We start from the raw sequence: 60948 nt of genomic DNA, 5'->3' as shown, positions 1-60948 counted from the left end.
TGGTCTGGCAGCTAGTGCACTGGGCTTGGACTCTGGAGACTGAGTTCTGTTCTCAGTTCTGCCATCAGATGTGGATTGGGGCAAGTCACTTCACCTCGTGGGCCTCATCTGTAAAACAGGGACAATGATTCTTCTATCCTTGGTAAAGCACTTTGAAGTCTGTTGATGACAAATGATGAGCCTGGGGCACTAGCATTACATCCGAGGACTGCTCCAGTGGAAATATCCCATGGGAAGTGCCCGGAGTCGTCCTGAGCCTGGTCGGTGCAATATCGATTCTGTCCCAGAATCCAGGCTCTTGGGCTTTCTTAGCAAGTTAGCCCTGGCTCTGTTTCCCCCATGTGTACCTCTGGCAGGTGATGTAGAAGGTTGCAGATGCCTCTAGCCACAGTGGAAAGCTGAGCCTGGACTAGTGGTGTGCAGCTTTCCTACCAGGAGGCATTGCAAGGGGGTGGGAGTGCTACCAGTACCCATTACATCCCACAGTAGGTGCTGCAGGCAGTGGTGCAGAAGCAGCATAGCTTCTCCCAGCAGGAGGTGCTGTAGGGTCAGCTAGTGCTGCAGTAGTGCTGGCCCCACTTGCGATCTCAGGGAGAGGGTACAACAGTGAGGATTCAGGGAACAGAAGGAACGGACGGAGCTTGTGCTATTTTTATCAAAGGACACGGGGACCGTAGACAGGTGTAGAGTTGCAGGCAGCCGCCGGGGCTGACGTATCCAGAGCAGGGAGATGGATGGGGCTCGGTTGCTCTTCTCACCTTGCTTTTTGGAAAGTCATTAATTGTGGTGCGGCACCAGCACAGCCCCCTCCTTGCTCTCCTCCCCCAGCAGGAGATTCAGAAGGGGTATTTGGATAGGGCCAGGTGGCTGGGTCCTGAGACGACCCAAGTTAACACAAACTGTTTTTCAATGAAAAACTCAGATTGGTGACACTGAAACAGTTTGTGGCTTTGTGTTGCTTTCAGCAAGCCTGTTTGTTCAACCCCTCCCCCCCAAAAAACATTCTGACGAAATAGAACCTTTCAGTTTGACTTTTTGTTTTGAGATTTCCTTTTAATTTTATTTTTTAAAAAAATTGCTCAAGAATAAAAAAAAATGTTTTTGACCCAAGACAATTCCCCCTCACCCCTGAATTTTTGATTTGCCAAAATTAAAAAAGAAAAGAAATTGTTTTCAGTTTGACCTCAAATGAATTTTTCTTCCATTTTCCAGAATTGCCAACAAATGACAAAGTCCATTATTTGCCCAGCTCTGCTCAGGACTCCTGTGTTCTGCGCCTAGCTCCGCCACTCACAGCGTGACCTTGTGTAAATAATTTCACTTCTGCGACTCAGGAGGTCTCCCGTCTCTAAAACAGGGATAGCGCTCCATACCCCATCGGTGGTTTGGGAGGAATTGTTAACGGTTGGCCCGAGGAAGCATGGGTTTAAGGCAATGCACAGTATTCTAGCAGCCAGGAGTACCCATAGAGTCTGGTTTTCTCTGTGGATTGTCGCTTTATCCTCTGCAGGGCATTTGACACAGTGTTGCTAGTGTCTAAGAACTTGTCAGGAATTTCACAACAGTAAATTGTTGGTCACTTACTCTATTACTTTAATTATTTTTCCCTCTAAACCACTATTCCTCAGATCATTCAAGTGTGAGACTTCAGCTAGGGTTGAGTAAAACCAGGGAAAGCACATTCCTTTTGCACATTAATAACTCAAAACCGGCAGAGCTTCCAAACTGCCCTCCAAAACCCACCCGCGGGCCCCCCGCCTGCAGTCAGGTCCATGCGGACGGATTCCTGCCTCACCTGCAAGTGTGTTCAGGCACCCGGGTTAAGCAGTGCAGCTCTGATTGCAGGATTGGGGCCTCAAGCTGCAGCCAAGCTCCGTGCAGTGCTGCAGCACCCGAGGCAGCCTGTGGAGAATGTGACCAATAAGGACCCACAATCAGTGGCAGAGCTAATAGCGGGGGAGTGGGAGGGGCAGCAGCACCGCACTCCCCAGTGGCCTTTAGGTGCATGTGCGGCGCCTTTTCAGTCCAACAGGTATAATTGAAAATGGCACCACCAGTGACCCATTGCCCTCCTGCCTGCACCCCTGCTCAAAACCTGGCTCTGCTGCTGCCCACAACGTTGGCCGTCCTCTGACTTGAGGGATGGTTGTGCAGAGCCCGGTTCGCCAGAGTGTTTCAGGGACCAGTCCCGGGAGCAAAGGCCTACAGGCCCTGGTTGAACCACTGCAGAGCAGCGTCAGTGTTTACACTGGACCCAGAGGCAAAGATCTAATAGAAGTGTATTTCTCTCCCTTTGGGGGGAGGAAGGGAGGATCAGTTCTGGGCTGCACCTGCACAAGTCAGTCCAGCAGGCATGGGGCAAAGTCATCTTTGCAGTCAAATTTTGGGCTGCTCTGGGAGTGGGGCCCCCAGTGTACCCTAGCCCTTGTCTACACGCAAACTTGACTGAAAAGCACACCTTTAGTAAACCAGTGCAAGACTGTGTGTAGGTAAGACCTTGATCATCTCTGGGGATTCTCTAAGTTATGGCAGCCTCCCCAGGGCAGCCCATGTGTTCTGGCCTCCACTTTTCCCACTCCTCGCCCCACCCCAACATGACCCCTATACTGAGGCTTGTGGGGGACCAGCCTAGACACCCTAGATCCAGTGAGTTCTCCCCTAGCCCCTTGTAGGTTCTTCACATTTCCTAGTATTTCGGGAATAGCACATAAGAGGTGGAATCTCTTGCCAAACCTGCCAAATGTCATGCATCTAATGTGACACTCGTATGGTGAAGGCTGTGCCGCATTCCTGCAAAACCAATGAACTGTTCACACAATTGCTGTAAGCAGGAGAGAGATGGCATTCTGATTTCATGGGTGGGGGAGCGGGGTAAATATCTCCCCGCAGCTCCTCTGGTCTGTGTCACTGCAGGCACTGCTGCACTCCTGTTCTCTGCCACCAGGGAGCCCATGGTGTGTCCCTTGTCACTTCACTGAGAGCAGCATTGTATCCATCTGCTTGGCCGTCCATCACTGTGGGGAGCGTGGGATTCAAACACCTGGAGAGATAAGCTTTGCAGAACTCTTAGTGAACTTTGTACAGCTCTTGTCTCGTCACCTCTCTGCAGACGAAATACCATCGGGGATGCAGAGACAATCCAGAAGCCACCCCCTGTGTCGCTTGTCCATACTATTTCCTCTTTGCCTTTTCACTGACCTGACAGAGCAAAGCAATGGCGTGCAGGAGACCGGTGTTTTACAACAGAAAATCACTATTATTCACCTGATGGTAGTGCACTAATTGAGATCAGAGCCCCATTGTGCCAGGTGTGGTATAGATACCTAGCGAGAGACAGGCCTTGCCCCAAGGAGCTTACAATCTAAACAGACAAGACCGACAAAAGAAGGACTGTTACCTCTGTTTTACAGATGGGGAAACCGAGGCACAGAGCGAGATTAGGGGGCTTTGCCAGGGTCACACAGAAAGTCAGTGGCAGAGCCAGGAGCTGAATACAGATATGGATCAACCCAATCTTCTCAGAAGAAAAGAAAATTGTGAAGAGAGGAGGCTGGTGGGAGAGAAAAAGAAACAAAAGGAACGCCTGTGAATTCTTTGCTCTCCCCTCAGTTTTCTGTTCCAGCATGACTCTGAGTCTTTGCTGAGAGATAAGACAGTTCAAACACAGCTAAAGCAGCCAGCCAGTTTATGTTCATTAGTGCTGGGCAGTCCAAAGAGCAAGTATCAACAGTATTTCTGCATTAAGGTTCCTGCTTGTCAGATCTGAACTTCAGTGTGTTTAGATCATTGGTGTTTATCACCTTGGAGCGGTATATACCCTCTTCCCCTGGCCTCAAGGCCCTGGCATGGCAGCTGCTATCTTTCCACCCCAGTGGAGACTGGGCACGGCTGTATAGTGAACATGCAACGTAATGGCTGCCCCTTGGCCAGCATGCTGGGGGTTGAACCAGGGATTGCCGAAGTAAAAAGGGCGAGTTGCTAAAGGTCTCCAGCTGGAGACTCAGATCCTCTGTGAGTCAGACACTGAGGTGGACTGTAACACACTCTGACCAGCGTGTGACACCAGCACCACTGCTTCATCTGGCATGCCCACGCTCAATAAAACACGACACTTCACCTGCGTCTCAGGATCATAGACTCATAGAATATCAGGGTTGGAAGGGACCTCAGGAGCAGGACCAATCCCCAACTAAATCATCCCAGGCAGGGCTTTGTCAAGCCTGACCTTAAAAACCTCAAAGGAAGGAGATTCCACCATTTCCCTAGGTAACACATTCTAGTGCTTCACCACCCTCCTAGTGAAAAAGTTTTTCCTAATATCCAGCCTAGACCTCCCCCACTGCAACTTGAGACCATTACTCCTTGTTCTGTCATCTGCTATCACTGAGAACAGTCTAGATCCATCCTCTTTGGAACCGCCTTTCAGGTAGGATCTCAAAGCACTCCTCATGCCTCCACCTGGAGCTGGCAGCCAGTTCCTAGCTCCCCTTCATCCCACCCGACTGGCTGTTCTGGAGCCATGGCCCTGGAGGCTGGACTCCCAGGCCCCACAGCAGCCAATTAGGCAGGTTTCTTTCAGAACCTGGCTTGGTTTGCTAGGTGAGGGAAACATGGCAGAGCCGGGATTAGAACTCTGAGTGCTCAATGCCCCGCCAGGGTTTAACCACTAGAAGGGACCCTGTGTCTCTGCAGGCAAAGTGGTTATGGGCACTGTCACCTGGGCCATTCCTAGAGCCCAGCCTGAGTGGGACCCGCCTGGGGCCATGCAGAGTTTGGCTAGTTGGAGTCCATGCATGTCAGCAGCCTCGCTCAGACTGTAGCATCCCTATAGCCAGCTAAGGAGGGACCCCAGCCTGAGCTGGCAGTGGTGTGAGACTGTACCGGCTTGGAGAGAGGGGGTTGCACTGGTCCTGGGTCGGGGATGGGGAGATGGACTAAATGCCATGTTGTTATTGCAATAGATTGCCCAGTGTATGTGTGCACTGCTGCCCTCTCCTGGGTGGAATTAGTTGAGCAATGTGGCTTTGCCACATGTGCGCTAACAATTAAGGGAGATTCGCCTTCCGCTTTTGCAGCAGGAGGCCCTGAGTTCTCACTTATGTCGCTGACACCGGGTGTGCAGAATAGGATGGGGTCAGCTATGAGGGGGTGAGAGACTGGTTCAGGGCCCTAGCCTAGGCCTCAGGAGACCTGGGTTCAATGCTCTGCTCTGACACAGACTTCCTATGTGACCGTGGGCAAGTCACTTAGCCTCTTTCTGCCTCAGTTTCCCAGCTGTACAATGGGGATGACTTACCTGCCTCCTAGGGATGTGTGACGGTAAATCCATTGAAGATTGAGAAGAGTCCAGTTACTATGATGTGCAAGTATCTAGACTTGATCCAGGTGAGAAATGAAGAGGCAGGACAACGCAGCCCTTGCCTAAAGAGATGAGGAGGGATGTGAGGTCCCCAAGGCCTGGGAAAGGTTTCAGTGCTGGGGCTGGTGGAAACGAGTGACCGGACTTGCTGAGAGCCCCCTCTCCCCAGCCCTGTGTGTTTCAGGTGCAGGTGGGCTGCCATGCCAGGCAGAGCATTGTGAACGAGACCCACAGGCTGCATAACTAAATATGCTCCAGATGAGCAGGCTGGGGCTGATTCGAAAAGGCCCAGTTCCTAAGGGAAGCACTTTCCCTCTTGCACGAGGACCAGGCTTTAATATGTAGTGACAAGGAACTGGCAGCTGCTGAGACAAGTGGAGCTATTAACCCTGCCAGCTCCGGCAGCCACCAGCCCTCAGAGGGGAGCGTGGCCCAGCAGACGCCCTGGCATACAAGCAGTCAGTGAGGCATGGCCAGGCTGCTTGGGGCCCCAGCAACACACAATGGGTTTGTTGTGCGAGGTAGGAGACTGAAGCCCTTTGTTCCCCCCACGAGCCAGGTCAGCTGTCTTGCTCTCCATTGTCCTGTGGGGCAGATCTCCCTTCCCACTGAATCGCCAAAGGGCGCGACTCTGCAGGGCTTCTGCCATCACTGCAGCCCCTGGCCCCACTCGGCACCCTGCCCACTGGGTGAGCTGAGGTGGGGAGACGTAGGGAGCCCCATGCTGCCTTGCTGAAAGCCAGTGACCTGGGGAACTGCTTGCCAGCGGCTAGCAGGTTAACCCTTTCCTGCTGGCCCTTCCCCCCTGGCAGGCTTCGTTGCCCTTAGCGATGGCAGGCCTGGTGGGGGGGGTCTGCCACAGATGTGCTGGGGAGCGGGGCTCAGTCCCTCGTTTACTCTCTGGCTCCGTGTCCTGTTGGTAGAACAGGGATGCTCCCTTTGTCTAGTCTGTTTCGATGGCCAGCTCTGGGCACAGGCTGGCTCACTCTGCACCTGTACAGCACCTTGCGCGAGGGGGCCCCGACCTCAGTCACAGCCCAAGCGATAAATAACGGTGATAACGTTAGTGTAGATAACTGGACTCGCTGCTATAGCACCTCCTTGTGGCTGGGCACAGCATAGCAGCTTCATCTTCCTTAGGGCCCCCTGTGACGGGTGCTCAGGGCCTGCTGTGCTCCTCCTCTTCTTGCGGCTTGGCCCTCCAGCCAGGTGGTGTTTAAGCCCCGCCCCTTCTGGCTGGGGTAACAGAGTCCAACCCAACAAGAAGCCTGATGTCCTTACATCAGGTTTTCTGGCCCTGACTCTGGGCCTCACACCCTTCTCCCAGGGTTTTGTCACTGTCATCCCTGTCTCTTGGGGGGGATCTCCCAGCTCATTCCTCAGTGACTGATGGGGGAGCCCAGGACCTTTCTCTCCTCTGGATTCCAGCCCAGAGATCCTGAAGCAAGCAGGAAAGGTCTGCCCGTATTCAGACCCATCCCTTGCTTTCTCCCTAGGCTTCTGCCCTCCTGAGCCTGGCAGGAGGTCTCTCCAGGGCCTCCATCAGCTCACCCGTCTTGCAGGGCTAGGACTCCCAGAGCTCTCCTGGAATCCCCCCCAACTAAATCCCAGTGGGACCTTATGAATTCAGCCCCCTTCTCCCTCCTCAGCCTTGACCTTTCATCCCTCCCGTGGCCCACAGCTGACTGCTTCCAGGCCCCTTTCCATCTTCCCATCCCAGACAATTCCTCCGTCTTCTGTAGCTCTCCATAACTTCCTCTCTTTATGCTCACCCCCAGCTGGGATTCATCAGCCATCGGGGCTGACCCAGCCTCTGGGGCTGGCCAGGTAGCTTCACTGAGCTCCTATTCGTGCTGGTGTGGGCTGGACACCCGCAGTGTCCACGATTCACAGCAATATAATGGGACCTTCTCACCAGACGTGCCTATGACCACAGCCTGGAGGCACCTGAGGTGCTAGGGTGGCAGTAGACAGTCTAGGGCCTGGCTCAGCCCTCTCTGGGGTGGTCAGTGGTCAGCTGGGTGGGAGCATCCTTAGCAGTGCAGGGATTAATCAGGAGCGAGCTGAGGGCTCAGACAGTGGAGTGTCCTTTCAATGTTACACGTGCCCTGCACTCCAGGCCACTGTCACCAACAGGAGGAGATGCAGTGAGCTGCTTCTCCTCATGGGGGCCTTTGCAATGTGGCACTGAATGAGCTGGTGCCACTCCCTCCCCTCAGCTTGTAACCTTTCTCTAGGAGCTCCCTTCCAAGAGCCTCAGAGCACTTTGCAAACAGTGAATCCTGCTCCCCTCTGGAGGTAGGTCAGTGTCAATTATCCCCATCACACAGATGGGTAAACTGACATCCAGAGAATTAAGTGACTTGCCCAAGGTCACCCAGCCAGCCAGCAGCAGAGATGGGAGCAGAACCCAGGTCTTCTGGCTCCCAGTCTCCTGCTGTAACTACTAGGTGGCGCTTCCTCTCTTCTTTGCCATGCGACCACTGCTGTTTCCACCATGTGTCCAGGGCAGTAAGAGCCAGCTGTCCTGTGGATGAAGGGAAGCTTTATTGCACCCAGTCCTGGTGTTTCTCGCTGCAGTGTCTCAAAGAGGGCCTGGGTTAGCTGTTAGCAGGATGGTTAGTTTGGGATTTTAAAAAGTGACTAAAGTCCTTCCGGATCACCATCCAGCGACCCTCAATTCTAAAGCTCTGGCTCTGTTAAGCCGATTATTAGCATTAGACCTAACTTTTGGAACTCCCTGCTGCAGGATAGCTCTTAGAACCACTGCTGGGCTGACACTAAGGGCTCATATGTTGCAGGATGTGTTTGGCTGGGTTTTTGTATTTTTCTTGAAAAACAAAGATTTAGAGAATGTAAAATAGGGCTCTGTAGTGGTGTGAAAACAGCTCTGTGTGAGTGTGACATCCCTGGGATGGGATGGAGCATGAGACATTTCAGGAAGATCAGTTTCATTCCGAGGAAGCTATCTGCAGCCCTATCTCTAGTAGTAAAGGAGAGCATCTTGGATTCATAGATTCCAAGGCCAGAAGGGACCACTATGATCTTCTAATCTGACCTGGGAAAAACAGGCCAGAGAACTACTCCCAAATAATTCCTAGAGCAGATCTTTCAGACAAAGAGCCAGGCTGTGTGGTTACCCTAGCTAGAATGCCCCTGACAAGGGCTCCCAGCCATGTCTGTGGGCACGAGCTGATCACCGGATGGGACCCGGCAGAAGTATTCCCCTGGGGTAGAGCATTGCACACTTACGTGCATTATGAGTGTTTAGTGTCTTCCTCTGAACTGTCTGGCACTGGCTTCTGTTGAAGAGAGGCTGGGCACAGATGGACCATTGGTCTGTACCAGGGTGGTGATTCCTGCAGAGATGGAAACATCCTATTAGATCAGAGCCTCTCCTGCCAATGCAGGATTTTTCCCTACGTGGTATAATTGCTAATGCTTCACCCAGTCTAGTCTGACCTGGACCAAGCCATGGGGTCTCCACCTGTTCCCTTGAAAAGCTTCATAGATCTCAGTTGGGATAGATTCCTGATCTTTAGCCTAAATGTCCCACTGCTTCTCCCTATACGCCTTTGCTCTACTCTCCCCTTCTTGATGTTTGCACCCTCTATTTGTCCCCCTGCTTAGCTATGCGATCCGTGCTTAACTCTCATCAGGCCCTCTAGAACCCGGATGGTTTGTATTGTTGTTCATCAGTTTATCGAGTTTTTCTGATAACCCAGAACCAAACCCAGGATTTCAGGTGAGGTTGTGCCAGGTCCCATTGAGATGGACGGCTATCTACTTGTCCTGGGTGTGCAACCCTAAAATTGCATTGATTGGACACTCCTTTTGCCATAACACACATGCCTAAATTGCTGTCTGGTATTACCCCTAGTTCTCTTTCACTGGTCCCGGCTTCCTCCCTCCCATCCAGGATCTTCGACTTTGCACAATTTTAGGATATTCGCTGCATTTTTACAAGTGGGATCACCTGCCCATGGCCTTGATCCCAGGATGGGATCCATGTGGACAGACCCTTGTGTCAGAATGGATTGACTGCGGGATCGGGCCCATGTCAGTAATCTCCCTGGGTCGCTGTGTATTATCGGCCCTCACTTATGGTCACAGCAACTCCCAGTTCAGTATCAGCTGCAGCTCATCCCTAGAGAGGAAGGATAGGCCAGTGGTAAGGGTAGAAGCCTAAAATGACTCGAAGACCTAGGTTCAATTCCCTGCACTGCTCAAAGCTTTCTCTGTGACCTTGGGCAAGTCACTTAACTGCTCCATGCCTCAGTTTCCCCCTCTGTACAATGGGGACAAGAGGCTTGCCTCACAGGAGTGTTGTGAGGGTAAATACATTAAGGGCTGGGAAGAGCTCAGATGTAGTGAGGGCCATGGAAGTGCCTTAGGTATGTAGATTACTGTATGGTGTCAGAGTGTGGCTTGCTGCCAGAGTGCCCCCTTGAGGCTGTGCATTGCAAGGCAGTCCGACAGCCTGGTGAATCATTTCTTCTTGTGGCTCGGCCCTCTAGGCAGGTCACATATAGCCCCATGCCTTCTGGGGTAAACCAAGAGTCCAACAAATAATAGACCATCGACCTCTCCTTGGGACATCATCCCGACTCCAGACTCACTCGTCTTTACCCCTGGTATCAGGGGGATGCAAGGGTTGTTACCCTGGTGCCTCACACCCCCCTCAATGGCCTTTCCTGTCCTCTGGCGTCCAGTCTAGGGATCCTTTAATAAGCAGTCAAGGCCTATCTGCGCAGACCCGCACTGCCTCCCAGGACCACTTCCTGCCTCCACCTTTTGCACAGGCTTCGGGCGTATTGGCAGCTCTCTCTCTCCTCAGGCTCACTGCAGAGCTTCGGAGCACTTTCCGCCACCCAGTGGTTCTGCTTCAGGAGAGTTTTCTCTGCTCCCCTGGCAGGCCGGTCCCTGACCCAGCTGGAGTCTTCCTGCTCTCTGCAGGTCCCTCCACTGGCACAGAGAACCCAGGGCCAGCTGCCTTCCCTCCAGCCTGTCTGTCGTCACTGCAATTTTATAGCCCCACGAACCCAAGTCAGCTCTCCTGAGCCAGCCATGGGTGGTCTGTTGCAGTGTAGATGCGCACCCTTAGCTTCCTGCTTTAGCTCGGCTTCTCTCGCTGAGCTACAGCCAGTATCTGCTCTTCTCCCTCCCCCCCCGCCCTCCCGGACTGACTGTCCACAGGCTCTTGTTAATTCCTTCTTGCCCAGTGTGGGCTTTGTCCACCCCATAACATATGGTTTATCCCGGGGGCACGGCAGCAGACACCTCCCCGCCATCTGTGGTTTTGCTATTTGTTACCCTTGGCTCTTTGCTGCTGTGATAACATAAATCTTGGTCTAGGGCCCTGCAGACCATTTCCCATCTACAAGACACTGTTCATATGCAAGCTAACTGTAATTTATGTTGAGAGATGTTGTGAGCCACTGTATTCACATTTAACTGTATAACAGCAACAGCTCTCCTCTTGCCCAGTGATGTTGGAAATCTGTTGCGAAAGAAAAGCCTTTAGCTTTATCTGGGTAGATCTGTTCTTTGCAAACACCCAGTGCTAGTTGATGCTCATGTTTCCATCCTGCCTTTGGGGTCTGATTGGCCATTGCACTAGTGAGACCATTTACAGCCATGCAGAATCCAAAGTGGATGTGAAGCAGTACTGTTCAGAGTTGGATAGCATTGTCCACCTTCTTGGGGACTACACGTGGTGCAGGTCAATAGGGAGGGAGGCCTTGGATGCTTTACTATTTTTTGTTTCATTATTTACTTGAAAGTCAGGTGAGATGTAGGGGCAGTTATTGTCAGGATCACTCTTTTTTTTCGATCTGAAGATTGCTACAGCATCTGCTTTTCTGCAGTACTCTGGCACTGCCCTCATTTCTTCCCCCTGCTCTGCATACAGGTTTTGCGCCAGTCTAATTGTGTGTTAGGGGTGTGATTTTTGTTACTGCTATAATTATACTGGTTAAAACTCCCTAGTATGGCTGCAGTTGTACCGGTATAAAGCTGCCATTTCTCAATATAATTTATTCCCCTTCCCATGTGGGAATCAGCTATAAGCTCCTTGATACCGATGTAAGTGCATCCACGCATGGGATTGGTACTACTCGAGCTATATCTGTTTCTAAACTGATATGGTGAAAGCCGTGCAAAAACTGCATATAGACCAAACCCGTCCATTTATTTGTTAATAGCTCTCCATCAGGGCTGCGTGGGGTCTCTGCTGCCCTGATATGGACCCAGAGCAGGACTTTGAAGAACCAATGAAGAGACGGTCCCCAGCAATCCATCTCAGGTTTGCTTTAAGAGCAAGTCAGCATTGGTAGGAGACTTTGGACTGGCCATGCAGGATGGATCCATCCAGTGGGGTTTCATGCAGATGTTGGCTTGTTCTCAAGGCTATTTTACAACTGCATGACCTTTGAAGTGGTGCTTAGAAAGTCTTCCCTGCCCCAGCTGTCCATGAGATCCTCTTGCTGCATGGATGCCTCATGGGCTTTCGTATCTTTATATCCCAAGGCTGGCCTCCTATTGCTTGGTTGTGTGGCTGGGACCATGCCAGTTAGATCCAAGTGGCCAGAAGGAAGGGTGGGACTTAATTCCCTTTTGTGTTGGCATCGTTTCTTGAGGTTACCCTGCAGTATGCATGGGGGACTGCTGGGTGCCCAGGTCACCCCAAGGAGTGGCCAGGACGGTTGTGAAATCCTGCTGTCCCATCCCAGTGGGTGATACAATCTAGTGACTGTAATTATGCTGTAGTTGCACTACAGCCACAACACAGTGGGGTGGTATTTATGCTGCAATGACAAGGTAGTTGCCTGTAGTTCTGCTGCACTCGCTGTGCAGTCACGCTGTAGCTACACTGTCAAAACAGTGAAGTTATGCAACAGTTCTACAGCAATCACTGAGGTTCTGTGGTGGTTGTGCTTTGTGTACCTTTCATTATCACCAGTCCCTGTAACTGGAAGGCGGCTGCAACATGACAGAGTAATTCCAGTGTAAACACTATGTAATCAGTGTACCTGGATTCTAAAAATTCATGTATTATGTATGAACAAGTGTAAGGTGGTCACCCATAGCACTCCGTGTGGCCAGGTGTCTCCCCGTGTGGCGCCCCTTGCTGTCTCTCCTCCACCAGCTTGGCCCTCCAGCCAGGTCACAAGATTTATGTCTGCTCCTTTTGGGGCAACAAGGTTCAACAAATAAAAAGTCCCACAAAGAATTTCTAGACCTTAAGTCGGGGCTCTGTCCCCAGACTCTGGGCTCATGCCACTTTTCCAATGGGTGGTAGGGGAACCCAGGCCCTCCCTTTACACTGGTGTCCAGCCCAAGGATCCTGCAACTGGCAGCCAAGGTCTGCACAGTCCCACTCCTAGATGCTGTTTCCCTGGGCTTCTTTGTACTCAGCCTCTCTCAGGCCTTATTCCCCACAGCTTCTCTGGGTTGGCCCTTCTTTCAAGGCTAGGGTCCCAGGGATTATTCTCCCCACAGGTTTCCTCCTCACCAGCTGTCTGTTCCCAGACAGTGACTGCAGATTCTCTCCTTGCAGCCCCCTTCTGCTCTCAGCTTCTGGCTTTTTACTAACCCGCCTGCTTCTTCCCAGCTGGGCATCAAGGTCAGTTAAACTTGGCTCCCCCCTCCACGTGCAGCCACATAACATCATTGGCCTCCCAGGCCTCATTAACCCCTTCCGGGTCTGTGCAGGGTACACACCCCGTCATGACCAGTAATTAAGTCCTGGGATTCACTTGACTGTTGTGTGAATGAGTAGCAATGGTAACTAGTCATCAGACAGCACAACCACAGCAGGATAACAGTCGCTGTGGGATAACATGGAAGCTCACCATGGAGTGGGGAAAAGCAGGGAAGTGAGAGGTGTAAGATCCTCTCCCCACACCCTTCCCTTCTGTCCCAGTAAAAGTGCTGTCTAGTTCAGCTAGGCTGCTGAAGCTGGAGGTTTGGCTGGAGACAGATGTGCTGAGGTGGATTATAATTGTGGTCAGCTGTGTTCTGGTAGTGCCTAGAGGCCTTGGCTTTAGATTGACACCCATTGTGCTTGGCACTGTACACACACATCATTAGGCTTGGGAGTATTAGGTTTTTATCGGTAAATGTCCATTTCACCGTACACACTCAAACCGATTAAGAATATTGCCATGGATAGTAATTGAAATGTACAGAGAGACACAGTAAGAAAAACACAGCTTGAGAACTTATTAGAGTTTGATTGAAGGATATTTATTTTGATATGTGTTGTAGACAATGTGTTTTAATGGTCATAAAGCTTTAACTTTTTGAATCTCAACATCTCCTATCATGAATTAATTATTGTCTGACCCCCCCTCCATTTTCCACGACTGTGAAAATGTAAATTGATTTAAAAAAAATTAAATGGTTAAAAATTCGCATCCATTTCATCTGTGGAAAGGATAAAAAAATAAAATTGAATTCTGCCCAGTCTGTATTATGAAAAGACAGCCCTTTCCCCAAAGAGCACTCAGGGGAGAGGTGCCTGGCCACACTGAGACCTGATGCGCTCCAGCATCCAGTGCTGATGGCTGGGAGTGTCCAGCAGTGGTGAGGGCAGAGCTGAAAGTCATCACAGAGCTACACAGGGCATGTTGGTGCCTGGCGATGGAATCTCACTCAGTTGTTACGGAATGAGACAGCTTGGACACTTCATTCCACCTCAGTTAACGTCCCCTGCCCCTTTGAGGCGTCTGGGCAGTGGTTTTGGTACTAGGCAGCAGTGGCTGAGTGGCTGCTGAGATGGAACGGTCTGTGTTTGCCCATTGGGGTCCAGGGTGTCTGCCTCACCTTCACCAAGGCCCCTGGGGGACAGTCCCAGAATGCTGATGTCCCAGAGGGGTGCTCGTGCCAACCTGAGGGCTCCAACATCAGTAGACAACCCCAAGTGATCCCACCATGTTTATTATTTAGTATGTGAATTGTAGTTGCACCTAGGAGCCCTAGTCGTGGACCAGGCTCTCCTGGCGCTGGGTGCTGTACATTATTTATTAGATGTATTACGGTGGCACGTAGGAGCCTCCAACGTGGCCCAGGACCCTGTTGTGGCAGGTGCTGCACAAACACAGAACAACCAGCTGGTCCCTGCCCCAAAGAGCTGACAGTCTAATCTCAGCATCCAGCCTGAATTTCTTCCCCGCCCACGGCCCTCTGTGCCCTGGGTGATCCTCAGCGCCACCTCAAAGCAGCATCAGATCCGGGGAAGAGCAAGAAACAGCCTGGCAAACACCCCAGCATGGTGGTGGTTCCCAAGTCTTGATGCTCTTCCTGTGGAATACCAGTACTTTCCACTGATGTCATCCCCTGGGGGCGAATTGGGCCCCCTGTTTGCCAATTGGACTTGGCCACCTCCTAGCCTCCTGTCGCTCCGCAGAGCTGTAGAATGGCAGGGGCCATACGGTACTATGGCAATCGCAGGCAGCCCAGCCACTTACGTCAAAGTGGCCACTGAGCTTGGGTGCCTGACTTGTGACTGCTTGGGGCCTGATTTCCCAGGGGCTGAGCACCCCCTGCCTCTCCCCTTGACTCTGATGGGAACTGCCAGGAGCTCAGCACCGACGGGAACTAGCCCCTGGTGTCCCAAGTCAGGCGCTCCCAAAAATGGAGGTCACCAAGATCAGTGGCATTTTGGAAAATGTTGGCCTTTCAGCCTTGCCTCGGGAGCTCTGGCTGTCCAGTGCTCTCAAAGGCTCCCCTTTGCATTCCCCAGTGAGAACCCCCACAGCCAGTTTGGGAAATGCGGAATGAGCAGGGCCAGTGCATGGGGGAAAGCCCAGATTCCTCTGCAGCCAGAAGCTGAGCATCTGGGGCAATGTACCCCTGAGTACCCAGCACTTGGGAGCTTGGTACAGCCCCAGTGGGACTTACATTCCCTTCAGGGCCCTTCAGAGGAAAATGTTGTGGGAGAAGATGAACAGAGACTCAATCCTCTGCAGCACTTCTGGACCCGCCCAAGAAGAGAGCAGCTCAAGGGGAAGTGCAGTAGCACACAACTCAAACCAAGGTGCACCCTGCTTCTGTCCCAGGGAGGGAGGGAAGGCAAACCAGGAAGATCTCCCACACATGCGTGGACCCCTCTCTTGCTCACCCCGCTCGGGCATTCTGCAACACACACTCCTCACACGCTTAAACACATCCCTCTCACACTCCCCTCTCCATCCCGGCTCTTGCATTTGTACACACCCGTGCATTCCCTGGCAATCACACACCTCTTTTGAACACCGGCTGTGGAGGACATTAGCTGCAGCGTGTCAGAACATGACTTGGGAGGGGGCATCTCTCTGTTTTCATTTCACTGCCTTCCCTTGCCCAGGTTTCCTTGGTGAAGGGTAGCAACAGGCTCTGGTCACAGTTTGTGTATGCTGGGCTTGTTGCTTCTTACCTCATAGCAGGAACAGCAGGGTCCATGATACTGCGCTCGGGAAGCTGTCTCGGGGCTTGTTTTACTGCAGCGTTGGTTTCTTCTGCCTGAACGCTGCTGTTAACTAAAGTGATTTCCAGAGTGAATTCTGTGCTGTCGATGGGCACCCGGCTGCAGGACAGTCCTGGAGCATGAAACGCTTGGATTATCTTCAGCAGCTGTGCAACTTCTCCTGCAAACCACCCCTGTGCCTGCTGCTAGGGCCAGGCAGTAGCTCCCTCTCCAGTCCTCATTTAACCTTTGGAGACCACCAACAAGAGGGCAATCAGTGGCATTTTTGTGATATGGGAGGAAGTGCCAGAGACCCCTCCTCAACCATTTCATGGGATAAGCACATATCTGGGCTGGATTTGAACCAGTAACCCAGTAGTGAAAAATTCGACAGCCCATTACCAGATCCCTCAACCAGCCAGCAAACTGAGAAAGCAGCTTTGTCACACTGTATAAGGATGGGCCATGAGCTACACAGCTGGCCCCGCAGGGGCTGATTGATGTCTCCTGTAGCAGCAGTAGCATAGTATGTGTGGAGGGGGCAGGTCCGGGGGAGGGGGCACAGACTATTTTCCTTTAGAGGAAGTACACCATGGCATCCAAAGGCTGCCGCACATCAACACTAGTCCTTGCTACACTCAAGCTGGTGAGAGAATCATTGTAGGGGATTATTTAATGCTGTGAGGCAGGATGGCCTAGTGGTGTGAGCACGGGCCTGGAAGCTGGGCGATCTGGTTCTCTGCCTCACCCTTGCTGTGTGAATCCAGGCAGTTTACATCACCGTTCTGTGCCTCGGTGTTCCCATGTGCAGAATGGGGATAAAAGATCCCATCCTGCTTTGGAAGGGTGATGTGAGGCTTAATTAGTGTCTCTTTGTCCGGTGCTGTGAGATCATAGGTGGTACCAGCTGTCCTAGGGGAAGGGATTGGGTTGGAGGCAGCTCTCTACATAATCAGGTCCTATCTTTCTGTGAATGAAAACCCATTGGCATAGCAGGGGGGGTTGCTCTTTAAAGCTCCAAGCACCAGCTGGCCTTCATTGTGCATTTGCTGCTGCGCAAAGGCTCTCCGTTTATAACCCAGGATCTCCTGGATTTCAGATCCTGGCCAGCTCCAAGCGCCCCCCCTCAGAAATTGTCTGGGCCTGCACTCGTCAATCCTTGCCCTTCTGTGCCAGCTGAGGTGCCCAGAATCCCCCCAGCCAGGTCTGACTTGCTTTCAGAGCACAAATGCTGCTAGTGTCGCGGGGATAACTCACAGCATCTTGTTTTTTGCTGTGTGCTGCTGGCATCTGGATCCTCTCTGCAGGGGTGAGGGTAATGCTGTGTTGTGGGAAGGCTAAAGACCTGGCAACAACAGCTAACCCAAATGACAAGCAGCAGAGCTGTAACTTTCTCCTGGTGCCTAGATCCTCTGGTACGTGGGCCCCGACAAATCCACCTTGCTGGCCTGCCCTCCCACCCCAGCGCCAGGCGACTTCCCCCCGGCCCCAGCAGAGATTGTATAGCAAATTCTAGAATGATACTTAGCTCTTCTTCCACACACAGATCTAGTGCTCGGGACATATAATTCCCCCTTCACCAGCTGGGGAAGTGAGGTGAGGAGACATGCCCGAGGTCATGCAGCCAGTCCGTGGCAGTGAGGAACACAGCTCAGGCCCCTTCAGCCCCACTCCAGTGAGCTTTCCCCTGGAACAGGGTGTCAGAGCCTGAGCCCATATGGCTACACAGCTCTTTCTTGTGCCACTGCACAGGCCTGAAAACCTGGGCTCTGAAACTCTCTGTTGTAGGCTTCTCCTTGCTTTACAGCCATACCCTGTTTGGGTGGAGAACCGAGACAAAGAGGGGTCAAAGAATGTTCCCAAGGTCACACAGGGAGCCCATGGCAGGGCATGGAATTGAACCTCAATCTCCTGAGACCCAGTGCCAGACCTTAGCCACAAGAGCATCCATTCTGCTGGACAAGAGCATGGGTGTGGGCATGCTCCACTGCCCCCTGCAGGATGGAATCATATGTGCTCAGACAGCTGCTCACTGAAGGCTGCCCTTGGTAAAGATGCTCCTCTGGTGCTAACACCAATGCCTTTCCAAACAGCCTTATTGTGGTGTCCCAACATTCACTGTTTGGTAAGTAGCCACCTCTTCCTCCTTGCTCTCTGTCCCACCTCAGCACAATGAGGGTGACCTCAATCAGATTCTGAAGCAGAGCATTGTGGGTGATGCTATGGAAATCCCCAGCCAGCTGAGACATTGCCACGGTTGAGTTCCTGCTCTCCCCTCTGCGAACAAGCTCTCCCTGACCCTCTGAGTTCCCTGCTGCCTATAGCACGGCTCACAGCCAGCCCCAGGGAGGGGCAGATGTGTGCAGAGTTGTACCAAGTCTGGCAGACCCCAGGAGAAAGCCCTGTCACAGGGCACTTGCAACGTAGTCCACACTTCCAAACATAGCCAGGGACATGGTCCCTGCCCTGGGGAGCTGACAAACTGAAAAGCTGAGGGGAGAGGGAAAGGGGTGTAACATGCAGGCCGAGTGATCGCATGGACAGTCACTTGTGCTTGGGAGCTCTATAAAGTCATACACACTGAGCTCTTTGGGGGCAGGGACCACTGCTTTGCTCTGTGTTTGTACAGCACCTAGCACAATGGAGCCAGGGCTCCTTGGTGCTACCGTAATACCCCTAATAAATAATGTACAGTGTCTAGCACAATAGGGCCAGGGCTCCTTGGTGCTAACATAATACCCCTAATAAATAATGTACAGCACCTAGCACAATACACATCATATTAACAAGAATACCTAAATTACATGCCCAGGTGCACACACACACACACTTCAGCCCTCCTGTGCCCCCCACCTGCCTGGAATTCCCTGCATCAGTCCTGGAGTCCTGACTCCTCTCCCAGTGCTTGACCTTTCCTTCTATGGAGGGGAGCAGCTGACTCACGAGGTGGATAAGTGCACTGGATATTGGCTACAGCCACGGCAGGCCTTGTGGGAGGGAGGGGGTTGTTGGGGGGATTTAAAGAAGCCAGCCAGCCTGGATTGGGGGGTGGAGGCTCCATGTATAGGGGGTGGCCCGGAAGGCAGCACGGCCACGGGGGTTGCAGACAAAGAGGGCAATGGGGCATCATGGACGGAGCTGATGAGATGGAGCCTGGGCAGATGAGCAGGGAGGGCAGAGCTCTGGAGCTGGCGATGGAGAAGGGGAGCCAGCAAAAGGATTAGAGGAGTGAGAGTGATGGCAAAGACCAGGACTGACATGGAGAGAGTGGGTGGGAATTTAGACTGATGACAGGAGGGGCTGTTTCTGTACAACATGGGTGGGGAATTATCCAGCACAGTGGGTCTCTGTGCTCCTGCAGGGGCAGCCCTCCCCAGGCCCCAAAGAACTCCCCTAGTGGTTCATGAGGCTCCCCTCTGCCCAGCGCCACACAGGACAGCGGGTGCCAGGCACTGTGTGTGGCAGGCCCACAGGCGTGGCAGCATATGGCGATGCCCCTGACCACGTCTCTGCCTTGCAGTGCGACGATGAGTGCTGGCTCGATCGAGCAGGAGCCGTCGCGCAAGCTGGCCTGCTGCGGAGTGCCCCTGATCACCGAGGACATGCAGTCGCTGGCCATCCGCACCCTCTCCGGCTCCGACATCAACAAGCACTATGACCTCATCCGCGAGCTCGGCAAGGGCACCTACGGCAAGGTGGACCTGGTGTCCCACAAAAGCACAGGTGAGGCCAGCTCAGCTCCTAGTGGCCAGGCCTGGGCATTTGGGCAGGCAGGGCTTGTTGGTAGCTTGGCGAGCCACGGGCTGGGAGCGGCTGGACGGGGAGGGGAGACACGGCTGGAGTGGAGGAACTGAGCAGCCATCTGAAATTCAGCCCAGACCTGTTAGCAGGTCGGGAGTACAAGGATTCTTGTCCCTCCTGTTTGGCTTGGCGCCTGTTTGCTGCAGGCTGACTGATGCCCACTGGGAGTGGCTCACCTCGGGATATTTCCAGCCATGCCAGCTGCAGGAAGTGTCAGGCTCCTGTACCCCAGCTTAGGTTCAGCTCATGGGGGAGTGAGGAGTTGCTCAGACAGGGACCCCTGAAGCAGGCTGGGTCTCGACTCGTTATCGCCACATCCCCAGTCTAAGTCAAAGGGTATTGCTTGCAGAAATTGTACTGGCATGAGGGGTGCACTCCCCAACCCACAGCCAGGGGGCATCCAGCTACTGGGAGAGTAGCAGGTATGGCCTGTTGCTTGCCTCTTACCAGGGCCTGTGGCCACAGGGATCCGCTCTGTGTGCCATTCCACTGGCTTTTCCCTGACACACCCACAGTCCTCTGCCCCCGGTGAGCTGACAGGATAGGCATGGAGGTCTCCATGGTGGGCTGAGGCTGGGGCGGTTCCTTCTGTACAGCTCCCAGTGGACCAGGCTTGCTGCTTTGAGGCTGTTCTGTAGTTCTGGGTTGGGGGGGCAAAGCCCTTTGGGGAGGATGCCAGGTGCTCCTGTTAGTGTCCCTGCCCAGCTACTGGCCCCAGCTCTGCTGTCAGGAATTTTTCAATGAAATGGTTTTCATCCAAACGGACACGTTTCCTGGGAAAGGGGCGTCGTCAATGAACTTCTCCACTCAAAACATTTTTGAAAAAAGAGTGTCAAACTCAACATGAAAAATTCTACCTTTCTGGTTCAAAACAACTTTTTGTTTAGAAATTTAAGCTAACAAGAGTTAAAAAGGTCTTGAAAAAATTGACAAAATGGGAATGAAACGATTCCACTGACCCGAATCAATTTTTTCCCCCCGGACTTTCAGTTTGAACATTTTTTTGAGATTTCAACTCTTTGTTCTGATTTGGGATGGGAACATTTTTTAAAATCTTGAAAACGGACAGGAAAATCTCAGTCCTTGTGCTCAAAGGCCAGTGTCTCCTGCCCATGCCTCTCCAGAGGTCCAGTGGGTGTGGGCCAGGCCATGACAAGCGCCACGTAGAGCTGGGTTGGTAGGGAGAGCAGCACCTGCTGGGACCTCACTGCTTGGATGGGTGGGGCCTGAGTTGGGGACCATGAATTTGGGAGCTCTTGTGGGAGCGTTGTGTCCCCCCCCCCAAACTCCTCACTGGTCTGGGAGGAGCCCTATGTTGCTGAGCCTTCTCCTGAGCCTTTTCCCCTGTAGGCACCAAAATGGCGCTGAAGTTCGTGAACAAGAGCAAGACGAAGCTGAAGAACTTCCTGCGGGAGTTCAGCATCACCAACACGCTCTCCTCCAGCCCCTTCATCATCAAGGTCTTCGACGTGGTCTTTGAGACTGAGGATTGCTATGTCTTCGCTCAGGAGTATGCGCCTGGCGGGGACCTCTTTGACATAATTCCGCCACAGGTACCAGCTAGGAAGCTTCCCTAGGCTACCTCTCTCCTGCCCCCGTGGAGTCTGAGCTTTAACACCCATGGCCCTCAACTGGGGCTGCCCCAGCTCCCCTGCACAACAGACCCCTTTCCTACACGAGAAGACCACCTTCTCCATTGACCCCCATCCTACCTCTGCTACTCAGAGACCTAAAGGCAGACTCTGTCCTCCAGCTGTGATCTCATGTGCTAAGCAAGGGTGCTGACTGGAGCCAGCAGATCAGGCTCAGGCCTGGCGGGTGCCTGAGTGCAATACTGCCACAGGAAAGCCCTGACATTCCCGTCTGAGAGCACCTGGGCCTGGTTCTCCTCTTGCTAGCACCTTGTGGGTCCTTTCTACTTGGGCAAGGTGAGAGTGAGTGGAGAGTTCTGAATTGGAGCATCCCGAGTGTTAGTGGCTCCCGCATATACAGGGTGTTCAGTAGGGGGCACTCTTGCCCCCGACTCTACAATCAGACCTCACCCCTGGGGGCAGCATGCCTTCAGATGAGACAAAGCTGAGCCCCTGGCCACTTGTGTCCTGTTAATGAGCCTGTAGCAATTTTCACAAGGGCAGGGCTGTTAAATACTAACTGGGGTCACTACAACCTTCCTGCTTATGCTTGCCCTGCAGTTGCAACTGGGTGCATTATGCATCACTTCCTGTCCTAAACCCTTGCCTAATGATGCTGTGCGCTGTTAAACTGCTGGCATGTCCCACCCCAGAGGGGGCCGCATTTCAGTGGCGGGTGAAGTGATTTGCAAAGTGCTTTGGGATCCTGAAAGGTGCTAGATGAAGATAAGAAATTAATGACTATGATTCATTATCCTTATGGAAGTAGGGAGGGCTCAACAGTGACCAGAGGTTCATAGCCACCTCCTGGGGCGAGCTAGCCCAATGGCACATATAGTACTGCTTGCTCTGATCATAAAACATTTCCCCTCTCTGCACTGAAGGAACAAGGCATGGTGGGGAGGAGGAATAAGCAGACAGAACTGAGAGAGAACCAAGGAGAAAGGATGACCAAAGAGTAGAAAGAGATCTCCCCAAATATAATTAGACATAATTGAATTGGAAGTGTAATGAAATCGTAATGTAAAGCAAATAAAGGAAAATGTGATTATACAGCTTCAGCAGGTGCTTTAGCAAAGACAAGAGACAGGGTGTATGTGTGGGGGAGGGGCGGGGGAGGGAGATGAGTCCTTGAAATGCCCTCTCCTTTGTGACCCAGGAAATTCTAGCCCCTGTGTGCCCCTCACCAGTCTGACCTTTGGAAGGCTGGCATTGGTGTCTGCAATTGGCCCAGGGATTCAGACTCGCCTGGGTTCTGGCTAAGATCTCCCCTGGGCGATGCATTCTGGACTGGTTCCACCAGGCCTGCACTGGTCTCCAAGGTAGTGGTGAGCGGTAAGGACCTTGCCCCCTGGAGAAGAAGGACAACTGTATCCCCACCCCTGCTGAACTCAACAGCCCTGCCTGAGTGGCTGGCAGTTCTTAACCAGCCACCTGATCGCCTCTCAAGCCCTTGGTGTGTGGGAGGGAGGGAAACAGTTTGTTGGCTGCCATTTCAGGATGATGATAGTTTCCAAATTTCTGCCCAGCTTCTGCATTGCACATGGATAGGGACCCAAGGCAATGCTCATCAGAGACACTAGAGGTAGAGAAGGCCTTTTAAGTCACCTAGTCCATCCCCTCCCGACCCAGTGGCCAGTGTAGGGTTGTTCTCCAGGACCTTGGCCCCCCGGACCTCTCTGCCTTAGATATTTCTCCTGAAGCTCAGCCTAGACTTCCCTTTTGTCAGTCTCCTCCCTCTTACCCTGTCCAACCCCAGAGCACCCTAAGCAATTCCTCTCCCTGCTCCCACATGAACACCATGACCTCCTCTCCTCCCTTTCACACTGCCTCGGCCAAGCACCCTTCATATCTCTTCCTCAGCCAGCCCTTCCAGCTCCATCAGTCTTCTCAGCCAGCTTCCTCCAGGCCCAGGGGATGCTCAACCCCAGCTTCACCCCAGATCCTGCTCCCACCCCACCCCTTCCCCCAAGCCTCCACCCCCACCCCGCCTCTTCCCGCCCCTGCCCCTTCCCCGCCTCTTCCCACACAGTTCTGCCTCCTCCCTCCAGCGTGCCCCATCCCTACTCCACCCTCTCCCTCCCAGCGCCTCCTGCATGATGCGATTCAGTGAAACAAATGATTGCGGCAGGCAGGAGGCACTGGGAGGGAGGGGGAGGCGCTGATGGGTGGGGCAGCAGGCAGGTGGGAGGCGCTGTGAGGGGGAGCTGGCTGCCAGTGGGTGCTGAGCACCCACTAATTTTTTTCCATGGATGTTCCAGCCTTGGAGAACGCATGGAGTCGACGCCTCAGCCTCCTCCCAGGGTGTCGTGGTCTGTTGGGGATTAACAGGCACTAGAGAGAGACCTGAGAGGAGGAGAAGCTGAGGTGGATCTCCACTCATTTGCACTGGACTTGGCCTCTCTCAGGGAGAAGGTCCTCAACTGAGATCCTGCTGCCAATTGACTTCTGGGTCCAGCCCTGGGAGCAGGGGACCTTACCTGGGATTGGGGGGTGACAGTGGATGGGGGACGTGCCTGTAGAGGAGAGCCACGGCTCCATGTCACGGAGCAGGGAGGCTGAGCAGAATGTCCATGGTGCGGCCAGGTCTGGGCAGCTCGTTACCGGATACTGACCAGAGAAGAGCCACAAAGCTGTTTGGGGGGCAGGAAGGGCCCACTCTGGGACAGACCTCGGGGCGGGCAGTCATCTCCACAGTGACCAGGAGCATGGGCATGTGCCATTTCGGAGTGACACACTTCCATCTGTGCGAGGCCACGTGGAGGCCTGGGGAAGGAGGAGCTTAAGCACTGATAAAGGAATTATAGTAGGACCTCCTTAATTCAAGCTCCTAAGGGGAGAGTCTTTGTGTGACCTGAAATGTGCCAACAGGACGTGTCTGTGACGGGGCCCATACACCTTGTGAGGAGCCTGGCAGTCAGGGACAGTCCCCAGGAGAGCCAACCTGCTGTTAATCCATTCGCTTCTGTAGTTCTGTGGCTAAACCCCCAGTGCCTGCCTGTCCAACTCCACATGTGCTGGAGATCAGGCTGGGCCCCTGGGTCGCAGCAGTGATGTGGAAATGCCCCCCCCCCCCCCCGGCACCCCCATCCCCGTGCCCATTGCTAATGCACTGTGTCTGCCCTTGCAGGTGGGCCTCCCTGAGGACATGGTGAAGCGCTGTGTGCAGCAGCTGGGCCTGGCCCTGGACTACGTGCACAGCAAGAACCTGGTGCACCGGGACATCAAGCCGGAGAACGTGCTGCTCTTTGACCGCGACTGCCGCCGGGTCAAGCTGGCCGATTTCGGCATGACCCGCAAGGTGGGCTGCCGGGTGAAGCGCATCAGCGGCACCATACCCTACACGGCGCCCGAGGTATGCCAGGCCGGCCGGGCCGAGGGCTTCGCGGTGGACACCAGCATCGACGTGTGGGCCTTCGGGGTGCTCATCTTCTGCGTCCTGACCGGCAACTTCCCCTGGGAGGCAGCCGCTGCCTCGGACACCTTCTTTGAGGAATTTGTGCGGTGGCAGAAGGGGCGCCTGGCAGGCCTGCCATCCCAATGGCGGCGCTTCACAGACAATGCCCTGCGCATGTTCCAGCGCCTCCTGGCCCTGGACCCCGAGAAGCGCTGCCCCGTCAAGGAGGTCTTCTACTTCATCAAGTACGACCTGATGTCGGAGGTGCGCCGCCGGCCCTCCTACCGCTCCCGCAAGCATGCTGGAGATAAGCTCTCCGCCGGCCCCCATCGCCATGAGACGCCCAGCTCCTGCACCCCCACCCCGCTCAAGAGAACCATCCTGACGGAAGGCAGCGGCCCCCGGCTCTCCGCCTCCGAGCCAGGCCTGTCCTCCCCGGGAGGAGCTAGCCGGACGGACGGGCGGCAGGACAAAGGCAAAGGGCAGATGGTCCTGGCCACAGCAATAGAAATTTGTGTCTGATGAGGGCTCAGCGGGAATGAGGGGGCAGCTGGTCATCATGACGCTGCTCCGCTCTGTACAGCCTGCAACGATGATGTCAGCACCCCTGCCTCCCCGCCCCACTGGCGAATGGGGTTCAGGGGGGAGGGGATTCCTTTTTTGTGTGAAAAGGGACCAGGAGCCATGTCTCCCGAAGCAAAAAATACTCACACTGCTAGTACTCACTGATACTGAGGCTGCGACGTATAGCTAACCCCTGGAGGAAAGGCCAGAGTGCAGACATAGAGCCAGGCAGAAAGGCCCCGGCTTGGCAGCCGGGAAGGACCCTGTGTGGCATGGTGGCCCCTCCCCCTCACGTCTTCCATGATTGGGCTGGGGGCTGCTTCCCCGGGCACTCTGCACTGCGCCCCCCCTTTGTCAGTGGGGCATGGGAGGAGCGCTGAGGCTCTTCCCATTGTTGGGGGTGGGCAGGGACTTTCACAGGGATGATAGCGGGAAGACACAGGGGTGCGGGAAGGAGGGAATCAGCACCCAGTCTTGGACAAACGGATGAGTGACCATCCTGTGAGCGGCAGGGGCTCAACAGGGATGTCACAGCCATCGGGCGTGTGGGTGGGGTGGGGGGTAGGATGGTGTGGGGGGGTGGTTTGTAGTTAATAAGCAACAAGGCTGCAGCAGGCGTGTGGTTCTGGGGGTCACCGGGAACCCCTATCACTGTCAAGGCTTGATATGCGAATTGGTGCATTGTTCCCTGGGGCAGGGTGGGTGCTGGGGCTCTGAGCAGGGCTCTTGCTACAGGATACCGGTAAGAGAGCACGGGGCCAGCACTGTCCAGCGGGCACTGCAGCAGCGTTGCTCTCCAGAGCTGCCCGCTGTCGCTCTTTCGTTGGCTCTTTGTGTCTGTGCTCAGGCCCGGGGACCCTCCTGTGATATCCCTGGGGGGGAGGGGCGGGGGCTGGCAGGGTGGACTCGTGGGGTTTGAGTGGAAGGCTCATGAGCCCAGTCTGTGGAGGAGGCCTTTGGAGAGATTGTGGGGAGCAGCGTGCACCAGCCTGTTTAATACCAAGCAGGCTGGGGTCTGCCCCTTTTGCCTCATCCTTGTCCCCCATTGCCATCCTGCTTGGAGGGTGGCCTGTGATGGGGAGCAGGAGATAAAGAGGAAACCAATAAGCCTGGTTGAGCCACTGACCCTGTCTGTAAAGGGGGTGTTCTCAGGGCCAGTTCTCTGACAGCCTGAGCCCAGCCATGCCCAGGGCACTTCCCCCAGGGGTGGGGACTCGGGCAGCCCCAGCTCCTGCTGGTCCCCTCCTTGCTGAGGGATCCTGAGGGAATGCCTCTCCCTGCCAGTGGGGGAAGCAAGTGCTAAATGTAGCAAATGTCGGTGTGTTCCATGTGTCACTGTGTGTCGGGCCGGCTGGGCCCGGCTGTTGTCACCATCACCCTTCCCAGGGAACAGCCTCTCCCTGTCCCTGACCCCAGTGGGTCAGCTGGGCACTGGGACCCATATGGGGAGCAAGGGGGCATAGAGCATGATGTCTTGTGAGGAGCAGAGATCTAACCCATATGGTTTTAACTGGAGGGACGTGGGCAGCAGGAGAGCCGCCATCAGGCTCCGGATCCCCTGCTCCGTGGGGTTTCTTGTGGCTGCAGTGGTTAGAAAGGCTCTCATCAGCATGCAGTGCCAGGCCATATGGGGCTGGGGCTTGGATGGCAGGGGCCTGGGAAGGGATGCTCACAGATACCCCTGATGAGCTTGGCCTGGCACCTGCTTCCTGGGCTGGACGGCTCTTGCTTGCCATCAATGGGACTCCCTGGGGAGGAGGTGCATGCTGGTGGAAGGCGCAGGAGACAGGTGAGGTCAGCCTGAAAAAAAACAGCTGGCGGGGTTGCCCAAGGCAAACCAGTAGGCATTGGCATGGGGGTTGGCACAGCACTGCTTAGATGCATGCATTGGAGCCAAACCCCAAGTGGTGGCCAGAAAGGAAAGCTATTAACTGCCCGCAAAGTCTGGCCAGTTGCCACGACAAGCTGAAGGCAACAGGGGGTGCTGGAGAGAAGAGATGGAAGGTAGTGGTGCTGTCAGGGCAGGCAAGAGCCCTGTGTCCAGGGTGCTCTGGATGACTCACCGTGCACTGCAGCCATACTGCACTGAGAGCGGCATGAAGGGCTGGGTGGGGCTGCAGGGAGGCAATGCCCTGGGTGTGCCAGGCGCTGCTGTAACATGTGCCCCTGGGGAGATGGGCTTTGCTGCTGAGCTTCCCTAGCCTCTAGAATGCCTCCACTTAGACCCAGCCCACACCCGAGCTGCTGGCCAGCTCCCAGCCCTAACCCTCCATGCCCCACCAGCGCCACAGTGCGCCCTGTTCAGCCACTGTGATACTCTATGCCAGCTCGCTCTCCCCTAGCCAGGGCACCGCTGGGAGCCCACTCACTGCCAACAGATGCCCATGGCAAGGCAGTTTGATGGAGGCACAGACATATCTAGGGCGGTAGCTTCAGTGGCTTGGGAACACGCAGGTGGAAATGACCCTCCCACCCCCAACATTGTCACCTCTTAACGTGAGCCTTCCACAGCCATGGGCTGAGTGGGGCAGGTGGCTGTGTTTCCCTGGCGTGCTGGAGCCTGCTAGCACCCCACCTGCCCAAAGCCTGTATATAGCCCAGTGATGGGAGTTGAGCTTCACCTCCCAGCTGTGCTCAGCTGTTCTCTAGCTGTGGGATCAACCCACCCAAGTACCTGCATTAGTGGGCTGTGTTGTGAGAGGAGCAGGAGTTTGAGTGGCATCTGCTGATTCAGTTGGTCCCAGCTCGGTCACTGGCAGGCAAGGTTTGCAAACCTCAGTGTGGCCAAAGGATGGTGGGGAGTCCCCAGTCCCATGGTAGTGGCAGGGTGCCACCGGCAGGCCCAGGGCAACTGCACTGCCAGAGCATACCGGGAGACTGACCTGTGACAAGCAGGGTCGCACTGAGATGGGAGGGTGCAGGTAGGAGGTGTCTGAGAGCTGGGAGGTGTTTGTGCATGTAATGGGAGGTATGTATGTGATGGGAGAGGTGTGTGTGTGAGAGAGAGAGAGAAATGTGTGAGGTTGGAGTATGTGTGTGTGTGTGAGTGATAGATGGGAGGGGGTGTGTGTGAGAGAGACAGAGAGGTGTGTGTGAGTGAGAAAGATGGGAGGGTGAAGAGAGGGAGGGGATGTGAGGTGTGTGTGTGTGAGAGAGAGAGGTGTGTGTGTGTGGGAGATGGGAGGGGTGTGTGAGAGAGAGATGGGAGGGGTGTGTGTGTGTGAGAGAGAGACAGGAAGGTGTGTGTGAGAGAGATGGGCGGGTGTGTGTGCATGAGAGAGATGGGTGTGTGTGAGAAATGGGAGGGTGTGTGTGTGAGACACAGGACAGAGAGGTGGTGTGTGTGTAAGAGAGAGAGAGAGATGGGAGGGTGTGTGTGTGTGTGTGTGAACGAGAGGTGGGCATGTGTGTGTGTGAGAGATGGGTGGGTGGGTGTGAGGGGGAGGGATGGATATAAGCACTTCTCTGATCTGCTGTTGAATCAGACTTGGAGGCCGGAGTTGCCTTCTCCATGGGCAAGTTGGGGAAGGGCCTTAGCAGGTCCAATCAGTAACTAACCACCCCAGGGATGCATAGGGAACCTGCCTGGCTGGTTCTGGAGCAAGGGGACTGAATGCCCAGCCCAGAGCCTTGGTGAGGGATCGAATTAACACAGTGTGGGTGCTTCAGAGCCAGAGAGGTCCTGTAGGCGTTGGGGGGGTCCGGGGGGAGGGGCAGGAAAGCAGTTCATTGCAGAGTCCTAGGCTGTACACAAACATGGGTCCCAGGCCCTGAGGGGGTGTCTGGGTCTTCTGCCAGGAGGTGTCCACAGGGTCAGCTCAGCTGCCTACCACAGACTCATGTCTGCTGTCTCCCAGCTCCGGCCCCGAGCAGAGGGTCCTCAGGATACTGGAAGAACAAGGCATATGGGCTCTTTCCCAATCAAGGGCATGCACCAGAGGGATTTCCTCCTGAGCTCAGGGACTATAGGTCCCTGCCATCCCACTGGGGGGCTTCACTTGCCCCCATGACCTCCCATGCGCCTACCCCACCTGCACCTCAGGGCAGATCTTCCCGGCAGAGCTAACACTGGCGACAGGCGGGGTGTTCTCACTGCCCAGATTCTCCTAGCCCGGTGTGAACAGCCACTGCAAAGCCAGATGCAGCTACGTCTAGTGCTGTGCTCGCTGTATGTGTCGCTAGGGCTTCTGCGGTGGCCCATCCTATGGTGCTTTGCACTGCAGCGAGCTGAGCCACTGTCTATGATGCTTTCCCAGTGAATTGTGGGGAACCTGTCTGCCCTTCTGGGCACATGAGGGGAAGGGGGTGGGATTGTGGGATGGTCGTTGGAGGACTAGCAGAACATGAGTGGTTTAGCTGCAGTCCTCACTGCAAAGTGGGCGGGTTACCAGTCCAAGCGTAATCAGCACCCAGGTTTTAGCTTATAGCCCAGGCCAGCTAGCCCAACTGTAAAGCACCATCAGGCTTGTGTGGGGAAGGGCGGGTGAGGCGAGTAGGTGCCTGGGTTAGCACTGCAGCAGAGACAGACCCCTGTCGAGCATCTGGCTTGTCCCCCTTGCCTGTGGCTTGCAGTGTGGGCACAAACAGGGTCAGTCCTGCCACCCGGCTGGCTGAGGGCCGGACACTGTTGGGGCTTTAGTGGCACAGAGCTGTGCTGTCCACCTTTCTGTCCCCCCCTCCCTGCCCTGTCCCAGACTCCCCAGGGCTGGCTGCACTCCCCAGGGGCTGTAGCAGGGGCCATTTCAGGGGAGGGGAGTTGGACTGGCTGAGTGGAGGTGTTGCTCTGGCAAGCAGCTCCCGCCCCCCCAGCCCCGGCCTCTGGGCACGGCCCAACTCACTCAGCACTGCACAAAGGGCTATCATGCTATTAAGCAGCAACAGCAGTTTACAAACAGACACCAGGAGGGCAGGCACAGTCCAAGCCCCCCACCTAATACGCAGGGGGCACCTGACAGCCAGTGCCACCGGACTTCAGCAGAAAGCGAGGGTGTGTCTTCTGTATAACCATTGCCGGCCACAGCACACACCCAACCCTGGCCTCCTTCCCCATCACTGCTAGAGCACCATGGTGACTCTCCAGAACCTCTGGGTACAGTATCCAAGGGGCACCATGTCTGATAGCCCATTGCTCTGTCCCTTGGCAGGACTGATCCACTCAAACAACTACCTATCCATGGTGAGGAAGGGACAGCATCTGAGAGGCTTCTCCCACCCTTCAGACTAGCAGCCTGCTGACCCCTGGATCTTCCTTTGTGTCACCAATCCCGTCCATCGGTCCTCTTCCCGCATCCCCACCATTACAACACCCAGCGTTGCCCCTCCTTCTCAGCAGTCCACGTTTTGGGGGAATGCAACCTGTTTGCCCTCCTGTTTAGGTGTCACCCCGTGCTTTGGGGAAGACCAGGGCTCGAGTATTTTTTAGAGGTAGCATTGCACAGATTTAGATAATAGAGCCGCAATTTCTCCTTTTTGCCTTAGGTCCCTCAATGTCCTTGATCTTTCGTGCAATAATGTAGATAAGGAATAAGAACACCACATAGAACTTTTTTTATTTTTCCGGTTGGTTCGTTGATTTTCAGGGTGTGCGTGAGATATTTTTTCTGTTGCATTGTTGTTATTAGGTTGTCGAGGGGGGGTAATTCCTTTGTCTGTCAGGTTTTGGATATTCTTCCTGTAGGAGAGATTATAGTGTCACAGGTGTTACCTCAGTTACTGTCACTGTTAAAAAGAAAAGAAAAATTAAAAAATGACAAAAAAACAACAAAATGGATATATTTAAAAAAAAAAAAGCAAAACCTCTCAATGGACGTGAAGGCCTTTTTAAAATAAAATAAAATAAAAGTGATTCTCTGTTGTAACAATGCAGTGATGTTTCCCCCAGGGCTGTCCCATTTGAAGGGAGGGGGCTGGGTCTTCGTCAGCTCAAAAAGTGCTGAGTGTATTGGCTGCTTTCTGGAAGGGCTGAAGCTTGTGTTTTGACTCTTGGTCCAAAAAGGGGCTGTGATTTTTTTTTTTTTTGCAAACATTTTGCCTTGGGTTTTTTTCAGTGAAAGTTGAAATGTCAGCCTAAAAAGTTGAATTTTCCAACCAGCTCTTCTGACAACCTCCCTAAGTCTCGTGGCATCGCTCAGAGGAGAGTGGAATGAATGCATGTGGTGCAGAGAACAAACACTGTTACTACATACATTACACACCTGCTCATGCAGACCCTGGACTAGAATCCAATTCCTCAGCTCCACTGCACAGACGCCACTTGAGTTAGAGAAGGTCTCCCATAACTGGCAAATGATCAGCCGCTTATCCAGACTGGCCAGCGCCTGACCATCCAGCTAGAGGTGTCCCTGGAACAGTCTTTCTGGTCAAATTCCCAGTCCAGCCCAAAATATCCCAAGAAGAGCTTGTCCTTTGGCTCCCTTGCAGATTGAGTGCAGTACATGAGGCTGGCAGCCAGTGATTGGCCTGGTATCACACCAGAGCAGCTCAATGGCCAATCTAGCCCTGCATCCTGGCTGCTAAAAGCTTTGAAGCAAGGTGTCAGTTCCCTCTTTTATAAGGCACCAAGCTGTGCAGTCGTATCGCACCGGAGAAAATTCTTCCTGACCCAAGCTGTTGTCCTAGACCATGAGGATTGAGAGCCCTTTTCATTTCAGTGTAGAGGAAGGATTGCAGGGAGAAGGCAGCTTCCGGGAGGACAGTCCATCCCTCCCCATATATGGGTTTCTCCAAGTCAGCACCCTTATCCCACCTGCTGCAAAGGTGGCCAAGCAGAGGACCAATCACTCCCTTCCCTGACCTCTGCTGCAGCCCTTATTGCAGTGCTCTGATTGGTGAGGTGACAATAATCCAGAGGCCTTTGCTTCTTTTTTGGGCAACACCAAGATGAAGAAGGTGTCTCTTACTCTTCTCCCAGTCAGTGGGATAGTTCCACCCACTGTCCCTGGGCATCAGCGCTCCTAAGAGCTTGGATGTTCTCTGAGCTGAACCATCTTAGTGGTTTAGTTGGGGATTGGTCCTGCTTTGAGCAGGGGGTTGGACTAGATGACCCCCTTCCAACCCTGATATTCTATGATTCTATGATCTTTAGAGCAGAAACTAGGCTGGGAATCTCCCACAGGCAGACTGCCCCTGGTGAAAACCCCATTTCATCTGGTTGAGACTATGTTAGGGTGGCCAATTTGGGGGGGGGGGTAATAGGTGCCTCTATAAGACAAAGCCTTGAATATTGGGATTGTCCCTATAAAATTGGGACATCTGGTCACTCAGGGCCTAGACTATATGGATGCCACGAATATTCCCTTGGTGGGGGGCAGTTCAGCCCTTCACTTGGACAGCAAGCCTTGGAAAGTTGAGGAATTTTGGACAAAGGTTCCTGACATTATTTGATCTGAACCTGCTAAAGAAATCCATGCACTGAACCCCTCCACCCCTCCAGACATTCAGCATGCCAGCAACCACACCAAGAAACTCAGAGCAGGTAGGACCTTGACCTTGCTCCTTTTGAAGCCAACTGGCATTTGGCCATTGGCTTCCATGGGAGCTGGATAAGGCCCTTGCGTGTGTTAAATGGACACAACTTACTGAGCAAGACTGACAGATACAAATGGATGGATCAGGAGATGGTGAGAGTAGATGTGACAGGCTGGACATCCCGTTTTCCCCAACTGACTCTGATCTGTACAGCAGCGTGGGCATCTCCTCCATCAGCTGTTTTTGTTGATCTCCCCATGAAGCATCACTGCATCCCGTTGGTTGTGTTGTGACTTAGCCTTGTGAACTGGTTGGGTGTATATACTCCGTTCTTGCACTGTGCGCCTGGAGAGGGGCGGTCACAGAATGAAAACGAGCAGACATGGTGCTGTCGTTGGATTTCTCCTGCCCCCTTCTGCAAAAGGGAAAACAAACAAACAAACAAACAATCAAAAGAGTACATGTAGCTGTAAATTCTTTGGAGTTCTTTGACTTGTGAGCAGGAGGTTTTTAAATGTGTTATTTAATTCTATATTGAGGACAATTGCTATAAAATAAAGCCAAGGGGAAAACACACCAACAATCCATCCCAATAAGTGTTTTGAGTTTTTCCTGGGTTGGACGGGTTCCGTGGGGAGGGGGTGCATTCTGAGGGTGTGGGGGTGCGCACGTGTATGTATTGGACACATGGGCAAATGGCCTCTTCCCCGTCATACTGGAATCGACCATTTTAAAGGATGAAATCGAAGGAAGGGGTTTTCTATGAACGAGAACATTTCCTCTCTACTGGAATCATCATCATGTATATTACAGCTGTGCCTAGAGGCCTCACCTGAGCTCACTGCTCCAGGTGCTGTGTGAACACAGGCTGAGAGACAGCCCTTACAGTCTAAACACACACAGGCAGGATGGTTATTCCCATTAGTATTGTCTCTGGAGGCCCAGAGAGATGCTGTGACTCGCACAAGGTCATCCAGGGACTGGGAAGTGAAAGTACATCTCCCGATTCCCAGTCTAGTCCCAGCACAAGACCATCCTTCCTCCCCTGTGAGGGGACTGTGGCCCAGACCCTCCCAGGTAGGCAGGGAGTTGAGTCCAGATTCTAGAAGGTATTTAGGTGCCTATCTTTCTTCCTGCTGCTCCCCCTCGCGTCTGTAACTCTGTATTCCCAGAGCAGGTACAGGGCAGACAGTGGCCGTGTAAGCATCCCCACTGGGCTTTAGCTTTGGCCCCACGGAACCCCTGGCCTCCCTGCTGACTTGGCCAACCAGTCGCAGTGGGGATTCAGAAGGGCAGGGACACCTGGGCCATCATCAGGCTAGACTGAGTTCAGCAGCCCATTTCACATAGGCCCTAGAGGGAGCTGCTGTCAGCCGTTCCCACCCTGAGCTGGGATCTGGACCAGCAACCCAGCAGTGAAAGGTTCAGACCATCATTAGCCCCCGTTGTATGCCGCACTGGTAACCCTGGCCCATGACAGAAAGGAGAAGTGAGGGGTGGAGGCAGAAGGCAGTGGGGTGGGAAGGCCTTGCAGCCAGTAGTTTATATGGCAGCTGGGACCACGTAGCAATGGCAGTATAAGTTGCTGCCAAACGTTCACACCAGCAAACCCTGGGTACTTGGGTGGTTTCCCATTACCACCCGAGACCCTGGCGTCAAGATGGTCTCATGGGAGGAATTGTCCAAACCCCAGGGAAGGCATCACCCAGCAGCTTCTCATGCTCATTTGCCATTCGTTGCATCCTGTTTCATTCAAGTCCATGGTGACGGAGGCGAGTTCCGCCTCTGTGCAAGTCAGAACAGGTCCAACCCGCCCCCAATAGGCCAGGGCCACAGCGGTGGAGGCACCTGGCTCACGGCCTGGGGCAGGTGGGTTCCCAGGCTGTGACATGCAGCACACTGGACGAAGGGGACAGATAGGGCTGCAGCTTACGGAAGGCTGTCTGCAAAGCTGAAGGGCTAGTTTGAAAGCACATCCTGCAATTCATTAACAAATAACGGGCCCAAGGAATGATGACTGCTTGGAGCTCCTATCACGCCTTTCATCCTGGGTCTTATAGAGCCTTATTACCATTGATGAATTAACCCTTACTCACACGCCAGGGCTCTGGGACAGGATTGTTAGAGAGAGAGAAACTGAGGCAGGGAGCAGGGAAGTGAGTTGCCCAAAGAAAAGCTAGGGTCAAAGAAGCAGGAGTAGGACCTTGGAGTCCTGCCCGGAGCTCCAAGACTCGATTCCTCACTGCAGAGATGGCATCTCTGTCTAAGCAGTCAGCACTCAACAACCTTTAGCAGCAATAAAAGACTTCATATTCAGGAGGCAATAGCACGAAGCACACAGCATACGAGCTCAGTTATCCTTCTGGTAACATGAGCAGCCCCCGAGGCCTGCTATCAATGCAGGGTGCTACCCAGCTTTAGGTAAATGGAGTCACCATAGCTGGGGACAGGGAACCATGCTGGCATGGGGCTGGTCTTATGGAATCATAGAAGATTAGGGTTGGAAGAGACCTCAGGAGGTCATCTAGTCCAACCCCCAGCTCAAAGCAGGACCAACTCCAACTAAAGCAGACTTGGGGGGCACACACCTCCCATCTGGTTCCTCGCAGCTCCTTTCTCTGGCTACTTCTGCCCAATTTGGGAAGTAGAGCTGAGTCTTTGAGGTCTGGCTTCAGGGCCTATCCATCAAAGCCCTGTATAGCTACCCTGATTACTCCAGTGCTCCTCCAGGCAGATGGTGTTTGAACTGTTGGAAGCGCCGTTTGGGCCCTACTTTCTCAGGAATTGTGTGTATGGGGGGGGGGGAAACTCATGGGATTCTTGTGGCTTTTCAAAGTATTTGTCCCTGTGGAGATTATTGGTCCTTGCTGGGGAGTGGGTGGGAGAGGTCTGAGCTGAGAGAATAGCTAGCCCAGAACCAGTGATCCAATGCACACAGCCTCTGCCAGCAGACTGCCAATCACTCCAACCCATTCAAACGCCCCCCGGAAGTCACTCTTCACATTGTTTTCCCCTACAGAGAAAGCGCTCGCACTCGGCACCGTGCTGCTCAGCAGCAATTGATCTAATCGCCCTTGGGGGGCAGGCTCGACATGCGAGAGCTTCTGGGTTTGCCTGGGGACTGATGGAGGGTTGGCATGGAAGTGGCGAGGAGGAATCCCTGGAGGAAATTTGTTGCACAGCCTGCCATGGAGATGCGCGACATGTACTGTCCATTGGCCATGCAGCTGCAGTGCCAGCTGAACCAGTTCTGCTGAGTGCACGAGTGTGGCCAGATGCCTTGGGCTATGCTGGAGGTTAATAGAAAGCAGGAGCACATCACCACCATGAGGCTAGGACAAGTGCCAACATAAAAGACCACAAACGGGCTGCACATCGGGAGTGAGGGACACCGGCAGAGTGGGGTGGGAAGCCCAGGACTGCAGGGAGGATGTAAATCAGAAGTGAGGGGTGCAGGCAGAGCGGTGGGGGGATCTAGGGCTGGAGGAGCAGGGGGGCTGCAGGTTGGGACTGACTGGTATCAGCAGAGCGATATGGGGAGCCCAACACTGGGATAGCAGAGGGGCTGTTGGGCCAGGATTGAGGAGCACGGGCAGAGTTGTCAGGGGTCCCAGGGCACCTCCGTACACAACTATCCTACCCCAAACCAGCAGAGTGTCTCGGCCAGGACTCCACCCCCACATCATACCCTTCTGCCCTGCATAATGGGAATGATTGATAAAGCCTAAATGTATTCCAGCCACGTCCATAGGCTAATTTCAATTTCCTGGTAATTATGCAAATGAATGTGGATTTAATTAAGGGCAGATTTCATTAAAGGCTTCTTGGGAAAATGGAAACAGAGAAGGGGGCGGGTGGGCGGGGGGGAGGAGAGACACAAAGGCTGTGTCAGCCCCAGAAGATAAATGATTGCAGGCATAATGGTGGGGATTGGCCAATCCCACACTCCATTTGTGCTCACTTAACTGTGGGGGATTCTTCCGGGGTGGGGGGGTTCAGTTGAGGTTGCAGGTAACGAGATAAGGAGAAGCCGGAATTCCAATGAAGACACCTGCATTCCTCCTTTTTGTGTCTGTCTCATTCCTGTTTTCCTTCAAGACGCCTCCCTTCTTCTCTAGCATAAGCGCAGGCACCTGCTGTCTGTCCCTCTCTCCCTATCTCCCTGACAGGCATTTCCTGGGACAGTCCTGTCCCTGTCCCTCTTCTGCTCTGGCAGGAGCCATAAAGTGCAGCCTTGATGCTGCTCTGGCATCACATCATAGCTCGGATTGCCAGGGCTCTGCCACTGGCATGTTTGATCCTTCTGTTGGGCTTTTGTTCATGTGCATTATAGATCCTCCTCCGTGCACAAGCGTGCTATGCATTAAAGGTATATTATACACCTTACACTATTGTAGTGTGTGCGCAGAAATGTACATCCATTATGAGCTAGATCCACATCGGGGCATGGGCATTACAATGCCTAACACCCAGGTACCCTGCTGCCTAGTGGAATTCTCACCCCTGAGTTAGCCACCCAGGCTCCCCCTACAAAGCATAGGGGGACTGCGGCAGGGAAAGGCATTCTCAGGGACTGCCAGGGCTAGGCAGGAGTGAAATGCAGAGAAAAGGGGTAGGGTTTAGGACCCAGATTCACAAAGGTGTTTAGCTGCCTAACTCCCACTGATCTGGGCCTTGGGCACCTAACTGGTGAGCAGGAGGAACATGCTCTCTCTACTCGGGCTTCTCGGCCAAGAGCCTTCTTGTGGAGTTAGAGCTGACATGGCAAAAAAAGCGAATGAGACCCCATTATACTCAATAGACCTGTGAGACACCCAGATTCCAATCCCTACTTTACTGGATTGGGAGCAAGGACTTGAAGCCAGCTCCCACCCACTACCACCCCACAGGTGAGCATGCTGACCACCTGGGCGTGTGGGTAATGGCATCTCCTGCTGCAGCTGCTCCACTTTGCCTAAATAAATTAAATGTTCACCGGGAGAAAGAGAGCGAGGCTAGCCCAGTGGTCACAGGGGCTGTGGGAGAGTCAGGTTGACAGCCCTGCTCAACTATTTAATTAGCTCTGCCAAGTGCAATAGCTCCAACTCTCCACATATGCAGGTCTTTTATGGGGCCTGGTCCCTGCCAGGAGACAGGCAAGGGAACTCCTCATTTGAGAATCCCCCTTCATGTCTGCTGGCACTGCAGCTTGCGCTAGGGCTACGAGCAGCTCATTTCCTGGGGCCAGGCAGCCCACCAGCGGAGGGCTAGGCAGTACCCGAGAGGTGGCTTCGAGTATGTTATTGGATCTAGATGTTGGATGTAGGCTTCTAAGAGGCAGTGAGGCATCAAAGTCCCTTTGTGGATCTACCTCCATATTAACCCCCCACCCTCAGACACGTTATGTTAAGAGAACTTTAAGGTTGCAAGTCAAGTGCTCAACTTAGGAAATGCCAGAATGAACGTTCCCCATCGGACCTGCGTATCAGCTTTCTGTAGAACACTTTCAGATCCTGGCCCGTGGTTCAGTACCCTGGAGGCTATGTTCTCACCAGCCCTCAGCTCCCTCCCCCTGCTGGATATGCTGCCACCGTCCGGCTCCATGGGCTTCCTGTTCTAACTAATGGGATAACCGATGCTTCGCTTCTCTTCTCTCCTACTAGCCCACCCACAGCTGTGCAGACCGGGCTTCCAAGCCAAGCCTTCTATCACTTCACTGCCTGCCCCGAACATCTTTGAAACCTGCGGCCAACCCTGAGTGACAAGGCTCCAACTTGAACAGAGCAGCCACCTACCACATCTTGTTCATAGCATGGTATCCAACAGACGCTTAGGTATGTCCAAGGCACCCATCACCACAGGGCCACACACAAACTGGCACTGAACCAATGAAAATGGGTTTAATTCCCACCCCTAGCCATTCTGGTGCAATGTGATGATGGCCATTTGGGCCAACACACCAGTCATTGAACTCAATGCATGAGCTGCTACGGCTTGAGTTACAGAGCCAAAGCTCTGCAGGTAGCGGCCATCACAACTCCTGTTCTCTGTGTATCAGCTCAGAGCGGGAACCACACAGAGCCACCAGAGGCTTCCACAAGGGCGTGTGGACACTCTTGCTTCAGATTAAGAGTGATTTCATTAAATTACATTTAAACCACTTGTAATATGAAACAAAGCCATCTGTGCCCAGGTTTGCGCTGAAACAATGCCAGGGGTGAGTTCAAGCCAAGTTAGTTATTTCAATGCTCGCCTGGGTGAAGACAAGTCCTAAAGGAGAGATTAGACAGAGAAATTAGATAGGTAGAAATTATATATATAGAGAGAGATTAAGTAAAAGGGAGGGAGATCAGGGAGAGCAATTAAATACAGTGATCAGATAGCGAGAGACTTGAAAGAGGGAGACAGGACACAACCCAATTTGCCATTTGCCTGTTTCGTGGCAGCTCTGCCTGGTTGACTCTGTTTCCATTTATCATCTGCGTCAAGAACTGAGATGGGCTAGGTGATCACAACAGCCTGGCTTTGTAATCTATGACTCCATTCCTCCATCCCATGATTTACGCCATTAGAGGGCCCCTCCCCCCCCATGCACTGCTCTCTCCACCCATCTTGTTTTCCCGATTCCTTATGAGCACCCTGTAGGTTTTAATTATTGCACAGCTCCCTAGCACACACGGCACTTTTTAATGCATGAGAAAAGGCACAGGCCCTGCCCTGAGGGTGACTGGCTAAATTAGACAAGCCCCCTGGGTAATTTTCAAACTACCCTGATTTCTCCCAGCTTTCCGCAAATTAGATTAGCGCCATGATTTGAAATGCAAATGTTAAACCCATCTCAGCCCATAGCTTATTCCTCTCTCACGCATGGAATCAGCTAAGTGAGCCTGGCTCTGCCAATGTATTGCATATTAAGTGTTGGATATAAATGGAAGCGGTCAAGGCACCAGGGACCCATGATCAAAACTTTCTTCCATCCTACAGTATAAGAACCTGTAAGAAACCCCGAGCCAGCTGCTAGGGTGTTCCCACTGGACTAGAAAACCCTGCATTTTCTTCATCTTATTTTGTGCTCTCCTGTAATCTTTCCATCAGTTTCCCCCTCCCTAAATTAACTGGGTTACAAGTGTCACTTGGATCTTTCGTAACACCATGTTGATCCAGCTCACTCCCCACTCCTGCTGGCTCTGAACCATATTCTGCCAATGCTTGTGCCAGGCTGGCTGCAGCTGTGCAGTTATTACCCCTGCCTGTCTCCTTTCAGGGGTGCGGGCATGTGATAGGTACCCGCCCCCCACTGTCCCTTTTGAAGGGCATCTCCTCCACTTTAGGCAGAATGGTGATCATGACCTGGTTTGGATGAAATAAACAACAATGCCCTTAAACTTCTTACCATGGGGAGAAGAGAAGCAGAGAATACATCTCCTTCAAGGCAACCTTTACCCATGGCTTTGTGCCTTTTGTTTGCTTCTTTGTGATGAAGGGAGAAAGCCTGAAAGGTTTGGGAAAGTAGGTTTTTATTAGAAATTCATTTCTTGTCTCCTCTGGGAGACTCTGTGGACAACCAGCAAACTTGTGGCATCAGGGATTATTATTTGTATTCCCATGTCAGCTAGAGGGCCCAGCCAAATTGAGGTCCCATTGTACTAGGTACTGGGTTAAAAAAAAAAAACAAAAAACTAGATAAATTCATGGAGGATAGGTCCATCAATGGCTATTAGCCAGGATGGGTAGGAATGGTGTCCCTAGCCTCTGTTTGCCAGAAGCTGGGAATGAGCGACAGGGGATGGATCACTTGATGATTACCAGTTCTGTTCATTCCCTCTGGGGCACCTGGCACTGGACACTGTCAGAAGACAGGATCCTGGGCTAGATGGACCTTTGGTTGGACTCAGTAGGGCTATTCTTATGTATAAACACCTGGCAAGATGCAGTTCCTGCCCTCAAAAGTTTACAATCTATATAGACAAGACCATCAAAGGATGGGAGGGAAACAGGGGGGCCAAGATGGGGAGATTTTCCAAGGCACAGAGGGCAGGCACACAATTCCTATTGAAAGTCAAGGGGAGATAGGCATCTCCCTCCTTTGAGAATTCTTTGTGAAGCAAGATGGCTAAGGTCATAAAGCTGGGAGAAGAACGCAGGTCTGCTGAGCTGCAGTCCATTACCCTACCCACTGCACCATGCCGTCCCCAAGGAAGCACAGTTTCATTAACTGAAATGGCACCTGATTTTATTCATACTGTTTAAAACTCCCTGGACTAGATCCTCAGCAGAGATATGTCAGTCACAACAGCTGAGGAGCGGGCCCTGTGGAAGGGGTCTTATTTATGTGGGCCACTTAATGCAAACTCTTGGGAGAAAAGCATTCTTTGTTGAAGAGTCTCCACCTCTTCAATGAATGGCTGAGAAAGATTGTCCTTCAGTCACCCAGAGAGCCCTCCAACAAAGAGCACAGACCGGAGCCGATGTTCCTGAGGTTTCTAAAGTTAAAAAAATAAAAAAGCAAGCAGAACAATTCTGTGTCTGTGCTTAACAGGGTTCACTACTCACCAATGGGGCACCTTCTCATGGTGCATCTGGGAGTTAGCTACTAGTTGGACAGCCCTTCCTGCAGTCCCTCAGCATCTCGCCCTCCACGACTCAGGGCAGCGTTCTTCCTTGTGACCTGGCCTTTCAGTGAGTCATTTCAGTCTTACACTTCCAGGGGTCCATCAATGTCTCTCTAGACAAGCTGTCCCTCAGCCATTCTAAGCAGTCATCCATTCTACCTCCAAGGCTGTCCTTGCAGCAGCTGGTAGGGGAACCTGAGCCCACCCTCTACTCTAGGATCCCACCCAGGGACCCTATGCTCCCTGGCTATGGTCTACTGACTCCCAGACAGGGCTGCTGCTTCCCTGGACTCTATCCTGTTTCCTCTTTCCATCCTCAGGGTTTACCCCCTGTCTGAGCTTCCTCCACTCCCCATGGCTACTTCCCCCTATGGCTTCTTTCCAGACCCTATAATCTTTAGCTATCCCCTCTTTGGTCAGGGAGGGACTTTAATCTATTACCCCTGCACCACTCCCTTCTATGCTCATCTTGTTAGTTTTATAGAAGCCCTGCCTGTTCCTGCCCAGGTGAGTTTCATCCTTAATTACACATTATTGAGCCCTGGCTCCCCTCCAGGTCCAGCCTATGTAGTTAATTGGCCCCTCTAGCCTGCCTTCACCACTTCAGGCCTTGTGTGGAGGGAACACCCCAACACAGTGTGTTTGAAAAACCTGTCAGGCTTTTGTTAGACACACTCAAGGAGTCACCTTGGATCTAGCTGGTTCTAACTCTTGGCCTGCGGTGCTCTGACATCTGTTGGATTTTGCGCACAGATGAGGGGCAAGGTCTGACAGCGCCCGCACTAGCAGGTCCATTTCTCAAGCCTGCCTGTGCACTAGATGCTGAGGAGCTCTGCCCACACTGGCACATATAATTAGGACTGCAAATACGTCATGCACCCTGCGGGGCTCGCACGTTTTATTCCAGCAGAGGCCCCCTGACTCCTAGCGTTAGCCACTCTTAATGTGTCAGGCAAATTCATACTTACTGTGTGGTACCAATGGGGCAGTTAGCTCCAAACGACAAGGGCAGAATTCCTTGTCCCACTCTGTCCTGGGAGGTGAGCGAGGTCAGAGGCAGAACAGGCCTGTGTTTACACTATGCACAGGTCAGCTGTGAGGGTCTCCTTCTCCCAGGAGGACTGCTTAGGCAAGAGCACAGCCTCAGTGACTAGTGTGTGTATATATGGGTGGGGCTGTGCGTGTGGTTAAGTCTCTGAGTGTGTGTCTGTGGGTATGCACTTGTGTATATGTATGGGCTAAGATGAAGCCTGCTGAATGCCTTCATACAGAGACAGGAGAATGAAACCCTGAGCTACCCCAGAGGCTAATGGCGAGCAGGGGCTATGTGCTGGCCCAAATGGGAAGGTCAATAGATGAGCAGTCCATGTGCTGGGTCAGAAGACCCCAGCCAGTATGGATTTCCAAGGGCAGTTTGGTTGCTCCAATCCCTGCTCCAGCACCAGGCTCCTGCAGGCTTCGACACTGAATGATTTGGGTGCCTTTGCAGATGGCTAATTCCCCCTGGATTCTGCTGGCACCACATTGACCCTGTGCTTGAATCTAAAGCTCAGGGCTAAGTGTGATCTCCCTGAGCTCACTAGGATAACATGTGAGGGTGCTTCCGTGGTGCTTAGGATACTGTTGTGCAGAGGCCAGAGCTCTAAGCGGTCTAAGGTAAGAGTCCAACTCAGTCTGTTACACACCATTGTCCAGGAAAGTCATCCAAAGTTAGAGACAGAGACTGGCTTAGTCTGACCACAGAGGACTCCTGGTACCACCCAAGGCCTGTTGACATCATGACTCAGGAGAATGGAACCAGACATGAATGGAATCAATATTGGTGGGTTGGAAATGAGGCCTAATGGGTGGACCAAATAACAAGGGGAGGGGCTGTTGTACTCATCACCCCCTTTTGGGGTCCTTAAACAGACTTGGGGGTGGGGGGAATCATGATGCCAGGCCAGGGACAGCTAGAAGGAGAGCTTTTCACCATCATGGTTGCCATCCCAACCACCAGAACACTGCTGGACCTTCACTGTCCTGGTCCTGAAAGGCGTCCTGACCAGGCCAGGCCAGTGAGAGGGATCTGATGACATTGGTCCCTCTACCAGCTTTGGCAAAATCCTGAATAGCCCCTGGGATGAGAGACGGGGTCCTTCTCTCAGCCCCGTCCCACTCACCTGCATTATTTTCCTCCCAACCTGATCTCTTCTAATCCCTGTCTCACAGAATCATAGATTCTAAAGCCAGAAGGGACCACTGTGATCATCTAGTCTGATCTGCATAGCACAGGCCAGAGGACTTCCCTGAATTAATTCCTGTTAGAACTTCAGCAGATCTTTCAGAAAACCATCTGATCATGACTGAAAAATTGCCAGTGATGGAGAATCCTGGGTAAATTGTTCCAATGGTTGATTATCCACATTGTTAAAAATGTTCACCTTATTTCCAGTCTGAATTTATCTAGCTTCAGTCTCCAGCTGTCGGACAGTGTTAGACCTTTTTCTGCTGGACTGAAGAGCCCCCTCTTATCATATTTTTGTTCCCGATGTAGGTATTTACAGACTGATCAAGTCACTCCTTAATCTTCTCTTTGTTAAACTAAATAGATTGAGCTCTTTGAGTTTATCACTATAAGGCATGTTTTCTAATCCTCTAATCATTCTCTCATGGCTCTTCTTTGAACCCTCTTGAATTTATCAACATCCTCTTTGAATTGTGGGCACCAGACTTGAGCACAGGATTCCAGCAGCGGTCACACCAGTGCCAAATACAGAGATGAAATAACATCTCTACTCCTATTTGAGATTCCCCTGTTTTTGCATGTCATGGACCAAGGCATGGGCAGCCAGGCCTAGTGGCAGGAGCCAGAGCCAGGAACCAGAAATCAGAGCTGGGGTCAGAACCAGGAGTCAGGAACGGAGCAGAGGAGCAGGTATGGAGTCCTGGAGCAGGACTGGGAACCAGGCCCAGTTTACCAACTGATCCAGATCGCTCAGTATCAGTGGCCTGTCCTTGTTATTATTTACCATTCCCCCAACGTTTGGGTCAGTGACGATTTTGGGTTTTTTTGCAGGTCACAGATGAAAAGGTTAAATAAAGTGTAGGGCCAAGAACTGGTCCCTGCGGGACCCCACTAGAAACAAACCCACTTGACAATGATTTTCCATTTTCAGTTACATTTTGCGACCCATCAGTCAGACAGTTTTTAATCCATTTAATGTGGGGAATATTAATTTTGTGTCATGCTAGTTTTTTAATAAAAATGTCATGTGGCAGCAAGTCAAATACCTTACAGTGGTCTAAGGCTATTACATCAACCCGGTTACCTTTATCAACCAAACTTTTCATCTCATCAAAAAAAAAATATATCAAGTTCATTTGACAGAATTTATTTTCCATACACCCATGTTGAGTGGCATTAATTATATTACCCTCCTTTAAGTCTTTATTAATTAAGTGCCATATCAGCTGCTCCATTATCTTGCCTGGGATCAGTAACAGGCTTACAGGCCTAGAATTACTTGGGTCATCCTGTTTATCCTTTTTAAATATTAACACAACAATAGCTTTCTTCTAGTCTTCTGGAACTGTTCTTTTCTCTCCCCTTTTGGGTGTGTTTGCAGTGTTTTGTCTTAAAGGAAGCAGGACCAGACTTTAACAAACAACAGCTCCACACCATCTTGTCTAGTTTTTTCTTTCTCTCCTCTCCCCCCGGCCTCCCAAAAGACAGTTGTTATAAGAACATAAGAATAGCCATACTGGGTCAGACCAAAGGTCCATCCAGCCCAGTATCCTGTCTACTGACAGTGGCCAATACCAGGTGCCCCAGAGGGAGTGAACCTAACAGGTAGTGATCTAGTGATCTCTCTCCTGCCATCTATCTCCACCCTCTGACAAACAGAGGCTAGGAACACCATTCCTTACCCATCCTGGCTAATAGCCATTAATGGACTTAACCTCCATGAATTTATCCAGTTCTCTTTTAAACCCTGTTATAGTCCTAGCCTTCACAACCTCCTCTGGCAAGGAGTTCCACAGGTTGACTGTGCACGGAGTGAAGAAGAACTTCCTTTTATTTGTTTTAAACCTGCTACCCATTAATTTCGTTTGGTGCCCCCTAGTTCTTATATTACAGGAACAAGTAAATAACTTTTCCTTATTCAATTTCTCCACACCACTCATGATTTTATATACCTCTATCATATCCCCCCTTAGTCTCCTCGTTTCCAAGCTGAAAAGTCCTAGACTCTTTAATCTCTCCTCAGATGGGACCCGTTCCAAACCCCTAATCATTTTAGTTGCCCTTTTCTGAACCTTTTCTAATGTCAGTATATCTTTTTTGAGATGAGGGGACCACATCTGTACGCAGTATTCAAGATGTGGGCGTACCATGGATTTATATAAGGGCAATAAGATAGTCTCCGTCTTATTCTCTATCTCTTTTTTAATGATTCCTAACATCCTGTTTTCTTTTTTGACTGCCGCTGCACACTGCATGGACGTCTTCAGAGAACTATCCACGATGACTCCAAGATCTTTCTCCTGATTAATTGTAGCTAAATTAGCCCCCATCATATTGTATGTATAGTTGGGGTTATTTTTTCCAATGTGCATTACTTTACATTTATCCACATTAAATTTCATTTGCCATTTTGTTGCCCAATCACTTAGTTTTGTGAGATCTTTTTGAAGTTCTTCACAGTCTGCTTTGGTCTTGACTATCTTGAGCAGTTTAGTATCATCTGCAAACTTTGCCACCTCACTGTTAATCCCTTTCTCCAGATCATTTATGAATAAGTTGAATAGGATTGGTCCTAGGACTGACCTTTGGGAAACACCACTAGTAACCCTCTCCATTCTGAAAATTTACCATTTATTCCTACCCTTTGTTCCCTGTATTTTAGCCAGTTCTCAATCCATGAAAGGATCTTCCTTCTTATCCCATGACAACTTAATTTACGTAAGAGCCTTTGGTGAGGGACCTTGTCAAAGGCTTTCTGGAAATCTAAGGACACTATGTCCACTGGACCCCCCTTGTGCACATGTTTGTTGACCCCCTCAAAGAACTGTAATATATTAGTAAGACATGATCTCCCTTTACAGAAACCATGCTGACTTTCGTGCAACAATTTATGTTCTTCTAGGTGTCTGACAATTTTATTCTTTACAATTGTTTCAACTAATTTGCCCAGTACTGATGTTAGACTTATTGGTCTGAAATTACCAGGATCACCTCTAGATCCCTTCTTAAATATTGGAGTTACATTAGCTATCTTCCAGTCACTGGGTACAGTAGCTGATTTAAAGGACAGGTTACAAACCATAGTTAATAGTTCCGCAATTTCACATTTGAGTTCTTTCAGATCATCTGGGCCCGGTGACTTGTTACTGTTAAGTTTCTCAATTAATTCCGAAACCTCCTCTAGTGTCACTTCAATCTGTGACAATTCCTCAGATTTTTCACCTATAAAAGACGGCTCAGGTTTGGGAATCTCCCTAACATCCTCAGCCGTGAAGACTGAAGCACGAATTCATTTAGTTTCTCCGCGATTACTTTATTGTCTTTAAGTGCTCCTTTTGTATCTCGATCGTCCAGGGGCCCCACTGGTTGTTTAGCAGGTTTCCTGCTTCTGATGTACTTAAAAAACATTTTGTTATTACCTTTTGAGTTTTCGGCTAGCTGTTCTTCAAACTCCTTTTTGGCTTTTCTTTTTACATTTAATACCATCTAAATGACTGTCCAATGGTGGGGGAGGAGGGGTCTCTATAAACACTTGCTGCTGCTAAAAGGAAGATTGTTAAAATGAAAGACTTAATACTTGTTTGCTGTGTTGTTGTAGGCACGTTGGTCCCAGGATATGATAGAGATGAGGAGGTGAGGTAATATTGTTATTGGACCAACTTCTGTCGGTGAAAGAGGCAACCTTGTGAGCTCCATAGAGCTTTTCTTCAGCTCCATGGGGCTCAAAAGCTTGGCTTTCACCAACAGAAGTTGGTCCAATAACACTATCTCAGCCTCCCTGCCTCTTTACATTTCCAAGTCTTTAGCTGTTTTGCCTTCTTTTTCTGTATCTTTAATAAAAGGTTTCAAAGATTTTGAAGGATGTGTTTGCCAGGGGACTGAGCAGGCTCAGGTCTTCATACTGGAAACTCCAAACCAGGGTTCATAGAATATCAGGGTTGGAAGGGACCTCAGGAAGTCGTCTAGTCCAACCTCCTGCTCAAAGCAGGACCAATCCCCAATTTTTGCCCCATATCCCTAAATGGCCCCCTCAAGGATTGAACTCACAACCCTGGGTTTAGCAGGCCAAAGCTCAAACCACTGAGCTATCCCCTCCCCCCTTAGTTGGTTAGTGTTGTACAGTGATATGTTAGTACCTTTGATTCTCCGGCCTATTTATGCTATCAAAATTAAGGACAGTCCACACCCTACAGGTCTGGCTGTGCTGCAATGGCTCAGCAGCACCAGTGCCACTGTCCTTTGCTGTCTTTCCACATAGCTTGCCATTATTTTCCTTTTATTCGTGTCTGTTCTCTTGGTCCCTCCCTGCCCAGCATCACAGCAGTAGAAGCCAAGTGTGCAAGGACCTCTGGTTTCAATGCCATTCCCCTGCCCTCCAATCCTTACGCCTCATGGAAGAATCCTTCCTGGACCGGCCACTGGAGCCTGTGACTACTGACTCCTGCCCCAGGATAGGGAATGAATCTTTCATAACCCCGACCCCTGTCAGCTGACGGGTGCTGGGAAATGAGAAACAGCACCCTGAGTGTCACACCTGGATGGCAGCCTCCATGTTACTGCTCACGAAGATCCAGTCCCATCTCCCATTGTGTCAAGGCTGAAGGGAAAGGCACTGGGCCACCCTTGAATGGGGCAGCACCCTGAGGTTCAGAGTCAGGGGAGCAGGAGATCACTGAGCACCTTCCCCGTCCCTTCCTGCAGCCATGCACAGCACGGGCAAGGTCTGCCCCCATTTGCTACTCAGCAACACTCACACTCTCCTCGTCTCCCTCACTCGCCCTCCGGTCCCCTCTGCCACAGCCAAGGGATGAATGGGTACAGAAGAGGAGGAAATGCGAGAGGAAGGGAGAGACCAATGGAGCAGGAGTGGGGAGAGACACAGACAGATGGAGGGAAGGCAGAGCCTTGCAATCAATCAGAGATGATAGGGGCAAAGGAGACAATGTGGTTGGCACAGGTGTGCCAGCCTCAAAGAATGAACTAGGGCAGGTGCCAACCCAGAGCCTTACGCAGGTCTGCAGGTCAGGAATGAGGGGCACTGGAATGGCAGGGGGCTGTGGGTCTGCAGGGAGGGGCATCGGCAGAGCTATGGGGGGCATGTCTATTCTCATACCCCTGCAGCTGGTCTTGTCCCAGAGCAAGCTTGTGAGATCCCTGTTCAGGACGTCCCTCTGCTGGGGGCAGCAATAGGAGCTTGCTGGTGCATAGAGAGATTATAGAGGGTTGGTGGCTGCACCATTGCAGAAGGCTCTGCATAGCCCTGGCTCCCAGCCCCAGGCACCAATCCAGGCTGAGGACCATGCTCCCTGTGCTGGTCACATCTGCTCTGGCACACTGCCCGTCTGAGGAGAACAAAGGTGGGGAAGGCAGATAGCACCCACCATCCACTCTGACGGGGTCAGGGCATCAGAGAAGGTGTAGACAGCAGCTCCTGACTGGGCAGAAAGACATTGCACTGAGGGAATGACAACTTTGCTGGCGTCTGCCTGGCATCTCCTAGGCCCAGCCCTGTCACAGCAGCTGCTGGTGCCCTTGGTGCTAATCACTTTGAATTTCTAGAGCCTTGCTGGAATTTCCAGAGCCCCAGCCAGAGCAATGCCTCTCCCCGGCCATCTTCCTGCTCTGCTGACACCTCCCAAGAGGCCTGCGCTGTGGCAGGTGTCTCTTAAGTCCCTTCCACAGGGCATCGCAGAGGGGCAGCCCCAGATTTAGGCAGCTGTGTCCCACATGCTGAATGGGCCCTGGGGTTTTGTAACTTCTCTAGCCTTAACCTCGCCCCTCTCCAGCGGGCGCTGGGGGCGTTGCATTTCTGTGTTGATCTGGGCCAAGTTGAAGCTCTCTCTGGCTCCAGGTGACTTGCTCCCGTGTGTGAGAGATGGGCAGGGAACAGGGTGAGCCCAGATACTCCCAGTCTTCAGGTGACATGGCTCCACATTGCCTTGTACTACACCCAGAGAGGGCAGGGTCCTGGCTTCCCCACTGCCTGCTCGCAGGCAGGGGTGAGGATGAGCAGCTGAGGCCGAGTCCAGATAAGAAAAGGGATACTGGGAAGGATGAGGGGGATATTGTCTGTTCCTGGCTCACCCTTTCCTAAGGGCAGTTACTGTTTAGGGGGTGAGGCTGGGACCCCTCCCCGTGGCATTGGTGGCCAAACATAGTTTTTTCCATTCATGCTTAGCATGACTGTGGCTGTTTCTTCCAGAGCTGGAGCTGGCTGCATTACCCAGGCCTCTGTCAGCTCCAGGACAAATTGCTGGGCTGGCTTCGCTGGGTGGGGTGACCTCACCACTAAGGGAGCATGTTGCACCAGCACCCCTGAGCCTGCACAGCCTGGTTTCCTACCACTCCTTTGGTCTGTGTGCTGGGTACCTGCTATTTGGCTACCGGGGATCCCTGGATTAGGACGTCGGGGGGGCTGGGGTTAGGGCCATCTCCCATGGAACTCGTTCCCCACTTGGTCCACATGCCTGAGGGTCTCCATCTTCAGTGTTCATGGAGGCCTCTCTGTTTACTCTGGAGTTAGCCTGGGTCCAGTTACTGGGGAAGGCTGTTATGTCTTTGAGGAAGGATTTGGTGGCTGGCTGCGAATGCTGTCTCAGAGTCTAGACTGCTCACTGTGGGAGTAGCTACCGTGGGTCCTGTATCCAGACAGGTGGGGGCTGCACAATGGTCCCATGGGATTGCACGTGTGGTAGCTGCGGATGTACTCGGAAGTTCAGGCAATGGGCACGTGTGGTCTGTTTAGCTCTCTGCCCCCCTTGTCCTCCCTCCCTGGCCACACACACAGAGCACTTCTTTCTAGGGATTGTGTGTTTCTACCCACTCCTCAGAAGGAGGACACCTGCAGAGCTGCCAGGAGGTTGCGAGGGGCTGGGGCTCCAATTAAAATTCCGTCCCAGCAGCCCTGTTGTGAGCTGAGTTCCTGCTACCATCTCAGGTGGGGCATTCTCTGGCTGTCCTTAGCAGTGGCTGGTTCGTAATGAGGATCTCTGTAGTGCAGGCAGCACCTGATGTTATTTGCTCAAGAGCCACCTCTTCACACAGCACTGAGTATCTCTCTGTCTGGGTTCGGTGAAGGGCCGCTGCCTGGTGTCATTTCTCCTGGCTTTCCTCTCCTTGCTGCAGCTGAGGAGAGAATACATAGCCACTGAACCACTGCGGAAAGGGCCAGGGATAGCAAAGAACAGAGACTCAGTACCGACTTCACATGCCCTCAGTCCTGCCCAGGGCTAACTGCAAATTTTAGGGCAATGCTCAGGTTGGTTCACTTTACTCCCAGAGTCCTTGCAGTTCTGGCTGAGGGATGTCAAATCCCCAGCCTCCATCAATAGATGCCATGGGGGGTGGTACAGGAGCACTTGCTGAGAGGGGAAGCACAGGCCATCCTGCTGGCCTCTTCCACTATAGGGGCGCTATAGAGAACAGTGGGCAGACACAGGAGGACAGCATTGCGGGAGGGAGGGAGGCAGGGGCTGGAGACTCAGAAGCTCACATCTGCCCAGAATGACAGCAGACGGGAAGTTACCACAGCTGTAAAGCATGATAATAATAAGTGATAGATACTTCCATGGCAAGCTCCCCTCGGGATCGGAATCTGGCTGGCTTCCTACAGGGCCGCCCTCAGGGGACGGAGTTCTGAAAAGATCCTAGCTGTTCGGAGAGAGCTTTACACCATCCTCCAGCTCTGATGGGCTATGGTGGTCCTTGAGGCCTTGCTCTGTGATGGCAGCATCCAGAAGGGCATCCAGTTCTGCCGTGGAGAGCTGGCAAAAAACCCACTCAGCTTCTCACAAAATGGAGAGGTCAAATGGCTGCCGCTGGACTTGTTTCTAGCCTCCTGAGTTTTCTTGTTCCTTTCCCTGAGTGCTGTGGTCTATATACAGCACTGGTCAGGGTCCTGGCTGTGGCCCTTCCCGGCAATCTGCTTAGGAATGCCTGTGAACAGTTTCTGATTGTAGTGGTTGCTAACAAGAGCTTGCTGCACTGTCACAGATTGTAAGGAGATCAAAGATCTCTGCGTGTCTCCAAGCAGCTGTATGAGGCAGGGAGTAAGATCTCTACAATACTGCTATATTTGAATCCTGGAGCAAAAGGGCTGATCCTGATCCCATGGCAGGATTTAAACAATGGAGGCCACATAAGCAAAGAGATAGGTCAGTCATGGAGGCCTGCAAAATAGTGTGGGTGAGCAGCTAGAGAATTGCCAATGTAGCGCACAGAAGCATTGCGTGCATCCAGGTTAATAGACCATATTAACTCAATTCACAGTGACCTTACTCCACTTCAGAAGTGAAGTACAGAATTTGTAGCAGATAGGCAGTTTGCAGGGTATATACACACAGGCATTTTCAATGAGCACATTAGCTTGAGTCAGTATGAACTAAACGCCCCATGTAGGCAAGCCCAGACTCTCCCAGCAGGAGGCACTGTGGGGATTGGTGCAGGAGCTGTGGCTGGAGGAAGCTCAGTATTAGGGAAGCCCCTGGAGTCAGGAAATAAAGATGAGTCTCTTATCCCCAGCTGCCAAGCATCTGTTACATAGTGTCAGAAAAAAACCAAAATACTGGCAAAAAACGATGATCAAAACCTGAATTTCAAAATAGATCCTGGAGCCAAGTGCAATATAGCACAAGATTAGTGACTCCCCAGTGCTGCAATACAAATTCAGCTTGTCTCACGTGGCAGGGACAAGAGCCCTGTGGCAGAGCCCTTGTGGCACCTCTGTATGAAGGCAGAGTCACTGGTTTGAAATAGTGCAACAGGAAGCATGTGCTTGGGTTGAAGAGTCACCTGCAAATGCAGATGATCGAACAGGTGCACAACTTGCTTTCAGGTCAGGATGCAACAATCTTCAAGAATGTGATAAGCAGCTTAATGGACTGAGATGTATTCTGGACATAATACAACACTTTGCTATAGATCCCAGGGCACCGTCAAAAATACATGCCCCACATAAAGTCTCATTAACGCTGAGAAATACAGTTAAAAATACTTGACCAAATGATAAAACTAGGTGTTATTGAGCTCATGCAGACATCAGCTGACTAGGTTAATAATATGGATACTAATAAAATCAAACAAGTTAAGGATTTGTAAAGATCCTAAAGATCTGGATTAGGCCTGCTGTAAGCGCTCCCCGTGAGATGGGGTAGGGAGCATGCACAGATTTCAAAAAGGAAGAGTATTATCAGTTTTGGATGCAAGTTAATGGTTTGGCAGCACCAACCAGACAGACAAAACATAAACCTGCACCTTTAACTCCCCTTTTGGACAGACATGTCTAAACAACATCCTGTGAGGATTATTTCAGCATCTGATGTGCCACAGAGTATCAGGTCCCAGATCTTTCATCGAGTTTTAACGCCAAAAGGGACCATTCTGACCATCTAGTCTGCCCTGCTGTATAGCGCAAGCCAGAGAACCCCACTTGCTGATTTCCGTATCGTGAACTGGCGGATACATACCTGCCCCAGGGAATTCGGCAGGCGATCACCAACATGACGTGGCCTTCCAGCTAAGCTCTTGAGTCCTACAGCTCTGAATGTCACCACTGCCTGGTGGGTCATGATGACCTGACCATCACAGAGAGTGGCGTGGGGGAGGGCACCAGAGAGAACATAGGTAGAGCCCTGCAAATCTGTGGATATCCGTGGACCAGGTTTACAGATCACGGAAGGATGCGGATCCAAAATTATATCTAGAGCCCTGCAAATCTGTGGCTATCCACTTTATATCTGTAGACATCCACAGACCATGTTTGCGGATCACTGATTGGTTGCGGATCCAAATTTTGTATCTGCGCGGGGCTCTAAACATGGAGTACGTATAAAAGAGTGGGTTTGTATTTAGTTTATTCCCCACCTCCACCTAAAGTCTTTAGCCCCATTTACCCATAAATTCTCTTACCTCTCAGGCAAGGGCAAAGTTTGCTATGGAGGCAGGCCCCAGCCTGTACCCACCTCCTCCCAAACTCAGTACCTTTCCCCCTGCTTCTCCTCCTGCCCTTTTCTAGAGCGGTTTTCTCCTGGCACATCTTCAGCCTCCCAATCTTCTCAGCTGCTGCATCTCCTCCTCCCACCCTGACCCTCTGGAATGAGCTGGGTCTGGCTGATGTAGCCCCCAGACCCCTCCTACTCCGAGCAGGTTCTGAGAGGAGTGGTTAATTGGAGTCAGCTGCGTGGGGTTCCCCCCCCACCCCCACGTGACAGTTCCTAGTTAAGACTGTCACATGCATCAAGCCCATCACATCTGTTTGAGCTACAGCAGGTCTATTAGAAAGATATCCAGGTTCTCGATGGGGCAGAACAATTGCTAACAATCTACTGATGTGGAGCACCGTTTATCAACAACAAATGAAAGTTCAGCTGCCAGCTAAAGCAATAGCTCTTAATTTGAAATATTTTGAGATTAACAAAGAACCTATGATCTCAGATGATGCACGAGCACTTGGGTTGGGGGCAGTCTTTCTGCAAGATGAGTGCCCGGTCACATAGATATCTAAAGCACTGGCTAAAACACCACACACTGAAAAAGATAAGCAACATTTTTTGGTTGTGAGCACTTTCATGAATATGTTTATGAGCAGAACTCAGTTAAATCAGAAGCTGTTGGAAGCTATATCACAGAACCCCTTGCGCAAACATCACTTAGACTTCAGAAGATGATGCTGCAACAGTACTCATTAAGTGCATTTCTTATAGCTGACATGCTTTCAAGAATCCCCCAAAATAGTGAAAGCCAGGAAGAGGCATTTGAAGTAAATATGACTCATGCATGACCCAGTTCTGAAACAAAATCTGACAAGCTCAGACACAAAATACAGAATGATCCAGCCTTACAAAATCTTGAGTATAATTCTACAGAGATGGCTCCCCAGCCACTTCCACCCTTAAAAGCTGTTTGGGACAACAGAGATGAAAATGCTGCATATGATGATATTCTATATAGGTCAGGGTGTTGGAATACGACACAGCATTAGGTCATAAATGCTAAGCATATTCCAGCGTGCTCGTCTGGGTATTGAAAAGTGTAAGAACATGGCCTGAGAAGAGAGGCACAAATGCAGGCATTGAAGATAAGGTGTCCAACTCGGAAATTTGTTATGAACATGGGAAACAAATGGGAAAAGTACCACTGAAATCATGGGAGATTCCGGGTTGTCCTTGGCTCGAGTTTGGTGCAGATCTAGAGTATCTGAATTAAACAGGAAAGATACTGTATGTTTTAACCACCGTGGTTGCACAAACACCTTGAGTAACAATGTAAGAGCATATGGTAAATTGCAATTTGAACAACAAAGGATTCCCAAAGGTAGTGGTCTGCTATTCACAAGTGGCTCATTTCAGCCACTCTCTTTGAGATAGTAGTTCAAACGCCCCACCCCATTTAGTAAGCTTACTGAATGGGTAAGGACAAATAGCAAAGAACTTGACTAGCAAAAAATCCCTGGGGGATTCAGGGAATGAATATTTAGCATTGTTACAGTTTATCAGCACATCTCGGCATGCTAGCATAGCGTTAGACACCACACTTGAGAGATTTACAGGCAGAAGATCCATAACCTCAACGTTAACACCTAGTAAGTTTTGGGGCCAGGTACGATGATCTCTGAATTAGTTACAAAAGAGCTATAAGTCAGGAAGCTAGAGCTGAAGAAACTAGTCACTCATATTGCAAGGGAGAGAAAATAACAGATTCTAACCAAAAAATGTCCGGTAACCTACTAAATAACAGCTACCCCATCCACACGGTCCTAGAGGGGGAACAGCAAACAGCTCAGCCTAACCAAGTAGGAGCATAGATAGCTCTGTTTCTTGAGGACACCCACAGTGCTTGTGCATGGACAGACGTGACATATGCCCACTCAGTCAGTGACAACACCAGAAGAACAAGCACAGGTTCCAGATAGGTGATCCATCTCCATGACTAAACAGGCCATGTAAAAGCAACAAGAAGCGGCTGTGTGATCAGAAAGCCAGGGAGGACCAGAAATGGGAGTTACTGACAGAGGGCCAGTACTCTTAACTTCATCCTCATGCAGCGTTGCCATTGTCATTGCCAACTCACTTTTTTTTAATTCAAGTCTCACAATATTTGGGTCTTTTCATAAAGTCTGGATTTATGTGATTAGGAGGGAATCTCAGCTTTCCCTTTAGAATATAAGCATGTTTCCAGGCCTCATGGTTGTGGAGAAACATTTAAAAATGTGAAACCTAACGGCTACAAGACCAGCAAAGAGAACCCAGAAGTTGTTAAATCAGTTTTTCATCAGCACTCCTGTGTGCCAGACATCCAGCTCCCATTGCCCCACCTGCCCCAGATGGAGGGCCAGCAGGGAACAGTATCGCAGTGGGTGAAATCACAGCTCCTTCTCCCAGCAGGAGGCACTGTAGGGATTAATTAATTACTATTATTATGGGTGTTGTGGTAATACTTCAGAGCACCAGTCATGGGCCAGGACTACCTTGTGCCAGGCGCTGTACAAACACAGAGCAGCACAGGAATAATGGCTGTGGGAAGCTCACAGTTCCTCCTCCTGAGCTTTCTCAGTGGGAAGCAAGGTAGGGAATGGTGGAGGAGGGGAGGTCTCAGCTGCCCCTGCAGGAGGTTTTATGGAGCATTGCAGAGGTGGATAATATGCCTCAGAAGCCTAGGAAGACTGCTGATTGTAGGAAAGAGCAGCTGTTCTGAAGGAAAGGCTTTTGTAAAGCGCTTGCACCTGTCATCTCCATGCCCTTGTGTTCTAAATGTGCCTCTGTCCTCGGCAGGGCACGGGAGCAGCAGGTTTGTATAATTTTTGGTGGTGCCCAGAATGGGTCCAAGTCCTCCCCCACACCTGCCTAAGGCTCTGGGAGGGAGTTTGGGCGCAGAAGGGGGTTTGGGGTGTGGGATGGGGTGAGGGCTCTGGGAGGGAGTTTGGGTGCGGGCTCTGGGCTGGGGCAGGACTGCAGGAGAGGATGAGGAGTGCAGTGCTTACCTTGGGTGGCTCTCAAAAATGACCCACACCCCCCTATGGCAGCACCTCCTAGGAGCGGGGGAGGAGGCAGGGGGTCACCGCGCACCGCTGCCTGCAGGTACCCCCGCAGTTCCCATTGGCCCCAGTTCTCTGTCAATAGGAGCTGCAGAGTCGGTACTTGGGGTGGGGGCAGCATACGGAAACACCCCCCATTCCCCCTCAAACAGGCTGTAGGGCTGTTCTGGCCACTTCCGGGAGTGGTGCAGAGCGAGGGCGGGCAGGAAGCCACCTTAGCCCTGCTGCGCTGCCAGTGGTGGCAGCAGCCGGGCCCCCCTGGGTCCTTTTAAATTGCCCAGGGGTGGCAGGTGGGGACTGGGAGATGCTCCGGGGGAGGCAGACGGGCCGGGGGAGAGACCCAGCCCTGAACATTGGTGGAGCCAGACCCCCGGGCCCTGAATATTCCTGGAGCATGGGCACCACAGGCCAATATAACTCACCGCCCCTGCGCGTGTCTCACTGTATCTCTTTCCTGTAGTCAGCATGACTGGAAGTCAGCTGGTAGTCAGAGCAAATGTCTGCAGGCTGAGCTGGCTGCCTGAGCACTAGTGGGGAACAAACACCCTGGAGGAGACAGGTAAGGGTGGGCAAAAAAAAATTCAACCCACCATCATTTGCTAAAGGCCTCAGCTGGTCAAGAAGACTTCAGCAGGCTTTGCAGCTGGTGACCCAGGGCCAGGGTGGGTGGGTGAACATTTGTGGGTGTAAGAACCTGAGTGATGCTAGTAAAAACCATCTTGTTTCATTCCTTGAGTCTTATCAAACGCCACTGAACATTTAGCATTTGGGACATTTTGGCCAGTTCTACGAGAAAGCCCTATAGAAACGTGAGGGCACATGGGAGTGCGATGTTTGGATCTAGGGGTTAACTCATTCCCAGCTGTTAACATTCAGAGGTCCTGGCCAACCTGCCTGCCAGCACATAGATGCTCCCTTAGTGCCCTGTGTCAGCCAGCTATACTGAGGGCAGCAGCCTGGAGGGGAAAGCTGCCTCCATGGGGCAGCTGCATACCCCTCGTGCATGTTGGTGGGGCGTGGGCAAGAAGGGCTGGGGCCTGGGCTCCACCCCCAACATGCCAGCCAGCACAGCTGCACCAGGATGTGGGGGACCTTCCCTGCATCAGGTATAGGGCTGGCACAGGGGATGCCCCCTCATACCTCACTGAAGCAGGGCAAAAGCAGTAGGTAGATTGTGACTCCAAATCAGCTGTGTGCTGCCCCCTTTATGGGGCTTGCAGTAAAGCTAAATTTCCCCCTAACTGATTGAATAATTACTTTATAGCGAGCTGGTCTGTCGTGCTCATTGGGCTATTTTCTCCCCTGCTGTCTAGGAACAGTTGGATTCTGACATTACTGTGTGGTTTAATCGCCCTTTGGATTTTAGCAAGTAGGAAATTAACCACCATCCAGACTATAAACTTCAGAGCATGACAAATGGCCTCACCTTGCTCCCCCATTCTCAGCCTCAGAGCTGATGTGCTTGCTCCCAGCTGAGATACTTGGCTCTGGGCTATACCTGGAGCTCTGGTTTGTCATCACCCAGGTGTGTTGCTGGAGAAAGGTGCTGGGTTGAGAGCGCTGGTGTTCAAGGCTCAGATTGTCAAAGGATCGAGAAACTTGATTCCTGTGACTTGGAGCAGCTGAACCCTCAGGGCAGCTTTGGAAATCTCAGCCTGATGCCGTTTCCTCACAGGCTGGGTACCGCTGGGGGGACGGTACTGCAGTGATCCTTCAGCCCACCCCAGTGTTTTCCCCAGGAATTGAAATTAAGGGGAGTGTTCAAATTTACGGGGGGGGGGGGTCAAGGCCAATGAGGGGTGGGATCATGGGCTGTATGGCACCATAGTAAAAACTGAAAAAAAATGTTTCATGACCATTTTATTAGATTTTAAAATCACCACACAAATTAAAGTTGGCTACTCAAGCCTTCTATGAAGCACTATATCTACATCCTTCTTGGTTTCTTGTTATAATTTTGCACAACTCTGTTAATGAACTTCTTGAATGCAATACATTCATCTTTGGTGACTTCTCGTGTGTCCGGTACTTCCATTCCTTCAGTTGATATGCTCATTAGTTCATTCACATGATCAGGCAGAAGACAACTTCTTTCAGAACACAAAATTCTATTCAATGATGAAAAAGAACACTCTACTGTAGCTGTTGTGACTGGGAGTAGCAAGAGATGAATTCCTACTTCTTTCAGCCCAGGAAACATAACATAAAGATCGGGTCGAGCCACGAGTGATGATAAAGAAGCTGAAGTCAAATCCTCATTCATTCATCATATGATATTCCACTCTGTGTTCAAATTCTCTATTTTGTCCTGAGCACATGGCAGTCCCATTGCTGGTAGTGCCTCACTCCACTCAACTGTCAGTGTTTTATAGGACAGGGATGTGTAAAAGCTACGTAGAGGTTGAGTGGAATCTAGAAGCCACTGTTGTTGATTTTTAAGAATCAAGTCTGTGTACTTTTTCAGTTGTCTTAACAAACACTTCTTGTCCTCTTCACTTAAGGATTCAATATAAATGCCTTCATTAGTCAACTTCTGGACTGAAGTTTTTGCTTCTTCCAGTACTTTTTCAATGGACAGCTCTCTGATGGATCCAAATGTAGCTTCTGAACAAGCTTTGCTGGACAGAGATCTACTCCTGTTGTAGCAGATGCTTGGATGGCATTGTTTAATGACTCAAGTGGTTTGAACAGTAGACTTACTAGAGAAAATGGCAATAGTCTTCTCTGAATGTAGTAGTAAAAGTAATCCACCAGCCTCACTACTTAGATCCATCCCATCTTGGTAGATACTTTCCAAAGCCAGTAATAATGGCTGGAGTAATTTTAAGACAACAGCCAAGGATCGCTCATGAGAAAGTCAGAGGGTTTTCCCAGGTTGGACTAATTTGAACTTCAGTCCCAATGTATCCTCTATATTTTCCAAGATATTCAGTCTTTTTAGACTCTTGCTTAAAAAAAATATAAGACGACATTAACTTTATAGCTTTTTAAATGTCTTTTGAAGAGTCTGCAGTTCGTACTAGCACTAGTTGGAGTAGATGGCCTCTGCAATGTGTATAGGAAAGACTAGAGTTACACTTTTCTCTGAGCAAAGCTTGTGCTCCACTATGTCTTCCAGAGAAGTTTGCAGCTCCATCAAATGCACAAGCAGCCACCTGTTTGGGGTCTAACTGACAAGAATTTAACTCTAAGCTGTGGGTTGCCACAGATGCAGCCAATCTGTCTTCTATAACTTGAACATCTAGAAATGTATCTACTGGCCTACCACTGACATCAAGATAACGTACACAATGACTTAATACTTGATGACCATTTGCATTGGTGCATTCAGCCATGTATGCAAATTTTTTGAATGTGGGGAGGAGAGAGGTCTTCACTTTTTCAACTGTCAAGTCTTTCACTGTTGCACCATATGCGTCTAGCCAGTCAGCTGAGTTTCTTGCAGAAAGATAGTGAGCATTTGCTGGTCTTGTTCGGAACAAGTGTTCAACTTCAGGATGAACAAGTGACAAAGCACTTAACATTGGGCTCCAGTTTGTAGTGTGTGATATCTCTTGCCTAAATAGAAAGTATGATGCCACAGCCATGTTTGTTCGCATGAACTGTGTTGTGTCTCCGTCATTCTTAATAGCCTCATTAACACTCACCGGCGTCGTCCTTGGTCCATGGAGACTCAGAGTTCAGAGGTGCTTTCACATGAGTTCACCTCCGAGGTGGGGGGCAAGAAGGCACCTTGCTCATTCCTCCAGCTGCTCACTGTTCGCTCTGTCCACTGTTGTTCATTGTGCCACCGTTCACTCCATCGATCTGTTGCCAATGGCCCTGGGCCGTCACCTTCTACTGCCACCTCCCATTGTGACCTCTGCAAGTTGATGTCTTGAGGTTCCACACAGCTCTCAGTGATTTCATCTGAGTTCTCAGTGGGGGAACCTCACTGCTAGTGCAGGCTGGGCCATCTCTTCCACAGAAACACTGTCCCACAGCAGGTCTCAGCACTTAGACCAGATTCTCAGTGATTTCAGCTGTAGTGATCACTTAACAGAACAAAAGACTATCTATGGAGCCTAATCAGCTCTGTCTTTAAACAGTGGAGAGGGGCAGGTCAAATAGTACTTGTGACTCAGGCAGCCCATCAAGCAAAACACCTGTCCCCACCTTCTCTCTTGATACCCTCAATCAGCAGAGGCTAATTACAGTTCTACATACAATAAGAACAACAACATTTCTTTACCCCCCCTGCATTCAAGTGATTTGTAACCCAACCCCAGCCAAAATCTATTACTTGGGCAACACAGCTCTGTTTGCTGGATACCTAGGTAGATTAGGTGTGAATGTAAATACAATCTGGTCCTGAAGCCTTTCCCCCCAGCCCCCAGCTCATCACTAGCTGTCAGGGAGAGCTCATTTAGACTTTGCTTACAAATCATAATTTGA

The 60948-nt window shown here is 51.6% G+C and overlaps 1 protein-coding gene across 1 annotated transcript; it reads left to right on the top strand.

Annotated features, from left to right (window-relative positions):
- Positions 1-19333: 19333 nt before the first annotated feature.
- Positions 19334-25157, top strand: SBK1 (SH3 domain binding kinase 1). Its single transcript, XM_077829007.1, has 3 exons — positions 19334-19529; positions 20958-21160; positions 24369-25157. The coding sequence occupies exons 1-3, from the start codon at positions 19334-19336 to the stop codon at positions 25155-25157; spliced, it is 1188 nt and encodes a 395-aa protein (XP_077685133.1).
- Positions 25158-60948: the final 35791 nt, after the last annotated feature.

Source organism: Eretmochelys imbricata, chromosome 10 (assembly GCF_965152235.1).
Source record: "Eretmochelys imbricata isolate rEreImb1 chromosome 10, rEreImb1.hap1, whole genome shotgun sequence".
NCBI classification, from domain to species: Eukaryota; Metazoa; Chordata; order Testudines; family Cheloniidae; genus Eretmochelys; species Eretmochelys imbricata.
The sequence above is the reverse complement of the archived record's forward strand: the minus strand, read 5'-3'. Positions and strand labels throughout refer to the sequence as shown.

Coding starts and splice junctions, on each gene's coding strand:
- SBK1 (XM_077829007.1), top strand. CDS start 19,334: ATGAGTGCTGGCTCGATCGAGCAGGAGCCGTCGCGCAAGCTGGCCTGC. Junction 19,530..20,957: donor GGTGTCCCACAAAAGCACAG/GTGAGGCCAGCT, acceptor TTTCCCCTGTAG/GCACCAAAATGGCGCTGAAG. Junction 21,161..24,368: donor TTGACATAATTCCGCCACAG/GTACCAGCTAGG, acceptor CTGCCCTTGCAG/GTGGGCCTCCCTGAGGACAT.